This window comes from Gossypium hirsutum, chromosome A13, assembly GCF_007990345.1.
Source record: "Gossypium hirsutum isolate 1008001.06 chromosome A13, Gossypium_hirsutum_v2.1, whole genome shotgun sequence".
NCBI lineage: Eukaryota > Viridiplantae > Streptophyta > Magnoliopsida > Malvales > Malvaceae > Gossypium > Gossypium hirsutum.
Window position 1 is genome coordinate 95,021,817 of NC_053436.1, and position 72,089 is coordinate 95,093,905.

A 72,089-nucleotide genomic window follows, 5' to 3' on the forward strand; every position below is an offset into this window, starting at 1 on the left:
ATTATCAAATTGAACTAATTATGCTTATAAAATGATATCAAACCGAAACCTTTTGATAATTAAGCCTCTAATTATTTATTTCAATTACCCAAACGAAATTTTCTCACATTTAACACTTATTTACCAACCAATTGTTGAAGACAAACAAAATCTCATTTCCTCCCTTGACAACCACAACCGAAAGCTCAAATCAACCTACTTGGCCAAACATCAAACCTCCTAACAATCAAAACTTAAGCCATGGAATGATTAGAACTTGAACTAACCATCTTCTTTATACAAAATTTTCCAAGGGTTTCAAGGTACTTACCTCTTCTTAATCCTCATCCAAACCGAACATAAGCAAGAGAACTCTTTCTTCTTCCTTTGATTTTTCGGTCAAGAAGAGCAAAGAGGATGAAGCCTTTTTTTTTTCTTCTAGTTTCGGCAAAATGGGGGAGCAAGGATGAAACAACTTTGGTTTCTCCTCCCACTCCCCTCATATTTTATTGTTCTTAACACAACATGTTGTCATAAACTTTTTATAATATGTTTTACCCATCACCATTTGCCTATCCACTTTGTCATGGCCGGCCACTACTATTTAGGGAGGGGGAATTTGACATGCAAGTCCCCTTTTTCTTCCACATGCACTAATAGGTCCTCATGCATTGACCTATCACATTTTAAAATTTTCTCATATAAGTCCTATTGACTAAATTCACATGCAATCGACTAAATCGAAGCTTGAAATTTTCACACATTCATGATTACATATTCTAGACAATAAACATCACATTCAAACCTTTCGGTGACTCGGTTTAGCGGTCCCGAAACCACTTCCCGACTAGGGTCAATTTTGGGCTGTCACAGCTATGGTCGTGGTCGAGCAGGACATGGCAGTCGTGGAGAACCTTTCCCGGTGGAGTTTTAGTTCCTCTATGATGATGAGCTTAAGATCTCTATATAACTGTGATAAAATTAGGAACTTTTTAGAGGATATTAGGAAGAATAAGTACTCGAAAAGAAATAACCAAAATTTATAATAAAATTCTAAATCTGCTAAAAAATAAAAATAAAAAGTAGTTTGAATAAAAATTAAAAACATAAAATAGTAAAATAAATATTTCTAAACATCTTCATCGCTAGATGGTTCGCGAGGTGGGATTGGCGATGAGATGTGGAGGTGCTGACAAATCTGCTGTAGAGTAGCATCAATGTTGTCAAATCATTGAAAACACTGATGCTCGAATCGAGTGAGGTGCTTAGAGATGTCAACATATGAAGCTGCCGCATGAACTGGACGAGAAGGTGGTGGTGGTTGAGTCGATGGGTCCTCGTGTTGTGGCAGGATATCATCAGGAATGTCCTCGTAGGTCTCCTTCTCGATAGATTGTGCGAGACAATACTAGGAAGGGTAGGTTCCTCGGCGCCTCGCGATCATCCTCATGCTAAGCATGCTCGAGATGGCTTGTAGAGACATCTGGCCGATGAGGGTGAGGGATGATTCTTGGGTTGCGGTGTTGAGGAGCTCGAAGTGTCGTGCTAGCCGGGTCACGTAAAGGCCAATGGAGATGACCCCCTTCCGATGCCACTCCGTCTGGTGCTAAATCGCAAGGGTGATGAAATAGGCAAGGTCGATGACATACCCTTACGACATGCACCATAAGAAGTAGACGTCGTAGGTGTTGACGATGCCAGTGCTCTCTCGCCTCCCTTGTCATTACGGTTTGACAATAGAACGTTGAGCATAGTTCCATCGTGAGCTTGAGGCATGTCAGCTCGATAATCCCGAAGAACAGCTCCCAAGGGTCGGTGGTAAGAAGAGCCCAGATCGCGTCAGCCAACTGGACTTATTTGACAGCAGCCCAGTCGATGCAGCGGCCCGCTGCTAAAATGTTGGGCCTGTAGTATTTGAAACAGTTCTTCTTGGGGCCCATTGGAGAATTGGAGGAAAGGGTGACGAATTTCTGCGGTAGGACCCGAGGAAGATGACACACCCTTCATTTTCTTTGAAGCGGGGACAGCGAATTTCTTTCCTCGTGATGACGACATCGTATACCTATAATTTGTAAAGAAGAATAATAGTAAATACATGAATTTGGAAAGTCGTGCATTTAAACTACTAATTTCAGCCAAAATATGAACCAAACTCAACCAACAAAATTCTACTCAACCAACAAAATTCTTTTTGACAGCATAATTTCGTGACATTGTAAGGGCATGAGGATGGGCATAATAATGGCATGTGAATGACAAAAGAATGAAGCTTTTCTAACAACCTACATTAACATAAAATGCATGATAAATAATCTAATAATACAGGAAATAATGAACAAAATGAACATAGTATGATAAAAATAATAATTATTTTAAGAATAAGCATTAAAAATAAGTAGAATAGAGGTGAAAAGAGTGAACAAGCACTAAGGGAGAGAGATTGGGCGTCAAAAATGGAGTGAGAAGCGGCGCACGGGCGTGGCAAGAAGGCCTTGTGGACTTGCAGCAGCTAGGGATAGGGTTTTTGAGTGGGGAAGACAATGAATAGTGCAGCTTATTTATAGATTTTAGGATACACGGCCATGGGACACGCCCATGTGCCCCAATTTTAGCCTGTGTGTTTCGCGTTTTTCCTATTTTGGTGCATCTGAAATTTGACACACGTCCGTGTGCCTCGGCGTGTTGGTTCACACGGCCGTGTCGCACGACTGTGTTTAGCTTCGTTCGCTTCTCCCATGCCCGTGTGTTCAAGCCCCACGCTCGTGTTAATTTGACAGGTTCGACCACGGGTGTTAGACACGGGCTTGTCGCACGCCTATGCTATTTTAACAGGTTTTTCCATCGTTCCTCCACACGGGCGTGTCGCACGCCCGTGTTGTTTTGGCAGGCTCGACCACGGTCATGTCGCACGGCCGTGGCATTTTATCGTAGCCTATGTTGGGGAAATCTTTTGCCCTGTTTTCACACGGCCTTAAGCACGCCCGTGTGATTGGCCGTGTCTCTGTGGAAACACCTGTATTCAAGATTTCTATTAGTAGGTTAGGAGTTATATATCAAAATTTAAAGAAATAAATAATGATAGTGCTCGGGTTGCCTCCCGAGAAGCATTTATTTATAGTCTAAGCTCGACTTACCTCTCCGTTGTATGGTCATGGTGGTTCAAAGAGTTCGTACTCCTTATTCCTGTTATCAGTCTTGACAAAATAAGGTTTTAAATGGTTGTTGTTTACCTTAAAAGTGTCGAACTTGGGATGACCCACCTCCACCGTATCGAATGGAAAAATACCGAGTACTGTAAGAGAGATTTCCTTATTCAGTGTGGTAGTGACAATGTAGGGATCTGCAGCATCTAATAAGACCTTATCACCAACCTTAAGTTGATTTGGAGAGGTATCGGGCTCATTTTGACGTAGTTTTGGGTTTCATGTGTTCTCAGTTTGTGTGCTCGCCATTCGTCTAGCTTCTATATCCGTATCCTTCGTTCTTCATGAATGTCTCCTCTATCATTTCTGGAACATGGCTCGTGAACTTCTTTGAAGATCAATTTCTACAAAGTCATATTGTCAGTTTTAGTAGATTGGTGTGGACTATTACCTTCAATGTTCGATGTGATGCCAAAATTACGAGCTTGAAGGGTGATCGTGTCATCTTCTACGCGAAGCGTGAGCTCACCTGTACCAACATCAATAATTGTTTTAGCAGTTGCTAAAAAGGGCCTCCCTAAAATCAAAGGGGTTTTATTATCCTCCTCTATGTCTAGAACAACGAAATCAATGGGAAATATGACCTTATCTACTTTCACCAGTATATCTTCAACAATACCCCTAGGAAATCTTATAGTTTTATCTGCCAATTGAATGCTCATCCTAGTTTGTTTAGGTTTCCCAAGACCTAGTTGATTAAACATTTTGTAAGGCATGACGTTAATACTAGCCCCTAAATCAGCTAATGCCTGACTTATATCTAAACTACCAATTAAACAAGGAATTGTAAAACTCCCTAGATATTTCAACTTGTAGGGTAGCTTATTCTGTAGAATAACTGAGCAGCCTGCGTTTAGCTCCACATGCGATGCTTCGTCCAACTTTCTTATTTACTAAAAGCTCTTTTAAAAATTTCATTGCATTTGAAATCTGCGACAAAGCTTTAATAAATGGTAAGTTAATATATATTTTTTTCAAAAGTTTGAGGAATTTACCGAATTGTTCGTCTGAGCGGTCTTTCCTTGTCGCGTTAAAGTATAGGACACGAGGTCTATATTCTTCATTCACCATTTTGTTATGGCTTACATCACTTTCACCTTTGCTCGCTACAGTTTCTTGCATCAATTCTGGCTCAGGCACAATGAATCCTTCCTTATCTTGAGTACTAATTGTGTTACGGTGTTCTCTTGGGTTAGGTTCAATATTACTTGGTAGGCTACCTTGTGGTCGTTCGGAGATTAATTTGGATAGCTGGCCTATCTGAGTTTCGAGTCCTTGAATCGATGCTTGTTGATTTTTAAGTGTTGTCTCGGTATTTTGGAGATGGGTTTCTGACATTGATATGAATTTTGAGAGCATCTCCTCAAGGTTCGGTTTCTTCTCTTGTTGATAAGGTGGCTGTTGAAAACCCTGAGGATTTTGTGGATTTTGATTCCCTTGACCACCCCAGGAGAAATTTGGGTGGTTCCTCCAACCTGCATTATAAGTATTACTGTATGGGTTATTTTGAGATCTAAAGTTATTGTTACCCATATAGTTGACTTGTTCCTCTTCGGTTGTGGGATTGAAGGATTGATATTCTGTATGCACACCTCCTCCACTTGAGTCACACCTTATTACTCGATGTACCTGCGTAGAGCCAAGTAAACCATCAATCTTTTTATTGAGAAGTTCTACCTGATTTGACAGCATAGTAACTAAGTCGACGTTATAAATGCCGGCTGTTTTTGTTGGCTTAGTCCTCATGACTTGCCACTGATATTTATTCAGTGACATTTCTTCAATGAATTTATAAGCCTCTTCAGGTGTTTTGTTGTTGATGGTTCCGCCAGCAGCTGCGTCAACCATTTGCCGAGTCGAGGGATTCAGACCATTGTGGAATGTTTTTACTTAAAGCCAAAGCGGTAACCCATGGTGAGGGCACCTTCTCAGTAAGCCCTTGTATCTCTCCCATGCATCGTAAAGTGTTTCTAAACCCATCTGCACAAAAGAAGAGATATCATTACGTAATTTAGCCGTTTTAGCCGACGAGAAGTATTTTAGTAAAAAAATTTCGGTCATTTGTTCCCAAGTAGTAATTGACCCTCGTGGTAACGAGTTCAACCACTGTTTAGCTTTGTTCCTCAATGAATAAGAAAATAACCGAAGACGAATGGCATCATCAGAAACGCCATTGATTTTAAATGTATCACAAAATTCCAAAAAGTTTGCTAAGTGAACGTTGGGATCTTCATCCTGCAAACCATCAAACTAAACAAATTGCTGTATCATCTGAATAGTGTTAGGTTTTAATTCAAAAGTACTTGCAACTACAGTAGGTATAACTATGCTAGATTCAGTTCTTGTTAAAGAAGGTTTGGCATAATCATACATAGTACGTGGAGCAGGATTTTGATTAACCGCAATTGCAGGAGGTAGCTGATTGACTTGGTTTTCAGCCATCTCTTCGGTTGGGGGTTGAGTATAATCTTCTTGCTCGTTCTCTGTGTATCTTAAGCTGCGCCTTATTTCTCTTTGGTTTCTACGAACTGTGCGATCGATTTCTTCGTCAAAAAGTAATAGTCCCAACGGGTTTCTTCTAGTCATAAACTATAAAAACCTGCCAAGAGAAGGAAAAAGTAAATTAATAAATAATAATAATTAAATTAAATTAATTGCAAGAAAAATAAATGGCTAAAGTAATAAAAATTAAGCGTTCCTAATATCTTAGTTCCCCTGCAATGGCGCCAAAAACTTGATCGTGTGGTTTCATGATAGGTTTTAAATATTTATAATTACTCGTTCTTGAACTAACTATTATCGTGATGTAGGCAAGTGTACCTATTGAACAGTAGTATAGTTTTAGCAAGACCGGATTGTCGAACCCAAAGGAACTAAAAGTACTAGTAATGACTTTCTTTTTATTATCTAGCCTAAGAATAAGGGGGTTTTGTTTTAATTAACTAATTATCTAAACTAAGAACGCACAGAGAAAATGATTGGGGAATTGCTTTTGGGAAAATTCGATTGACTTAAGACAATACCTAAGGAAAAATCCACCTAGATTTTACTTGTTATTCTGGCTCCGAATCGGACGATTTATTCATTCAAATTGTTCCGTAGAGATCCCTAAGTTATGTTATTATCCCTATTCAAGACTAATAATGTTTAATCCCTAGATTGAATAACCGAGATTTTTCTCTAATTACCACTCTAGGGTTGTATTAACTCGATCTATGGATCCCCTTATTAGGTTTCACCCTAATCCGACAAAATCTTGTCACCCTATTTTTAGGCGCACAATCAACTCCGCTTAATTATGACAAAAGTACTCTTAGACAGGGTCTATTCCTCCTCTAAATAAGAGCATGTCTTGAATCAGTATCCTAGGATATCAAAACAAGAATTAAGAACACATAATTAAGAACAAGTCAAATATTTATCACACGATTTAGAAAATAATATCAAGATTCGTCTTAGGTTTCATTCCCCTTAGGTATTTAGGGGATTTAGTTCATAAAAAAATAAGAAAACATCTCCGAAGAATAAAGAATACAAAACATAAAGAAAACCCAAAACTCCTGAAGGGAAATTGAGGAGAGAACTTCAGTCTTGACGATGAATCCAGCTTCTGAGATGGATCAATCGGCTTCCTTGAAGTAATTCCTTACTCCCTTCTTCGTCTCCCTTTTTTTCCTCTTCTAGGGTGTATTTATAGGCTTTGGAATGCCTAGAAGCCCTCAAAAGTGGCCTTTTTCAAATTGGACTTAACTTGGGCTCAGCAGGGATACGTCCTTGTGCAATTACTTTAGGCTGTGTTCGAGCCTATTAGAATGGTACGGCCGTGTGCTATGCCCATGTGAGTCGTGCTCCAATTCTGCCAGATTGACACGGCCGTGTGGTCTGCCCATGTGAGGAGGTCTAGGCCGTGTTAATTTCGTACTTTGGCTTATTTTCTCCGTTTTTGGCCCGTTTCTCGTTCCTTTCGCTCTTCTATGCTCTCCTAAGTGTAAAACATGAAATTAAAGCATTAGGAGCATCGAATTCACCAATTCTAATGGAAAATCATCCATAAAATGCATTAAACATGGGGAAAAATATGTATAAATTATGGTTTATTAGGGAACCTCTGACTCTTTAGCAGAATGTAGTGATCAGTGAGGGGAAATTTAATGTGCCGGTATTCTTTTGGGAACAACGATAAATCTCATGAAAGATGATTTTCCAACGTTAATCTTTTGGCCCACCATTATGGAGTGGGGAAGCAATAATCGATCTTTAGAGATTGTAGCATTATGTGTAGAAGGAATGAGACAAGTTTTCAAGAAATGGTACCAAATCTTGCATTGAGGCTTCAATGAGACTTTGTTGATGGTGTGACAATTATTTCTTGAGATTGACCATTATGTACCTTCCACACAAACATAAATAAGAACCTGGGCTAAACGCTTTGGGGAAATTGTCTTCACAAAGTCAGCATGCTCATTAGGACCTTCAGACAATACATATTGAGCATTGATGGAGTCCTCATCAAATAGAACTGATGCACCGCGCACATATATAAATGCATTGTTAGGAGAAGTAATGTGGGCATAAAACTCTTTCACTACCTTTGGGAGGACATCATCAGGATAGAGACAGAAGATTCCCCACCCATGCTTTTGACAACTAATGGTATAGCCTCTGTATACCCCATGAAAGGAACATCCTAAAAAAGGAATCCTTTTTCCATGTAGAATAGTCGTTTGGAAATATTTTTATGGTATTGCTCTTCATCAAGTTTACTGAAGAAAGTGCCTGGAGAGGCAAAGGTTGAAGCAAAAGCTATTTGGGAAGCCATTTAAGAGAATATAGACAGTTGAAAAATGAAAAAGGTGACATTTTATTACAGTTATGAGTGAAACAAAGAGTAGAAGCAGAGAACAAAGCGGGATGAAAATGTTGGAGGAAACTGAATCGACTAGGCTAAAACGTGGAAGAGAAGAAATTGTGACTTGTGCGATAAGATTGACCTCAATCATGTGCTGACAAAGTAAAACAATTAATATTTAGCGGGAAAAGAAAATGGAATTAGCGTAAATTTTGGAGAACTAAAATAATTTGGGCTAATGGCTCCAATTTGAACTTATTTCAGCCCAAAGAAAAACCTGTAACAAGAAAAAAAAATTTAAATAAATTTATTAGTTAACAATTAAAGAAACTTAAAGTAATAAACAAAGAAAATTTATACAAAAAACAATTATTAAGTATTGCGAAGAGAAATGAATTTTTTTGTCACCCATTATAGGAGTTCCAAAATAGTGTTTCAGGCATTAGCCATTGACTTTGAAAGTGGATCCTATTTTTTCATCTTTAACATCGACAACTCCATAAGGATATATACGCTCGACTTTGAATGGTCCAAACCATCTCGACTTTAATTTGCCAGGAAATAGTTTAAGTCTAGAATTGAAGAGCAAGACTTATTGTCCAAGTACAAATTATAGTGGCAAAATTTTTTTGTCATGATAGCGCATTTTCTTTTCTTTGTACAGTCTTTCATTCTCATAAGCTTAAGCTCAAAATTCATCCATCTCATTAATCTCCAGTAGGCGATGAGTGGCAGTAGCACCCCAGTCCATGCTTAGTTTTTTGATTGCCCAAAATTTTTTGTGTTCTAGCTCAACTGGCAAATGATATGGTTTACCATAGACAAGCTTGAAAGGTGACATTCCCAATGGTGTCTTAAAAGTTGTGCGATAAGCCCACAAATCTTCATCCAACCTTACTGACCAATCCTTGCAGTTGGGATTGACAACTTTATCAAGAATCTGCTTGATTTCTCTGTTGAAAATTCTAGCTTGTCCATTTGTTTGGGGGTGATATGTTGTGGCAATTTAATGTTTAACCCCATATCTGTTCAGAGCGTTGGCAACTAATCTGTAGTCGAAATGGAGCCTTCATCACTAATTAAGGCATGAGGGGTACCAAACCTGGTAAAAATATTTGTATGCAGGAATCTCAGAACTAATTTGGCATCATTTGTAGGTAAAGCCATAGTTTCAACCCATTCGGAGACATAATTCACCGTAACAAGAATATAAATTTTTCCTCAAAATGGTGGGAATAGACCCATGAAATCAATTCCCCAAACATCAAATAATTTCACCTATAAAATATTATACAGCAGTATTTCTTGTCTTCTTGATAAGTTACCAGTTCTTTGACAGCAATCACAGTTTTGACAGAACTCATAAGCATCTTAAAACATGTTGGGCCAATAAAAACCAGATTGGAGAACCTTTGCAGCAGTTCGCATGCTTCCAAAATGTCCACCATAAGGTGCATAATGACAGTGATGCAGGATACTTTGAAATTCATCATCTAGAATACATCTCCGAATTACTTGATCTACACACTGCTTGAATAGAAATGGCTCATCCCAATAATATTTCTTGACATCGTGAAGGAATTTCATTTGTCTATGATGATTGAGCACAGGTGGCAGCAACCCACTGACTAAAAAGTTAACAATATCAGCACACCATAGCAATGCCATAGCCAACAATATCTGCTCATCAGGGAATTTGTCTTTAATCATTTGACCATCACCATACTTATTCCCTACTTTCAGTTCTAACAACTGATCAGCCACTTGATTTTCAATTCCTTTCCTATCTTTGATTTCCAAACCAAATTCATGCAACAAAAATATCCATCTAATGAGTTTAGGTTTGGCCTCTTTTTTGTCACCAAGCATTTGATGGCAGAATGGTCTGTATAAACTATGACTTTGGTACCCACTAAATAAGCTTTGAATTTTTTGAAAGAAAACACCATTGCTAACAATTCTTTCTCTGTGGTGGTGTAATTGAGTTGTGAATTTATCAGCATGCGACTGGCATAATATATAACATGAAACATCTTGGATTTTTTCCCCAGCACTGCTCTGACAACGAAGTCACTTACATCACACATTAGTTCAAATGGTAGAGTCCAGTCTGGTGCAGTGACTATAAGTGCTATATTTAATCACTCATTTAACTCTTCGAAAATGAAATGGTCTGTTTTGCTCCAACAATTGACATAGAGGCTTTGATATCTTAGAAAAAAATCCTTGATAAAGCGATAGTAAAATCCAGCATGACCAAGGAAGCTTTTGACTCCTTTCACTGAAGTAGGTGATGGTAACTTTTCAATGACTTCTATTTTTGCTTTGTCGATGACAATTCCTCACTGTGAAATCTTGTGGCCCAAAAAAATGCCTTCACAAACCATTAAGTGGCATTTTTCTCAATTCAGCACTAGATTTGTTTCTTGACATCGATAAAGTACTAACTCCAAATTTTTTAGGCAATCTTCAAAAGTGCCGTCAAACACCGAGAAATCATCCATGAATACTTTAAGGAACTTTTCCACCATGTCGAAAAATATTGCCAACATGCAACACTGAAAGGTTGTCGGGGCATTACATAACCCAAATGACATTCTTCTGAAAGCAAATGTTCAATAAGGATGGCACGAAAAACTTGTTACATTTAAATAACTAATGTAATTGTGCAAGTGTACACGTCATTCAAGTAATAAAGTGGTAAGTAAGTATTGTCTCCAAAGGGATAGGAAATTGGTAAGAAATTGAGTGAGTTATTATAATCCTATTGATTATACTAAATAATAGGAAATACTCTTAAATTGATATGAAAAATAAAATTTAGTGGCAAATTACAGAGAAAAGTAAGAGAAATTCTGTTGCTGAATGAATAGGGTTGGAATTATTCAAGTGAAATGCTCATATCAAAGTAATACCATGGAAAAATATTGTCTAATCAACTGCTCAGAGAGCCACCACTACAACCTGCCTATTTCGATAGCTAGATCTTAAGCTAAAAATCTAAGTTATTGTATGTCTACAAAACTCCAGATTAATAACTATAATAAACGTTCTCTATACAACTGCAAACTGAAAAATATATAGGATTTTTCCTATGTAATTTATCACCTTTTTACTTAAATTCATTGTTAAAACTAAGTAATTGTTTAATAAATGAATGAAATATGTGAAAATAGGAAATTAGGACATAAAAATTATCAAAATGTGATTTTATGCTTTATTATATAGTTTTCATGCGTAAAATGGTTTGTTTTATATTTATTTGAACATATTATATTTTCAAGACATAAAATGGGCCATGCATAATTAAATTAAATAATAAAATATAAAATTATATTTAATAATTGATTTTAAAATATTTCATTAATAATTTAGATTTTAATTAATTAATTATTTTATTCTTTGGTCCTTTAATTTATTGATTTATTTTGGATAGGTTTGATAGCTTTGTTGGATTACAAAAACCGTCCAAATTGAAGACAAACTCAACCTAATTTTGGCTACACATGGCTGTCCACATAAACCACTTTTTGGTTTAATTACACAAGGTCCTTGCAATGTTGAAGAAATTAGAGATTTGCCCGAAGATTTACATTTGACTGAGTCTCAGTCTTGAGTTGTTGTGGCATTTAAATTGCTTAAATATCAAGAAAAATTCAACTAAAATCCACTAAGCATGGCTGGCCACTCATTAAAAAAGCTTGAAGAGACTAAACCTCTTATTTTTAACAAACAACTCTCCTCTCTTCACCAAGAAATAAGACTTAATTTGACCATTCCTAATCATCCCTCATCCCTTATCATTCTCTATTTTCTCTCAATTCTCTTTAGTATTTTCCATTTCTCACACCTAGCATCATCTCTTCATAGAGATTTTAGCAATTAAGCCTCTTAAAGAGCCCTTGGTCGGCCACCTTGGAGAGCCATAAGCAAAGGAGCAAAGCGAAGGAGCGAAGGAGCCTCGTCAGTCAGAGTCTTGGGTGACAAACACTTTGATTTAGGTTTAATCTTTCTTTTCTTTAATTTAATCTGAAAATGTTTGCTATGTTTTCTTTGTTCTTGTTTAAAACAATGTTAGCTTAATTTTATTTAAGCTAGGATGATTGCTTTGGTTAAATAATATTTATTTGATTCATGCTTATAATGTTTGTGCCTCAATCGATCATGTTTTCAATTAAAATCAAGTTTGTATTTCGTTCATACGTGATTGAAATGCACCTAAATTAGCTGAGCGGTCCTAACCAGACGATGGCTAGTGGACTTATAATTGAAATGTGCATGTTCAATTTAGATCCTAACCCGATTAAATTGCAAGTTGGATAATAACTCTAACCAAGCTCTATTATCTACAATTTTTTTAGATTTGTGTGATTAAACTGTTTCAAACCTAACACGTCCCTGTTGCCTCACATGAATGCTAAGAAACCCTTAGTAAATAAAGATTAGTAAAATGCATACTTACTAAGTAAAAGATTCTGAAAGGACCTAATGTGGTTTCCAAACTCATAAAAGATCGAGTTGCCATGGAATGTTTTTCCGAATGTTATTAAGCATGTTGATAATAAATTGAGTTTAATTAAAGTAGTTGTTCTAGTTTATTTATGTTATAATTTTTGCCAATTGTGTTTAATTTTTCTAAAATCTATTTCATTCATATAGTTTGCATACTTGGGATAATTTGCATTAGGGATAATTATATTTAGTTTAATATATGTAATTTTAATCATCACTTCTCAACAATATTATGATTTTATTTACCAAGTTGTTAGTATAATTTTACAATTAAGTGATTTAACACAAATACAATCCTTGTGAAGACGATAACTCGATACTTACTTATTACTTGATAATGATTGTGTACACTTGCACAAACCTACACGTTACAAGTTTTTGGCACCGTTGCCGGGGATTGTTAACTGTTACCATAGTTTTTTTTGTGACATTATTTACTTCCAATTTGGTTTATTTCTAACATTACTAACTTATTCTTTTTAATTTTGTGATTTTCTTTTCAGGTATTTATAAGCATAGATCAGATTATCGATTTACTACCTATAAACCTTAAAATTGAGCAAACTTTCAGAGAAAGAAGACATGAATGAACAGCTCAAAGACAAGTCGAGATGGACCTTGGAAATTAGAATCAAAACCAAGGTAATGAAGCCGATCGTGTACGAAATCTCATCCTCATTACTGATGATAGGGATCGATACATTAGACAATATGCTATACCACTTTTCAGTGAGTTAAATCCATGTATTAGAAGGCTAAATATTGAGGCAACCCAATTTGAATTAAAACCAGTGATGTTTCAAATGCTCCAAATGGTGGGCCAATTCAGTGGTATGCCCACAGAAGATCCACATCTCCACCTTCGATTGTTTATGGAGGTGAGTGATTCATTTAAGATAACCGGTGTGACTGAAGACGCACTGAGGATGAAGTTGTTTTTGTATTCGTTTCGAGATCAAGCACGAGCATGGCTCAATTCATTGCCACCATGTTCCATATCTACATGGCAAGAATTAGCAGAGAGATTTTTCGTTAAGTATTTCTCACCTAGCAAAAACACTAAGTTGAGGAACGAAATCACAACTTTCCAACAATCGGATGACGAGACTTTGTATGAGGCTTGGGAGCGATTCAAGGAGTTACTTCGTAAGTGTCCTCATCATGGGATTCCTCACTGTATCCAGTTGGAGACATTCTATAATGGTCTTAATGCACATACAAGATTGATGGTAGATGCTTCTCTCAATGGTGCAATTTTGTCTAAGCCTTATAATGAGGCTTATGAGATCATCAAAAAGATCATGTAATAACTATTAATTGCCAAAAAATCGAACAGCTTCAGGAAGACGTGTAGCTGAAGTTCATAAAGTTGACGCCCTCACTTCGTTATCAGCTCAGGTATCGTCTATTTCCTCTATGTTAAAATAGTTTACCGCTAATAGTGTTAATAATTTTGCACCAGTCCGTTTGAAGTAGTTTCCTATGTGTACTGTGGGGAAGGTCATTCTTTTGAGAATTGTCCATCAAATCTCGAGTCAGTGTACTATGTGGGAAACCAACATCAAAATAGGAGTGGACAAGAACCCCAATCCAACTTCTACAATCCTTCATGGCATAATCATCCTAATTTTTCTTGGAGCAACCAAAGAAATGGACCGAACAACAACTTATTGTAGCATAGACCCAACTAATCTCAAAGGTTTAATCAGCAAGCTCCAAAACCACCTCAAGCTAAAGCATTAAATAGTTTGGAGAACTTGTTGAAAGCATACATGGCAAAGAATGAAGCTTTGATCCAAAGCCAAGTAGTAACATTGAAAAATTTGGAAAATCAAATGGGTCAGTTAGCTACGGAGCTTCGTAATAGACCGTAAAGAACCTTGCAGAGTAATACTGAGAATCCAAGAAATTTGGGTAAAGAACATATCAAGGCAGTGGTATTGCAAAGTGGTAAAATTTTGGAACCCCGATTGATTAATGTCAAAGATAAGCCCGTTGAGAAGAATCAACCAGCTATTGAAATTCATACACCAAAAGAGTCAGAATCTACAAAGACTGACAAGGAAAATCCTAACTTAGTGAATTCAGATACTTTAACATCTTCTTTGGATGCAGATTTACCTATCCAGAAGAGTTATCTGATTCAACCGAAAGTTCCATCACCTCTATGTCTGCAAAGATTGCAACAACACAAGTAGAAATATGATGTGCAATTTAAGAAGTTTTTGAATGTTTTGAAGTAGTTACACATCAATATTCTGTTGGTTGAGGCTTTAGAAAAAATGCCAAATTATGTGAAGTTTATGAAGGATATACTGTCCAAGAAGAAATGACTAAATGAGTATGAGACCGTTGCCTTGACAAAGGAGTGCAGTGCGTTTTTGCATAATAAACTGCCACTGAAATTGAAAGACCCAGGAAGCTTTACTGTACCCTATAACATTGGTGAATCTTACTGTGGTAGAGCTTTGTGTAATTTAGGAGCGAGTATCAACTTGATGCCTAGGTCTATTTTCAAGATGCTAGGGATAGGTGAAGTAAGACCTACAACTGTGATGCTTCAGCTAGTGGATTGATCTTTAGCATATCCCGAGGGAAAGATCGAGGATGTTTTGGTAAGAGTTAATAAATTTATTTTTCCTACTGATTTTGTTGTCTTAGATGTTAAAGCAAATAAGGAAGTGCTGATCATCCTTGGGAGACCTTTCTTAGCCACGAGAAGAACATTAATTGGTGTGCAGAAAGGTGAACTCACCATGCTAGTTCAAGACGATCAGGTAACCTTTAACATTCTTAAAGTGATGAAATTTCCTAATCCGACAGAAGAGTGTTCAGTTATGGAAGAGATAGAAACCTTGGTTTCTATGGAAAGTAATTTTGAAGAAGATCCATTGGAGAAAGCCTTAGATCTTGACCCTTTGGAGGATGAAGAAGGTGAAGAAAACATGGCTTTGATGGAAGCCAATCCGAGAAATTTTATTCAATCCACACGGTTTAAACCGTTAGAGTTAGAAGTTAGAGCATTTGTGCAACCCAAGTTGTCAGTTGAAGAACCACCTAAACTCGAACTAAAGGTTCTTCCTTCCTATTTGAAATACGTTTATTTAGGTGACTGTTCCACTTTGCCTGTGATTATTTCAGCAGAACTGACGAAAGATCAAGAGGATCAACTAATTGTTGTTCTAAAGAAATTTAAATAAGCAATTGGTTGGACCATAACTGATATTCGAGGTGTAAGCCCTTTTTTTTTGCATGCATAAAATCATTTTAGAAGAAGATGAAATAGCTCGAATTGATGGGAAAATGAGGCTCAACCCTATTATGAAAGAAGTTGTGATAAAGGAAGTGATCAAATGGTTTGATGCAGGAATCATCTATCCTATTTTAGATAGTTCGTGGGTAAGTCCAGTGCAATGTGTGCCGAAGAAATGTGGAATCACGATTGTTGAAAATTAGCGTAATGAGTTGATTCCAACGAGAACTATTACTGGTTGGATAATTTATATTGATTACAGGAAGTTGAATAAAGCCACTCGGAAGGACCATTTTCAGTTGCCTTTTATACATCAGATATTAGATCGACTGGCAGGTAATGAATTCTATTGTTTTTTAGATGGCTATTCAGGATATAACCAAATAGTTGTAGCTTTGGAGGACCAACATAAAACAACCTTTACTTGTCCATACGGTACGTTTGCTTTTAGGCGAACACCTTTTGGTTTATGCAATGCACCTGCAACATCTCAACGATGCATGATGGCAATATTCACTGATACGATTGAAAACACTGGCTGCTCTATTAAGCTTCGTCCACATGACTTGCCACTAATAATTATTTAGTGTCATCTCCTTTATAAATTCATAAGCCGCTTTAGGTGTTTTATTATTCAGAGTACGGCTACATCGATCAATTGCCTAGTTGAAGGATTCAAACCATTGTAGAAGGTTTGAACCTGTAGCTACAGAGATAACCCATGGTGAGGGCATCTTCTCAATAAATCTTTATAACTCTCTCATGCATCATATGGAGTCTCTAAGTCAATCTGCACGAAGAAAGAAATATCATACCTAAACTTTGTTGTTTTAGCTGGTGGAAAGTATTTCAATAGAAATTTCTCGATTATTTGGTCCCATGTAGTGATAGAACCTTGTGGTAAAGAGTTCAACCATTGTTTAGCTTTGTTCCTCAACAAGAAAAGGAACAACAGTAGGCGAATGGCATCGTCAGAAATGCCATTTATCTTGAAAGTGTCGTAGACTTCTAGAAAATTAGCCAAATGAGTATTTGGATCTTCGTCTTGCAAACCATCGAACTAAACAAACTGTTGAATCATCTGAATAGTGTTCAGCTTCATTTCGAAATTATTCGCAACAATGGTGGGTCTTACAATACTCGATTCAGCCCCAGTTAGAGTGGGCTTAGAATAATAATACATAGTACGAAGAGTAGGATTCAGACTTGCAGGATTCCCAGCAACCATAGGAGGTAGTTGATTATTCTGATTATCAACATATCTTTAGTAATAATAATGTCCTCTTGCTTTTCCACTATATTCTGTCGATTCTGCCTTACTTCTCTACGGCTTTTGCGAGCTATACTTTCAATTTCACTATCAAATGCTAATAGTCCCGACAGGTTTCTTCTAGTCATAAACTAAAGGAACCTGCCAGAAGCAAATAAAAGAAAAATTAGAAAACAAAAATTAAACTAAAAACAAAAATAAAATGAAATAAAAATAAATGGCTAAATTAATAAAAACCGAGTGTTCCTAATATTTTAGTCCCCGGCAACGACACCAAAAACTTGATGGTCAGTAAACTAATTATAATTACGACAAAGGCAAGTGCACCTATCGAACAATAGTATAGCTATGGTGAGTAGGGAATATCATATTCACGAGGACTAAAAGTACTAGTAATTACTATTTTTTCTATTATTTAGCCGATAAATTGGGATGATTATTTTAATCTAAATTTACTACTCTAAATTAACTAAGAACGTGGCAGAGAATAAATGAGGAAAATATTTGAAGATAAGCAAAGAGAAAGACAACACTCGGGAAAGAATCCACCTAGACTTTACTTATTATTCCGAATCTGAATTAAATAATTTATTCACTTGTGTTTTGATCCATAGAAATCCCTAAATTATGTTAATATCTCTTTCGAGAGTAAAAACAACTGGCTCTAGGTTGATTAATCGAAATCTCTTTCTAATTAAAACCCCTATTGTCGCATTAACTCGATCTATGGATTCCCCTATTAGATTTGACTCTAATCCGGTAGATTTATGTTGTCCTATTTCTAGGATTGCATACAACTCCACTCAATTATGCTAGATCTACTCTTAAACAAGGACTTTTTCTCCACTAAATTAAGAACATTAAACATGATTTAATATCCCTAAAAAATTAAAGCACGAAATAAGCGTACATAATTAAGAACAAGAATCAAGTATTTATCATGTAATTCAAAAATCAAATAATAAGATTCAACTTAGGTTTCATCTTCCCTAGGTATCTAGGGAATTTAGTTCATAATCTAAAAAGAAAACATCTCGAAGTCAGAAAAACTACAAGACATAAAGAAATTCAAATAAGCTTCGAAACAAGTTAAAAGAAGATCTTTAATCTTGAAGGAGATTTGCTTCTAAGTTGGCTCCCGTGGTTTTCTTTGAGTAATTTCTTCTATCTTCTCTGCGTACTCCCTTAGATATTCTTTTAATTGGTATTTAGAGACTTTAGAATGCTCATAAAGTCTAAAAATTGAGTTTTTTTGCGTATTTGGAAATAGGGTGTGATATCGACACGGGTAGGCACACAGGCGTATGGCCAGCCCGCGTGGCTCACACAGGCGTGTGGCTAGCCCGTGTGGAAATGCCCAGCCGTGTGGATCCTGGAAACAACTCTATTCGTCTGATTTTGTCTTGTTTTTTTCTCCTTTTGCTCCCAAATGCTCTTCTAAGTATAGAAACATGAATTTAAAGGGTTAGGAGCATTACTCATGCTAATTTTTCTTAAACCTGGAAATCTATCTCTGAAGTTTGGGATAAAGTTCATAATAGCATATGTTGGAGCCTTGGCAATGGTAAGAACATCAAATTCTAGATTGATAATTGGATCCCGAAATTAGGTCCCCTTCGAAATCATTATTAGTTTCCTTCTGAAATTAATGAAAACAATGCGATGGCATCTATGCTTGATGATACTGGTAATCGGGGTTGGTAAAACTTTACTTTCCAATTAAGCCATTTAGTGGTCCTCACTATTGCGAGAATTAATCGTCCTAATGATTAAGCAAGTTGTGATTTTTGTTGGAGGAGATGGAGTAGCAATAATAATTGCACCATTGCTTCTTCCTATAAAAACCTCGCTAAATCGAATTGGGATTAAGATAGCAAGGTTTGGAATTTTTTATTTTTTTTGGAGATTTATGGGGCCTCAACAAATAAGGCAATTTCTTTGGCTGCCTTTCAAAAGGAAGTCTTTTGACTCACTCTATGTTGAAAAAGTCTTGTTAAAAAACAATATTTTTAGGCACAATCAAAATTTATAATTTTCTTAAAACCAAGCTTTGTAATATTTATATCTATAAACTTTTTTATTGAAATTATATCGATGTTTAGTAAGAAAATGGTCTGGTCATTTCCCAACTTTCAACTGGTCGATTTTATTCGTTATCCTCGAATCCCAAATTTCTTTGAGTGGGGATTCAAACAAATTGAACCAAGTGCACAAAATATTTTTTTCTTAACTTTCAACGGAAAAGTTAATTCTCTCTATAAACTGAAAATGGTCTAGGTCATTTCCCAACTTTCAACTGGTCGATCTTACTCGTTATCCTCAAATCCCAAATTTTTTTGAGTGGGGATTCAAACAAATTGAAACAAGTGCACAAAATATTTTTTTTTCTTAATTTTCAATGAGAAAGTTAATTCTCCCTATAAATTGAAAACTATGAGTATTTTTTTCCAAAAAATAAAATTTATCCTTAAAAATTAATTTCCATTATATTTCGACATAATATCAGTACTACATAACGTGTGTAATGAATGTATTTTTTCGTTAAATATAAAAGATCATTTAGAAATTAATTTAATTTTTTGAATTATTATTTAATTAATTATAATTAAATAATTGAGTTTAAAGTGAGAATTAAATTAATAAGTATCAATAAATTTATTGAATAAGACAATTAAATTAATTTCCTTTTGAATTCTAATACAGTAAATTATGACTTTAACCAAATTGGATATGGATTGAGAAAATAATTTAATTGAGAAATTAATATAATTAATTAATATTTTGAAAAATAAAAAAATAATTATTGGGTTAGATAAATTATAAGTGTTGGATAAAAGTCCAAATAACACATATAGTTATACTAAATACATGAAAGACTCAAATTACGCCTAGTTGATTGATAGATGAGACAAACCCTAGTATTTACAAGGGAGTGTTGCAGCTCCTCCTAGATTCTACTTAGAGTAAAATTTCTATTTTCTATGAATTATTATTATTTAATTAGACCTTATTCGAACAGAAATCTTGTATTGGTTCTATATAAATTTATATTTAACGAAAAAATACATTCATTACATGTGGTGATACATCTGATTTCTTTCCATTACTTAAAAATTAAAAGAATTGAGTGAACCCCTTTATTAGATGGGTAGAAAAAAAATTAATATAGATGATTCGGTCAAGAATAATTCGCACTTGGCATCCATCAGGGGTTGCAAAGAAGCGACGGCAAGTGGATTATTGGATTCAGTGGTTAGATCAACATTAACTCAATTTTCTGTGCAAAATTAAGGGTTATGGTCGATAGTCTCACTGTTGCTTAGTAAGCTGGTTTCCGCGTGGTACAGCTGGATAGTGATTGTTTTACTGCCATAGACTTCATTATGGGCGACAACAATGGTCTTGAAGCTCGACGCATTTTGGTGCGTTGGAGATTGGCAAGTGAAGTTCAAGCACATTTTCTGAGACGCTAATAAGGTTGTGAATATCACATGATAAAAATGAGCACTACCTATGACTTCTACTTTTATAAATTTGGAAAATCACCTATAAAAATTCCTAAATAGTTTTAGAATGATTTTGAAAAGGCAGTGCATTTATATCCGATAAAATTGAAAATAATGATAGAGGTAAGAGATATATCTGTACCACAATCACCACCCACCTAAAAGGGTACTTGATAGTGGTGTGTGCAATTCTGTTTGTGATGTTTAAATTTTAGGCTCTCTCCATTTCAAGGAAAAGAAAAAGACTGACCTTGAACAAAACTTTAATACTCTTATTATAATTAATATGTAAAGGCTCAAGAATACATGTAAGAGAAACTATCATGAAATTGGCAGAAAGAAAATTTTGAATTTAGTGAAAACTTTCCGAATGATTAAAAATAAATAAACTTGTTTGTCTGGATTCAATCATGCAATATCATTCATACAATTTTCATCAGCAAATTCGAGTACACCCCTTCCCCCATCGTAAATGATACGTTTATTTTGTTGCTGCCATGCTCCAAGAACAGAAACCGAACTTCCTTTTAATATTCCTACGCAGAAAAAATTAGGGGCAATAACATGCATATATTGCCCATTGACGGTGTAAACAGATTCATCAAAATGGAACGTTAAAGTTGCAAATTCATCAAAATTTGGTGGACGCTCATAACATAGTTCAAATCCTTCTGGACTTGCCCCTGTTTGTTTAAGATATTTTGACCCATAGTAAGCAGCAAACCCCTTTAGTACTTCAGCATATGCATTCCCTGCCAGTGCATCAGCATCAATATGAGTGAACAAAGCTCCAGAGTCTATGAAGAAACCCCCCAACCCATTTGGCTTAATCTGAAAAATAGATGGTGGAAATCCTATACGATGACCTGCAACAGATATGTCTTTCAATCCCAAGTAGAAAAAATAAGATGTGGGAGAGGCTATCAACTGTGTTGATCCAACACTTTGTGGAGGCAGTTGTGGAATGTCTTCTCCAAACCTTAAAACCAAAGGACGAGGGGTTACATCATCAAAAGGGGCTAAACAGTACGAGAATCGATGTTGAATCAAAGCCGAAAACTGGGATGCCATTGAATCCGGTGAGAAGCTTAACCCGAAGATCCCTGAAATGTCAGTGTTCATAAAAGCAATATCCCGACTATCATACGAGCAGCCAAAGATGACGTTGAACGGGTGCGTACTATGTTGGTCGACAAAGAAATGAAATGCTTCCGTGGACGCAATGGCACTGGTAGAGGCTCCACCACTGTATTGAGCATTGTACACACAATAACGACCATGTTCACAATTGTAGAGTCTCCGGTCGCCGTTGCAAAAAGGATGGCTGCAAGGAAGTGTGGCATAACTGGTGGAAGCAGCGGGATTATAAATTGGAAGCTTTTGTGGGAAACAATTTGGGCAAGGCAGACATTGGGTCCAAATTAAACCACCTCCAGTGTCCATCAACAACTTCACTGGATGTCCTTGGCTTCCTATTGTAAACGCTACCGCATAGTAGAGAGCATCTCGGAGCATGGGTATCCGAATATTATCAGGAACTAGCTTTGCATCACCACTTGAAACTAGATTCAAATAATTAACCCTAGAATAGGAAATTTTGATCAATCTTTCTAGCCTTTCGGCTATAGTCAAGTTTTCAATAAGATATAATGGAGACTCTGGAGAATCATCTATGACAGCCCTTAGACTGAAACCAGTAGGTTTTGAAGTAACAAATGCAGAATGGTATAGAATTGACGTTACCAAGAGGCAAAACAGCAATTTAGAATTGATAAAACCAAGGGTTGAAGGCATTTTTGAAAAGAAAAAGTATGGCTACCATACGATTGTGCCATTGGTGTTTATATACAATACAATTATTGATTGATGATACTACTTGGTATAATGAAAAATTAAATGACAAGAACCTATCTATTGTATTAATGATATCATTTGTTACCAAAAATGCGGACCCAAATTTAGGGAAAAAAACTCTTAAAATTGAACATTCTGCCACAATTGTTAAGTTCATATATGGATAAGAATCCTCCATTTTCTTATATGTTTATTTACCAAAGAAAGAATGAATGATTCAAGTGAAGAACTTGGGCTGATGAGGGAGATGGGCCTTGATTCTATAAATGCGAATGAGGTGGTTGAAGCTGGGCTTAATGAAGAAACGAGGCCTCAAGGGTTGCTACAGGTTGAGAGTGAAAGGGTAAACGGTAAGGGAAGCGGGAGAAGAAAGAGTTGTGAAATTTCCAGTGTGCCTAAAACTCCGATTTTGTCAAGAAAGACCAAGTATATGTTAATAGAAATGTGAGGTATACTGATGACATTGAATACCAGTTTTTAACTTCACTAGAAAAGAAGAAGAAAGACTGAAAGAGGCCAAGAAGAAAAAATATAGTGGAAAAAAATATTCAAGCAAGGAGATTAATTACGGACAGAATGGTAAATATTCAAAAAAAAAATATTATATTTCATAATAAGGGTACTGTTTTTCAACACTTCATAATACATAACTTAGCAATAAACTAATTTCGTTTGATAATTTTTAATCACTCGTGTAAAAAAAAATTATACTTATTTGGAAGAAATTTTATTTTTTATCAAAATTTTACTTTTTTTTAAAATTTTTAATTTAAATTTTTACTACTTTATCTTTTATGTTAAGGGAAAAATATAAAATTGGTACCTAAACTTATCCACTTCTCCCAAATTAGTACTTTATGATTTTATTGTCATAGGTTGGTATCCAAACTTTTTTTCCGTCAACTAAATCGGTACTTTTTTATAACGTCGTTATGTTCAAGATAGATAACAGAATAATATTGTGACACATGACATTAATGACGTTATAATAATGTTGTAATCTAAATAATATATTTTAACAACTATTCTATTTTCTTTCCATTTTTTCCTTCTTTTTCTCAGTATTCCTTTATTCTCCCAGTTTCCTTTGTTCTTTTTTGCTCTACTAAACATGTTTGTTTTCAATGGTTGATTTCATTTCCTCTCCTTCACCATTTTCTATTGTTGTTGCTGCTTGTTCTTTGTTCGAAAAGTCGATTGCGTTAACAACTTCATGTTCGACGTTGACATCTTCTATCGAAGGAGTACTTAACAACGGTGTCGAAGACAGTTATTGTATTTGTCTCAAGCCTTACACTGTACAAGACCCTACCAATACATGAATCATTACTCTTTGGCTTCTCTTTTGATTCAATTGTTCATTAAGCTCAAATTAACGCTATCACACTAAACCCATTCCAAATCAGCTAAAATTAAAATCTCAAGAAAGAAAGAAAAATGAAAAAACAAAGCAAGGAGAAGAGAATTGGTGAAAAAGTGAATGGGTTGTTGAGAAATAGGCCTTTGTGGAAAGAAACAACGTGGTCATACTCGAAACAGAGGCAACCTTGGCAGTTACTGAAACGCTTGCAGACGATGTTACCGACAGCATCTTTGCACCATCGCTTGGGATGACGACCATGAGCAGTTTGTAAAAAAAATATTTAATATATTTTTATTAATTATAACATCATGATGTTATTAATACAACATGTGACAATATTATTTTGTCACATATCCTGAACTTAACGGTGTTACAAAAAAGTATTAATTTATTTGATAGAAAAAATTTCAGATACCAACTTGAAAAAATAAAAAATAAAAAATATCAATCTAAAAGAAATGGACAAATTTAGATACCAATTTTATATTTTTTCCCTTCAGGTAAACTATTTCAATACTTATAATTAAAACTTTTACTTATGTTAATACTTTAGGTAACCAAAACGATTAAGTATTATAGATTTGTAAATTAAAGAAGAATTGATTCCTCCAACTAAGGCACAACACATTTTTTAGTCCGAATCAAAATCTACTAGTCAATCCAATTGTTTTTGTTTTTATTTTTAACTTTTCTTTAGGCCTCAAAAAAATACATACATTTCTTCACTTTATTTATATAAGCTTAAGAGTTCAAACAATATAACATTAAGGGATAATGGCAAACCTGCCCTCTATATTTTAGTAAAACTTTCCATGTGTACCTAAAGTTTCTAAGGGCTTATTTAGTAATGTCTAAAAAAAACACTTTTGGCTTGAAAAATATTTTTGAAATAAAAGAAGTGTTAAACAAGCTGTTTTTGGTTGAATTTTTTTTCCTTTTCAAATACACTTATGAAAAACACTTTTGGAAATGAGAAACTAAAATTTTTAGCTTTTCCTCTTCTAAAAGTACTTTTGGTGCTTAATTATTTTTTTACCCCTCCGACAACATAGTACTTTCCCTTCCCTGTTTTTTCTTGAGGCTTAATTATAAATGTACTAAAATCATTAATTAAAAATAAAAAAAGTATATTTTAAAATAATGCAAATATGTTAATATCTAATTATAAATATTTAATGATTATATTTAAATATTTAAAATATAGTTTATATATTCTAATTAAATTTTATAAATAATTAATATTTATTGCTTAAAAATATTTAAAATTTATATTCATATATTAAAATATTAACAACAAGTTATAATAAATTATTTTTTATATGCTTACTAAAATATAATAATATTAACCAATTTAAATATTATTTAAATGCATATTTGTTACTTGATAATATCATGTCTAAGATGGACATTTTATTTCTTAAAAGCACTTTTTGACAACAGTACTGAACACTCAAATCTTAAACCAAAATTTTCAAAAGATTTTTTCACAACACTTTTTAAAAGCATTGTTAAACTAGCCCTAAATATCTAGCGTGTCCCTATTCTTTGCTTCCATCTTCCAAAAAAATACTTGGATCTAATGGCATTAAAGCATGATGTGGCAATACATGTGGATCACTAAAATACTACCACATCATGTGGCAATACATGTGGATCACTAAAATACCACCACATAGCACTTTTTTGAAAAAAAGGTCAACCTGTTAAACCTAGGGATATGGTAACAATTTTACCATTTAATTTCTAAAGCCTAAAATTTAATATAATAAACAAAATAATTGAACAACCCCCATACAAGATTGAACAAAATAATTAAACAATAACAAAACAAAGCAAAATTATAACCCAGTAAAAATCAAATCACTGATTTAATCACAAACCTAAAAATTTAAGCATAAAGAACAAGTATTTTTCAGTAACTTATTTGAATCTACACACTCCGAAACCCCAAAACCACTATGTTCTTTGCCTAAAAATCTAATCTATTTGCCATTCAACTGTAGCAATGTTCTTCAAAGTAAGCATATCTATCTTTTCCATCATTGAGAAAACTTTTAAAATATATTAAAATCAGATTATAATACTCTCTATTCTACCTTTGACATCCATGAACACAATGAAACAAATTATTTGCTAAAAAACTTGACATTTTTTTTTATGAAAATTGACATCCAACAACCATCACTTGCTATCAACAACACTCGAAGAACACCATCACCACAAGCCCTTAGTTCAACTGGGATCCACCCTCATCATCGTAAACTCAAATCAAACTTTAGCATACTCTCATTTAACATGCAACAAAACCATCAAACACCAACAATAGTTGTTCACTAGTGGATACCAACAATAGTGCTCAACGCGATGGCTTGATGGCGATTTTAGGAATGGGCTATTGATTTGGAATTTGAGCAGAGAAAAAGAAGCAGTAGACCTAAGTGACTACCATGGAAGGAGATAATCAATGGTGGTGGTTTCCATCCACGACAATAGTTTTGGGTATGGTGTTGCCTGTTTGGCTGCTTGAAAATGTGAGAAATTGAACATCGATAATGGCAATGTATCACAAAGAAAAGAAAAAAAATAGAACACACAAAATTTTACGTAGAAACCCTTTTGGGAAAAAAAACACGGGCAAAGGAAAAGAAAATTCACTATGTCGAATTCGAATGATTACAAGCAGAAAGACGATTATGTCTATTTATAGGTTTAAAAACCTTATTCTAATCAAATTCAAATAGAAGTAATGCAACAAGATTAAAATACTTTATTCTAATCAACATCAAATAGAGGAAGTAAACTTCTATAGGGATTTTGCTTGTGTAGCCTGTACCGTATCGGGGGGTCAGAGGCCTCCGGTTGCGACCTCAGTCCAGTATTTTGCTTATTGGGGATCTATGATGGGCTGCGGCCTTCGCCCTAGAGATCCCCCTATCTTGTCACTTGTATTTTATTTTTAACATGAATTTTGGTCACACAACTTCTAACAATCTCCACCTTGTCTCGAATTCTCAATGAAAAAGTTCACCACCTCATCCATGAAATCCTTTAAAGGTTTATCTTCAACAATGAACACCAACCAAGTCTAAGCAATCTCAAACTAGGTTATAGGAAATGGCTTAGTCATCATATCTGTAGGATTATCATGAGTACTATTTTTGCTCACAACAATATCACTACAAGCAAGAATATCACGAATAAAATAATACAGAAAATAAATTTGCTTTGTTCTCTCATGAGACAATTGATCCTTTGTAAGGAAGATGTCGCTTTGACTGTCACAAAATATTGTACTAATTTGAAGGTCTTCATTGAGTTTACTAAAGAGCCCCTTTAACAAAATAGCTTCTTTACAAGCCTTAGTAATTTCCATGTACTCAGCTTCAGTGGTAGACAAAATGATGGTAGTTTGCAAAGTGGCTTTCCAACTAATTGTACAACCCCCAATTGTAAAGATATAACATGTAAGAGATCTTCTTTTATCAAGGCCTCCAAAAAAATCAGCATCAACATACCCAATGACTCCATCTCTATTTGTTCCAAACTGTAAGCAAACATCAGTAGTACCTCGTAAGTATCTCAAAATCCATTGAACTACTTTCCAGTATTCTTTACCGGGATTTTCCATGTATTTACTAATTGTACTGACTAAATATGATAAATTTAGATGTGAACAAACCGTAGCATACAAAAGAGATCCCACTGCACTAGAATATGGAATACGTGACATGTAGTCAATCTCATCATCTGATTGCAGAGACAAAGTCGATGAAAGTCTGAAGTGGGCTACTAATGGAGTACAACAGGCTTGACATTCTGCATATGGAACCTGCAAAGAACTTTCTTAATGTACACTTTCTGACTTAGGTACAATTTACATGCTTTTCCATAACTGAGAATCTCTATCCCAAGTATATTCTTCGTTGCTCCCAAATCCTTTATATAAAATTCTTTACTAAGCTGGCTTTGACATTTTTATCTCTCATTTATCTTTGGTTACTATCAACGTGTCATCAACATAAAGGAGTAGATACACAAAAGAACCATCACAGTTTTTCTTAAAATAAACACAACTATCAAAGCTACTTTTTTTAAAATCATGAGTAGTCATAAAATAATCAAACCTCTTGTACCACTACCCCAGTGACTGTTTCAACCCATAAAAAGACTTTTTTAGCAATAAAGGGATTTTTTTCAGCAAGCAAACATAGTCTTTTTTTTTCTGAGACTGTAAACCCCTCTAGTTGTTGCATGTAAATATCTTCATCAAGTTCTCCATGCAAGAACATTATTTTTACATCTAACTGTAGAAGGTCCAAATCATACATGGCCACAATACCAAGTAAGGCTCAAATCAAATTGTGCTTCACAATTAGAGAAAACACATATGTAAAGTCCACACTTAGAATCTGACTGTGACCCTTTTCAACAAGCCTTGCTTTATATTTGGGTTCTTCAACTCCTGAAGTCTATTCTTTCCTCTTGAACACCCATTTACAACAAACAACCTTCTAACATTTAGGAAGCTTCACAAGATCTCATGTTCTATACTTGTGGAGTGATTCTATCTCTTTTTACATGAAAAACATCCACTTTTCTGAATCTTCACAATCTAACTGCCTTAAAATAAGTAGATGGCTCTTGATTTGCATCTATATCTTCAACCATATTTAAAGTATAAGAAACTAGATTAGCCTCAACATACTTCTTTGGAGGTTTAATTTCTCTTTTAGTTTTATTTTTGGTAATAGAATATTATGGCGAAGAAGTGACTTTGTTTTGAATTTTTGTACTAACTTGACTAGTCGACTTTGTTGTAAATACTAGATAAATCTGAAGCTCCACCTACTTTTTTTGTTCTTTATTTGAAGAGTCTTTAAGAGATAAGTTGGGCAGTTGGTACGTGATATTCGTGACAGGTTTTAAATATTTATAATGAATCGTTCTTGAAACTAACTATTATCACAATGAAAGCAAGTGTACCTATCGAACAGTAGTATAGCTTTAGTAGGACTGGATTATCGAACCCAAAGGAACTAAAAGTACTAGTATCAACTTTCTTTTTATTATCTAGCCTAAAAAAATAAAAAGGGTTTTGTTTATCTAACTAATTAATTAAACTAAGAAATCACAGCAAAGAAATTTGGGGAAAATACTTTTTGGAAAACTCGATTGATTAAGACAATACCTAAGGAAAAATCCACCTAGACTTCACTTGTTATTTGACTTTGAATCGGACGATTTATTCATTCAACTTGTTCCGTAGAGATCCCTAAGTTATATTATTATCTCTCTCGAGACTAACAACGTCTAACCCTAGATTGAATAATTGAAATCTCTTCCTAATTAACGCCCTAGGGTTGCATTAACTCTATCTATGGATCCCCTTATTAAGTTTCACCCTAATCAGCAAAATCTTGTCACCCTATCTCTAGGCGCGTAATCAACTCCGCTTAATTATGACAAATTTACTCTTAGACAGGGTCTATTCCTCCTCTGAATAAAATCTTAACTTGAATCAATATCCTAGAATATCAAAACAAGAATTAAGAACACATAATTAAGAACAAGTCAAATATTTATCATACAATTCAGATAATAATAACAAGATCCCTTAGGTTTCATTCCCCTTAGGTATTTAGGGGTTTTAGTTCATACTAATGAAAGAAAACATCTCAAAAGAATAAAAATAACAAAACATAAGAAAACCCAAAACACCTGAGGGAATTTGAAGGGAGATCTTCAATCGTGATGGTGAATCTGGCTTCTGAGATGGATCGATCGGCTTTCCTTGAGCAATTCCTTGCTCCCTCCTGTGCGTCCCCCTCTTCTCCTCTTCTAGGGTGTATTTATAGGCTTTGGAATGCCTAAGAGCCCTCAAAATTAGCCTTTTCCGAATTAGACTAAACTTGGGCTCGGTAGGGACACACCTGTGTGACACGTCCGTGTGCAATTGCTTAAGGCCGTGGTCAATGCTGTTAAATGGGCACGGGCGTGTGATTTACCAGTGTAAATCGTGCTTTGACCTTGCCAAAGGGACACAGGCGTGTGGTCTGCCTGTGTGAGGAAGTCCATGCCATGTTAATTTCGTACGTTGGCCCATTTTCTATGTTTTTGGCCCATTTCTCGTTCCTTTCACTCTCCTATTCTCACCTAAGTATAAAACATGAAACTAAGGCATTAGGAGCATCAAATTCACCAATTTTTAGGAAAATTATCCATAAAATGTGCTAAGCATGGGATAGAAATATGTATAAATTATGGTTTATCAAATACCCCTACGCTTAAGCATTTGCTTGTCCTCAAGCAAAATCCTCAACTCATAATCAAAATAAATTCATAGGTAATCATACAATGAAAATTCAACTGAAAGAACATCAAAGTTTCAAACATTCCAAGTTGAGCATTTTATTATGAAAACATAGGTGCCTCCCCTCATCTAAGTAATTACCTTTGATTTAAAATATCACAGAGTTTCACATTCTCACTAAAGATTCACTCAAATCACTCGAGGTGTTTAAGGACAATAAATGAAGCACTCAATAGTCACTAATGAAAAGTCACTACCATAGGCTTGCATGAAAATCAAATCTCCACCACTATAAATTGAGATGAAATATCAATCAAAAGGTCTTTAGAAGGTTGTAACGTGGCTTTGGTTAGAGGGTGTGTCACAAGCTGAAAGAAAGGGTTAGAATCGAGATTGAATTGAAAAATTGTCTAACTAGAAAAATGACTAGTCATCAATTGCGTACAAAAGAGCTTTTTCTCAGAATATGGAATTTAACTTCTTTAGCTCAAAAGATCACTACTACTAATATGTATTCATGTATATATATACATATATATTTAGGAACAAGTCAAATTACAAAATAGAATAAAACATAGCTAAGTAACTATTCCAACTCAAATCTCGACAAAAATAGGGATTGAATTATTTAGGGGATTTCAACAATAATGAGTTATGGCTTAATATTGAAGGTAAATTAATGAATGAGTTGTTAGGCTCAAGGGGGTTCACTAAGGGTTAATTGTGAATGTAGGCTTTTTATGGAGTGAGTGGGTTAAACCTAAGTGCCTTTATCATTTTGACATATCAAATCAAATGGTGTGGTCTTGACATGCATAATCAAGCAAGTTCTAGAATTACAATTCAATACCGACGCACTCATAATGAAAGTGAGCATGAAAGAAATAATAGATGCTCTAAAGGCTCAAGATCTCACAAAAATTATGGCTTTTTGATGTTTAAACTTGTGAATTACAACTGAAAATAATACCTAAACTTAGGGAAATAACCTAAAAGTTTTTAATTTTTCAAAAATCAACTTATCATGCTTAATTCCCTAATTTCTTAAAGTTTAAACAATCAATGCATAAATGCCTATGTTTTAATTCAAGATATATCAATAAACATTATAGACTAATTGGAATTTATTCTAATAATGATATGAGAAGATCGCATGAGAATAAAACAAAATTCAGGGATTTTTCTAATATAAAAGACCCCCCACACTTAAAATGTACATTGCCCTTAATGTACAAAGATAGATATATTGAAAAGGATAGATTCATAATCATAAGATAGGGAGAGAAGTGAAACTTCTTGAATGATGAATGAATTCCTTGAACTGTAATTTTGGAGGATAATCAGCGTAAAAGTGGAAGAGGATACTCCGGTGGTGGTAGAGGTTCATTAGTCCATAAGTCTTGTGCCAAAAGAATATTATATCTAGTGGTAGCTATGGTTGTGGTCGAGCAGGACATGGCAGTCGTGGAGAACCTTTCCCGGTAGAGTTTTTAGTTCCTATGCGAGGATGAGCTTTGGAGCTCTTTCTGACTGTGATAAAATCAGGAACTCTTTAAGAGGTATACTGAAGCATAATTACTCGTAATGAAATAGCCAAAGAATAAAAATTGTAAAAACTCAGGATGAAATAGTATTAAAAGGAAATAAAAAATAATAATTTCAAAATATAGAGATAAAAATAAAATAAAATAAATAGTGGGTGTTTATAGAAAAATTGGGGCACACAGCCGTGGGGCATGCCCGTGTGCTCTAAGCTCAGCCCGTGCATTTTGTAATTTTTGAAATTAGGCGTATTGGTGTACACGTCCATGTTGCACAGCCGTGTCGATCTTCGTTCGCTACTCCCACACCCGTGTATATAGGCGCACGTCCGTGTTAAATTGACAGGTTTACCCACGGTTTCAAAACACGGGCATGTTGCACGTCCGTGTTATTTTGGTAGTTTCACCCACGACCATGTCGCACGGCCGTGGATACTTATCGCATCCCGTGTTTAGGAAAAAAAATTTGCCCTATTTTTACACGGCCGTATCACACGACCGTGTTGCATCCTGTGGTATGTGCGCGGGCTACGACACTCCCGTGTGCTTGGCCGTGTGGTTCTGAAAAGCCTGTGTTCAATGATTTGGTTAGTATGTTAGATTTTAAAAACTAAAATTTAGAAGAAGTAATATTGTTAGTGCTCAGGTTGCCTCCCGAGAAGCACTTATTTAAAGTCTAAGCTAGACTTTACCGTGTGAGTATACTTAAAGAGATTCATGGAGCCGTAACTCCTCCCTATCATCTTTAAATTTCTTACTGTTGTAAGGTTTGAGGCGATGTCCATTTACTTTGAAAGTACATTGCGATGGGTGACTTATTTCTACGGTACCGTATGAGAAAACTGTTTTGACTACGAACAAACCTGACCATCGTGATTTAAGCTTCCCAAGGAACAATTTGAGTTTCGAGTTATATAATAGGACAAGATCTCCAACTTCAAATTGTTTATTTTGTTTTAACCGAGCATCGTGGCGTCGTTTCGTTGCTTCCTTGTATAGTCTTAAATTTTCATATGCATAGGTTCGCCATTCGTCTAACTCGTTTAACTGGATCAACCTGTTTTCACCTGCAAGTTTGGGATCAAAGGTTAGAAATTTTATAGCCCAGAATGCTTTGTATTCTAACTCAAATGGTAGATGACAACTTTTTCCGTAAACGAGTTTGTATGGTGATGTTCCTATGGGGGTTTTAAAAGCAGTTCTATAAGCCCATAATGCGACATCTACTTTCATTGCCTAATCTTTCTTGTTTAATCCTACCGTCTTTTCTAGGATACGTTTAAGTTCTTGATTTGCCACTTCGACTTGGCCACTAGTTTGAAGGTGGTAAGAGGTAGCTGTTCGGTGGTAAACTCTATATTTCTTGAGGGTCTTTTCAAATTGGGCATTACAGAAATGAGTCCCCCTATCGCTGATAATTAATCTAGGTGTTCCAAATCAAGAGAAATGTTTTTTTAAGGAAACGTACCACTACTCTAGCATCATTTGTAGGCAGAGCTTAGGCTTCAACCCATTTAGACATATAATCGACAGCTACTAAGATGTATTTATTTCCAAATGAACTAGGGAATGGACCCATGAAGTTGATACCCCAAACATCAAATATTTCACATGAAAACATATATGTCTAAGGCATTTCATCACGGTTAGAGATATTACAGGTCCTTTTGCACTTGTCACAAGAAATAACATACTTGTTGGCATCTTTGAATAAGGTGGGCCAAAAAAAACTTGATTCAAGTATTTTATGCGCGGTCTTATTTCCACCGTAATGTCCTCCAACTGGCCCTGAGTAGCAATGTTCTAAGATTTTTAGTGCTTCTATTCTTGTAACGCATCGCCGAATGACTTGATCTGCACATATACAGAAAAGAAAAGGATCTTCCCAAAAGTAATTTTTCACATCAGTAAAGAATCATTTCTTTTGCTGATGTGTCAACCCTTTTGGGATAACGTTAGTGGCTAAAAAATTCACCATGTCTGCAAACCAAGGTACCTCCAAGTCAGAAATAGCAAAAAATTGTTCTTCAGGGAACAAATCATTTATTTCCACTTCATCTAGCTCTTTAGTATTTAAATTTTCAAGCCTGGATAAATGATCAGCTGCAAGATTTTCTACTCATTTCTTATCTTGAATTCCCAAGTCAAATTCCTGCAATAACAAAATCCATCGAATGAGTCAAGGTTTTGCATCAGTCTTAGTTAACAAGTAGGGAAGGGCAGAATGGTTAGTATAAACGACAAATTTAGACAATATTAGATATAGCCTAAATTTATCGAATGCAAAAACCACAACTAACAATTCTTTCTCCACGGTGGTGTAGTTCTCCTATGCGGCTGTCAAAGTTTTGCTAGCATAATAAATAGGTTGAAAGTGCTTGTCCCTTTGCTGTCCCAAAACTGCACTTACTGCAAAGTCACTCGCATCACACATTAGTTCAAAAGGTAAATTCCAATCAGGTGCTATTATAATTGGAACATTAATCAATTTATCCTTTAGAGTATTAAATGCTTCTAAACATTTATGATCAAAATTAAAGGGCATATCTTTTTCTAGTAATTTGGTCAAAGACTTAGCTATTTTAGAAAAATCTTTAATAAATCTTCTATAAAACCTAGCATGTCCTAAAAAACTTCTAATAGCCTTAACTGAACTAAGAGGAGGTAATTTTTCAATGATTTCGACTTTAAATTTATCAACCTCAATCCCTTTACTAGAAATTTTATGTCCTAGCACAATACCTTCTTGAACCATAAAGTGACATTTTTACCAGTTAAGTACAAGGTTCGTTTCCTCACATCTTATTAAAAATCATTTTAAATTTTTAAGGAAAAGATGGAAAGAGTTACCGAATACTGAGAAATCATCCATAAATACCTCCATGATATCTTCTACGAGTTCGTCAAAGATGGCCATCATGTAGCGCTGGAACGTAGTAGGAGCATTACATAATCCAAAGGGCATTCTTCAATAAGCAAATGTACCATATGGAAATGTGAATGTCATTTTTTCCTGATCTTCAGGAGCTATTGGGATTTGAAAATAGCCAGATAGTCCGTCTAAGAAGCAGTAGTACATGTGCCCTGATAGTCTTTCCAACATTTGGTCAATGAATGGCAAGGGGAAGTGATCTTTTCTCGTGGCATCATTTAGCTTTCTATAGTCAATGCAAACTCTCCAACCTGTGGCTGTCCTAGTTGGAATTAGTTCATTCTTCTCATTGGCTACCACAGTCATGCCTCCGTTCTTAGGGACAACCTGCACTGGACTTGCCCAAGAACTGTCAGAAATAGGATAACTAATTCCAGCATCTGGAAGTTTAATTACCTCGGCTTTAAAAACTTCCTTCATGTTGGGGTTCAGTCGTCTTTGAGCTTGCACACATGGTTTATATTCATCTTCCATTAAAATCTTGTGGGTGCAAAAAGAAGGGCTGATCCCTTTAATGTCAAAAATTTTCCAAGCTATGGCATTTTTATGTTCTTTTAATACTTGGATTAATTCCTCTTTCTCCTTGGGTTGCAAGCTAGATGCAATAATAACTGGTAATATAGAATTATTTCCAAGTGATTTGGTAATTGTTTGAGTTCTAGTTTAGGAGGTTATTCAATAGAGGGTTTTTGCTTAAAATTATCGTTCCATTTAATGTCCTCATATTCTGCTTGTCTTTAGGAAGATTCATTGATGTTCAGTTTAGCTTTTATTTTACCTGTCTCAGAATCATCGTCATCTATCTCCTCTCATTGGGCATGGCATAGTTTCAACGTGTCCTTATGTATGATTTCCTGAAAAGAATCTTGAGCAGCATGATCAATAGAGTCAATAAAATAACATGAGTCATCCTGTTCCCTAGAAAATCTCATGGCATCATAAATTTTAAAAATGATTTCTTCGTCACCTACTCTAAGTACCATTTTACCATCACCCACATCAATAATAGCCCTAGCAATGGCTAAAAATAGATGCCCTAAGATTAAAGGCACTTCAACATCTTCATCCATATCAAGTACAATGAAGTCAATAGGGAATATAAATTTATCTACTTTTACAAGTATGTCCTCTGTAATACCCCTAGGATATTTAACATATCTATCAGCTAGTTGAATACTCATCCTAGTGGGTTTAGGTTCTCTAAGACCAAGTTGTTTAAACATTTTATATGGCATCACATTAACGCTAGCACCTAAATTAGCTAGTGCCTTATCAACGTTAAAACTACCAATTAAGCATGGTATAGTAAGACTTCCTGGATCTTTTAGTTTGGTTGGTAGTTTGTTTTGGAGTATAGCCGAGCATTCCTCGTTAAGTTCCATTGTAGATAAGTCTTCAAACTTCCTTTTGTTTGTTAGGAGCTCCTTTAAAATTTTTGCGTATGTAGGCATCTGCGATATAGCTTCAACAAAAGGTAAGTTAATATGTAGTTGTTTAAAAAGTTTAAGGAATTTACCGAATTGTGCATCCATGCAGTCTTTGTTCAACTTTTTTGGTATGGAATTGGTGGTTTATATTCCTTCGGCATTGGATTGTCATTGCTTTCGGGTTTTACCTCCTCTCTTTTACTTCTGTCAGCTTCTTGTTGTGGCTTCCTTTCCGATTCAGCTAACACTTTCCCACTCCTTAGTGTAATTGCTTTTACATGTGCTTTTGGATTGGGTTCGGTGTTACTAGGTAGATTTCCTGGTGCTCTTTCTGAAATCATCTTAGCCAGCTATCCAATTTGAGTTTCGAGCCCTTGGATCAATACTTGTTGATTTTTGAGTGCTGTCTCGGTATTCTGAAAATGAATCTCTGACACTGAGATGAATTTGGTTAGCATCTCCTCAAGGCTCGGCTTTTTCTCCTGCTGGTATGGTGGTTGCTGAAAGCCTAGAGGGGGTGGTGGTTTCTGATTTCCTTGGCCTCCCCATGAAAAATTTGGGTGATTCTTCCAACCTGCATTGTAAGTATTGCTATAAGAATTGTTTTGAGATCGAGGATTATTTCCCATGTAATTTAACTCCTCATTCTCTATGTTGTGGCCAAAAGGTGGGAATTCTGAATTACTCGATCCACCTCCATTTGCTTCGCACTGCATTACTGGGTGAACTTGTGAAGAACTAAAAAAACCATCAATTTTCTTATTCAAGAGTTCTACCTGATTAGAGAGCATGGTGATAGAATCGATGTTATAAAAACTGGCTATTTTCATTGGCTTTGTCCTCATAACTTGCCACTGATAGTTATTCAGTGACATCTCCTCTATAAATTCATAGGCATCTTCAGGTGTTTTATTATTGATGGTTCCGCCAGCAGCTGCGTCAACCATTTGCCGAGTCGAAGGATTTAGGCCATTATGGAACGTTTGAACCTATAGCCAAAGCGGTAACCCATGGTGAGGGCACCTTCTCAAAAGGTCCTTGTATCTCTCCCATGCATCGTAGAGTGTTTCTAAATCCATCTGCACAAAAGAAGAGATATCATTACGTAATTTGGTTGTTTTAGCCGGTGGAAAATATTTTAATAAAAACTTTTCGGTCATTTGTTCCCAAGTAGTGATTGACCCTTGTGGTAACGAGTTCAACCATTGTTTAGCCTTATTCTTTAACGAAAAGGGAAACAACCGAAGGCGAATGGCGTCATCAGAAACACCATTAATTTTAAAGGTATTGCAAAATTCTAGGAAATTTGCCAAGTGAGTGTTGGGATCCTCGTCCTGCAAACCATCAAACTGAACAAACTGTTGTATCATTTATATTGTGTTAGGTTTCAGTTCAAAATTATTTACAGCAACAGCCAGTCTAACTATGCTCGATTCAGTTCCTGTTAAAGAAGGTTTAGCATAATCATACATAGTGCGCAGAGGTATCAGGTTTTCCTGATTTTCAACCATCTCCTTGGTTGTGGTTTGAATATCATCCTCTTACCTGTTCTCTGCATATCTTAAACTTCGCCTTATTTCTCTTTGGTTCCTACAAACTGTGCGATCGATCTCACTGTCAAAAAGTAATGGTCTGGACGGGTTTCTTCTAGTAATAAACTATAAGAACCTGCTAGAAAAAGGGAAAAAGAAGAATTAGCTCCCCGGCAACGACGCCAAAAACTTGATACATGATATTCGTGACAGGTTTTAAGTATTTATAATGAATCATTCTTGAAACTAACTATTATCACGATGAAGGCAAGTGTACCTATCGAACAGTAGTATAGCTTTAGCAGGACCGGATTATCGAACCCAAAGGAACTAAAAGTACTGGTATCAACTTTCTTTTTATTATCTAGCCTAAAAAAATAAAAGGGTTTTGTTTATCTAACTAATTAATTAAACTAAGAAATCATAGCAAAGAAATTTGGGGAAAATACTTTTTGGAAAACTCGATTGATTAAGACAATACCTAAGGAAAAATCCACCTAGACTTCACTTGTTATTTGACTCTGAATCGGACGATTTATTCATTCAACTTGTTCCGTAGAGATCCCTAAGTTATATTATTATCTCTCTCGAGACTAACAACGTCTAACCCTAGATTGAATAATTGAAATATCTTTCTAATTAACGCCCTAGGGTTATATTAACTCTATCTATGGATCCCCTTATTAGGTTTCACCCTAATCCGGTAAAATCTTGTCACCCTATCTCTAGGAGCGCAATCAACTCGGCTTAATTATGAAAATTTTACTTTTAGACAGGGTCTATTCCTCCTCTGAATAAGAGCTTAACTTGAATCAATATCCTGGAATATCAAAACAAGAATTAAGAACACATAATTAAGAACAAGTCAAATATTTATCATACAATTCAGATAATAATAACAAGATCCATCTTAGATTTCATTCCCTTTAGGTATTTAAGGGTTTTAGTTCATACTAATGAAAGAAAACATCTCAAAAGAATAAAAATAACAAAACATAAGAAAACCCAAAACTCCTGAGGGAATTTGAAGGGAGATCTTCAGTCTTGATGGTGAATCCGGCTTCTGAGATGGATTGATCAGCTTTTCTTGAGCAATTCCTTGCTCCCTCCTATGCGTCGCCCTATTCTCCTCTTCTAGGGTGTATTTATAGGCTTTGGAATGCCTAAAAGCCCTCAAAATTGGCCTTTTCTGAATTGGACTAAAATTAGGCTCTGCAGGGACATGCCCGTGTGCGATTGCTTAAGGCCGTGGTTAAGGCTGTTAAATGGGAATGGGCGTGTGATTTACCCGTGTAAATCATGCTTTGACCTTGCCAAAGGGACACGGCCGTATAGTCTGCCCCTGTGAGGAAGTCTAGGCCGTGTTGATTTCGTACGTTGGCTCATTTTCTCCGTTTTTGGCCCGTTTCTCGTTCCTTTCACTCTCCTATGCTCACCTAAGTATAAAACATGAAATTAAGGCATTAGGATCATCAAATTCACCAATTTTAAGGAAAAATCATCCATAAAATGTGCTAAGCATGGGATAGAATTATGTATAAATTACGGTTTATCAGCAGCATAGTAGTTTCATAAAAAATAACATCTCTGCTATTTAGAACTTTTCTATTTTTAGGTCACCATAACTTATATCCTTTTACACCAGCATTATAACCAAGAAAAACACATTTAATGGATCTCATTTTCAATTTTACATCATCAATATGAGCATACGCAGGATACCAAAAAATCTTTAAATCATAATAATCAGCAAGATTAGCAGACCATACCTCTTGTAGAGTCTTTCTCTCAATGGCAACGGGTGGATAATGATTGATCAAAAAACATGTAGTAGAGGCTTCTTCAGCCCAAAATGACTTTGGTAAATTAGCATTCAACAATATACATCGAACCTTCTCCATAATCGTTCTGTTCATTCGTTCTGCAATGTCGTTTTGTTGTGGAATATGACGAACTGTCAAGTGTCTCACAATCCTTTCTAATTTGCACAATTCGTTAAACTTATCAAAACAAAATTCCAAACCATTATCTATGCAGTGGTGTTTTATCTATTTTCCTGTTTGTTTCTCAACCATAGTTTTCCAAGACTTGAATGCAGAAAACACATCACTGTTCTGCTTCAAGAAGAATGCCCAAACTTTTCTGGAAAAATCATCAAAAAGTGTTAGCATATAATTAGCTCCACCTCCCGAAGGCACTCTAGATGGTCCCCAAAGACCAAAATGAATATAATCCAACGTTCCCTTAGTGTTATGGATTCGTCTGCTGAATCTGTAACTCTCATAACTCGTATTTGTCACCAGAATAGGGTTACAAGAATGCTACAGCAAGTTAAATAAATAAACAGGTAAAATCATTATCATTACAATAATAACTTACATTTACGAGGCTTAAATAAAGCTTAAAGGACTAAAGAAATAATCTTAAAACCCTTAAGGACGAATTTGATACAAGTCAGTAAATTTCAGGATAATAATAAAAATTTCAAAAACAGGGGACACATGGCTGTGTGACATAGCCTAGGCTATGTGATTATTTGAAGTTGGAACACACTATCGTGTCCCAACTCATGTTTTAAACTATGTAACTCACTGACTTTGATCACACGGCTGTGACATAGGCCGTGTGACTCACTGACTTAGCACACACAGTCGTTGTCGCAGACTGTACGCCAAACCGTGTATGGCACATGGCCGTGTGGCAGCCTGTGTCCTAGGCCATGTGCACCTAAATTAACCTTAAACATCAAGTTTACCATTTTAAGCTTTCTTGGACTCCAAGCAATCCAATTACCAGCCGTTAGACCTATTCAAATTATTATTAATCTTACTCAAATCATGTCAAACCTATAATTTTAAGAACCTAACCCATGTACCCTAATTGGTACCACAATTATACATACATGTATAATGATATAAATCATCAACCATTCAAACATACATACTTATCCTATTTGAACCAATTATCCAACCTCCTAATTTACCAAGTTAAAATCAAACTTATACCAATTGTTATTCTTAGCTAAGCTTACCAAAAACTTAACCATAACTTCACAAAATGAACTATATTCACCACAAACCTAGCAACCACATAACTATCATCACATTACAAGACAACATCAATCAAAAGACGAATTAATTACATGCTTTATATATATTCATATCAATCGAGGTCAATGATATAACGACCTATCACATGCCATATAATCCAAAATAAAAGTTCAAAAACTACTGAAAACAGATGGAAAGTGCGACTTGAGTGCTAATCCGATAGTTCATCCCACGAAAAGATGTCTGCAAGAAAATGCAAGTAACACAAGTAAGCTTTTTGAAGCTTAGTAAATTCAACGGACTAAAACAATAAATCTTACCGAAGTAAAAATAACAATTTAATCAAATATAATTCAACAACTATTATTTCTTGTCATCTTCAATTGTAAAGTAATGAATTACATAGTTCAATATAATAATTTTTGAAAAACATACATGTCTACAACAGATTCAATTCAAGATGTCAAGTACAAATCATCCCATTCAAAGTCATTAAACAAGTTATTACTACAATAATTACGACCTGATGAACAACTTACAGATATGAGCACACAAGTAGTCCAATTGAAACACGCCAAATGCTCATAAGAGCTAATCCAACCAATAACACACCAAATGCTTATGAGAGCCAATACAACCGATAACACGCCTCAGCACTAAGTGCTTAGCCCGTACGCTATACATCTGCCCTCAAAACATGCCAGAACATGATAGTATAACATAAGGGTTCACAAAAAACGTTGAACCTCAGTATATTCAGGAAAAATATATAAAGCACGCCACATAAATCTCCACCCTAACCCTGCAAAACACACCATCATTTAGTTGTACTCTATCTCGCGTTCATTCGGCCCAAGTACCGAAATTTAATAACATTTTGCAAACAACTTTACATCATAAATAGAACAATTAATATCCACTATTTCATATCAAATCATCATACAATTCAAATAGATATGAAATTACAAATCGAACGAACTTACTTGGACTGAAGTGTAATAATTGTAAAAGTTCAGGGACTATTCCATAAATTTCCCTTTTCCACGTAAATCAATAGGGTCTTGACCTAAAATGTAACATTTCCAATTATTAGCTTCCATTTCATATTCCAATTTATTCTACAATTTTTACCCTTTTCTTTTTGAAATTTAAAAAAATTGCCCTTAACTTTCACAATTTATGCAATTTAGTCCTTTAACCGAAATTCATCAAATTAACCATTTTCTCAAGTTCAAAATTTACAGCAAAATAAACTAGGCCCTTAAACAGTCCTAATTATACCTCTAATTGACCATGAAACCTTGAAATTTTTACATTTTAAAAAATTATTAAAAATTAGTTCACAAAACAACCAAATACCACAATCAAAGCTTCAAACACATAATTATCATAACAAAACAACTAATATTCATCAATGGAAACTTCTAAAATTTTTAACAGATTCAAAAATGAAGGTACGGGTTAGTTGGACCTAGTTGTAACAATCTCAAAAACATAAAATTCATTAAAAACAAGACTAAAAAACTTACTCATGCAAAGGAGTGAGCTAGCCAAACCTCCAAACTTATCCTTTCGTGGTGTTTTCGGAAAAAACCATGGAAAAATGAAGAACATAATGGTATTTTATTTTAATTATGCTTTGTTTAATTTTGATTTAATTACAAAATTATCATTTCAACACATTTCACTCAATTTTAACTTCAATTATCGTCAATTATTTATTAACAATGGTTTAATTGCTTCATTGGCCCTTCCAATTTATTAGTTATGCTATTAAATCATCTAAATGCAATAATTACAAAGTTTTGTACCTTTTACAATTTAGTTCTTTTTCTTTAATTAGTTATCTAAACGTTAAAATTTGTAACACCCCAAACTCAACCTAGACGTTATGGCCGAATCTGGCGATATCACATTGAAGTGTTTTTCGTAAAGTACGAAATTGTTAAAAATCCATTCTTTATTAAACCTTTTTGAATGACCTTGAAGATGATTGCAAGACTTGTCGCTTATTTTCAAAATGTAAGTCGTTTGTTTAAAACGTTCTTTCTTGTGGAAGCTCTTAAATCAATTTATATCTGTGGCATTTTTTAAAAACATTTATCTTTTTGAAAACCCGCGTATTTTCCCTACTACTAGAAGTATTAAAGTAAAAGAAATATAAATCCCCAAATTAAAAATAAAATCCAGAGAGGCTTTATTACATAAAAATACCCAATTTAAACTACTTATAAATAAAAGAAAAATATGGAAGCATGTGCGGTTGTGTGGCCACCTTCGAGTCCCTCGCAGCACCGATCTGCCTAAGGATTACCTGTGCAGATAAGCAGAAGGGTCAATTTACGAAAACTCAGTGTATAATCCCTTAATAAACAAACAGTCAAACATACAGTGAGCAAATACGGTCTGGGCCTAAACCCATATCAGTAATAGTGACAATATCAGTTTGGGCTTTAGCCCATCTCAAAATAGAAACAGTCATGTGTTTGGGCCTTGGCCCATTGCAGTAACAGTAAACAGAGCAGTAACAGTAATCAGTGCAGTAACAGTAATCAGTATGCAAGTCCTACCCAACCAGCCTCTACACTCTACTCCGTCCAGCCCTACACTCCATGTGGGGATAAAATCAACCCACCCATCCCTACACTCTAAAATAGCACCGGTTGCGGCACTAAACAGTATTTGCAGTAGAGCTGCCAGTATAATAGGCTTAAAGCCATTAGTGATTTGTAGCAGAGCTACCAGTACAATAAACTTCCTCCAATCATAGTAAACTCATCCCCATGCAATGCATCGTACAATCATGTCATGTCATATCATAGAATCATACATGTATCCATTGCAGTTTAAATAGCAAGCTAAAATACAGTTATACTTGTACATATATATAAATACCTCACATAGGGGCAAAACAGTCAATTGACCATGTAGAGACATTTCAGTCATTTTACCACATAAGGGCAAAATAGTCATTACATCAAACTGGGGTCTAGGTATACTTACCAACCTAAAAGTAGGTCCATAGTCGTCTCGGACGACCTGTGCAACCTTAACATTCTAACAGTGAAAATGGGCCCAAAGCCTATAATGCGAACCCATGGAGGCCCACACGCCTGATACGTGATATTCGCGACAAGTTTTAAAAATTTATAATTAATCGTTCTTGAAACTAACTATTATCACGATGAAGACAAGTGTACCTATCGAACAGTAGTATAGCTTTAGCAAGACCGGATTGTTGAAGCCAAAGGAACCAAAAGTACTAGTAATTACTTTTTTTTTATTATCTAGCCTAAAAATTAAGGGATTTGTTTATCTGAACTAATTAACTAAACTAAGAGTGCACAGAGAAAAAATTGGGGAAAAGCTTTGGGAAAACTCGATTGATTAAGACAATACCCAAGGAAAAATCCACCTAGACTTCACTTGTTATTTGACTCTGAATCAGATGATTTATTCATTTGACTTGATCCGTAGAAATCCCTAAGTTATATTATTCTCTCTCTCGAGACTAATAACGTCTAACCCTAGGTTGATTAATTGAAATCTCTTTCTAATTAACGCCCTAGTGTTGCATTAACTCGATCTATGGATCCCCTTATTAGGTTTCACCCTAATCTAATAAAATCTTGTCACCCTATCTCTAGGTGTGCAATCAACTCTGCTTAATTATGGTAAATTTACTCTTAGATAGGGTGTAATATCCTGAATTAGGGCCTAATCGGAATAGTGGTTTCGTGACCATAAATCTGAGATAGAAATAATTATTTTATAATTATTTTGAGGTTTATGATATGATTGCATGATTGTTTGAAAATTTCGTGATGAAATTCTATGCCTAAAGTGCTTAAATTGAAAGTAGGGACTAAATCGAATAAGTTGCAAAACTTGCATTCTAGAAGTTTTTAGTATGAAATTGTTTTGGAATATTAATGAGGAGGTCTTAAATAGCAATTTGACCAATTTTAAGTTCATGGACAAATTTAGGACATGGAAGGAATTTTTGGAAAGTTTAGTAGTAAGGGTATTTTGGTCATTTAGTTATTAAAATGAATTAAAAACAAAATTAAAAGCCAATTTTTGTCCATCTTCTTCATTAGGCCGAAATTTCAAGGGTTCTCCATAGCTAGGGCTTGTTTCAAGCTTCCAAGCTCCATAGTAAGTGATTCCAAGCCCCGTTTTTAATGATTTTTACGTTTTTGAGATCCCGGTAACTCGATAAAGCTTATGTTAGCAATAATTTAACCTAGGGTTTATATTTGGAAAAATACCCATAGGTGAAATTTGTGTATTTTGATGTTTTATGATAGAATATGAAGTTTTAAATTATGTTAGACAACTTGTACTACTCGATTTTAAGCAAAAACGAGTAAAAGGGTTTAATCGGTAAAAATACCTAATAGTCACAAGTACATGTTAGAGTGAGAATTTGATGTTGCCATAGAAGAGAAAAGTGATCAGCATGTTGTAAAACATAAGAATAAGGAACAAAGTTTAATTCCAAGCCTAGGGGCAAAAATGTAAATATGCAAAAGTTTAGGGGTAAAATTGTAATTTTGCCAAAATTTGAGTTAAGGATTAATTTGATAATGTGAGTATTAAATAAGCTAAATGTGTTATTTTAGATCAAGAAAGACGTGGAATCGACCTCAATCGAGGAAAAGAAAAGATTGTGGACTAAATTGCAAAATCTTTGTATTTTGGTACCAAGGTAAGTTCATGTGTAAATAATGTAGCATAATGGTTATTTTTAAGTTATTGATGTTAATTATATGTTATGCTGAATTTTATTATGAAATGTATGCTTTGTGGTTAATTTCAAATAATATGTAAATTATGTGAGCTACTTGTTAAATATAATTGTTACTGAGTATTGATTTCGGCATTCTACGGAAGACGGCAAGGATAAGTGTTCGAGAAAAAATCCCGTTTGAACCTTAGGAATAGATTAGGATACAAGTGACATGTCACTAGGATGGTTGAGCATCCGAACTCGTTGAGTTGAGTCCGAGTTCACTTATGGATGCAAATGTCCGAACTTGTTGAGTTGAGTCCGAGTTCGTGAGATGTAACTAGGCATTCGAACTCGTTGAGTTGAGTCCGAGTTCACTTGTGGATGCGAACGCCCGAGCTCGTTGAGTTGAGTCCGAGTTCACTTATGGGCGGGTTACATGATTGCTTGATTGCATATATGGCACTTATGTGCAAGTTATCTGTGTATCCGAATTATATTCCGATGTGTTCAACGGGTAAAGTTCTACTCAAATGGAGGAATATTCGAGATGTAAAGAGACGTATTGGTAAGTGATGTGAAATGAATATTTTGGACAGGTATGTATTTAACCCTCGGGTTGAGTATTGATACAACCACGATAAGGTAATAAGATGATGAAAAATGATTAAAAATGTGATATGTGTTTTAGTGATACATGCTAATGTTGATTGGTATGACTGTTTGTTATGTTACTTATTATTTGCATATGAACTTACTAAGCATTTATGCTTACTCCCTCCTTCTTACTCATTGTAGTTTTGGACAAGCCAGCTCAGGAGTCGGGATAGGTCGAAGGCTCAGTCACACTATCCGGAAGACTTTTGGTAATCGCTTGTAAATTTAAGTATGGCATGTATAGCAATATACTTTTTTGTGCAAATGATCTTATGGTATGGTGATGGAATGGTTGAGGAAATACTTGATAATGATAAATTATGGAAATAGTTAGTTTAGATTATATTTGATGTTAAGGAAAATTATTAAGATACTTAGTGCATAAAAACTCATAAAAGGGATGAAATTTGCCATAAACAGAATACTGCAGCAACACTGACGCGAGTTTAAAAATTTACTAAAAATCATAGAAATTGAACTTGGTGATGGACTACATATCAAATTGAAGATTATTATGTCTAGTTTCACATGAAACAAATGAAACAGGTAAAGGAATTATATGTTACAAGATATTTTAATTTTAGTGAAACAGGGTCATAGCAGTTTCTGAATCCCCTATTCCAACTTTAGAAATTCACCATAAATTGTAAAGATATAATTAGGTAGTGTATTTTATATTCTCAGAATCCTTATTTAGTCTAGTTTCAGGAGAAATAAACCTCATAGTCATATGGATTTTTTACAGAGAGAAATGTGGTTCGTAGTAAACAGATGTCAGACCAGTCAAGTCCTGAAACAGGGGTAACTTTAACTAATAAACTGTACTAATTGGCCCAACCAAAAATTCTATAAAAAACTTAGTAGATAGGTATATGAGTCTAGATTTAGGGAAAATTTACGGATCTTGATTTCGATCTTCGTAACTCAAGATATGATTTTTCTTGTGACTGTGATGCAAGTAGCTTAAAAGCTGTGAATGTAGAAATAAATAATCCAAAGTTCTAAATATGTTAAATTAAGCTTAGTAACACCTCATACTCGACTCCGGCGACGGTCTCGGGCGTGGGGACGTTACATTTAGTGGTATCAGAGCAGTTTTAGTCGGTTCTCGAACTACTTGTTGTATGTACGGATTTTGCTATACATGCCATATGTATGAATTGTGATAGTGTGACGACTTCTGACCTTTTTAAATGAATTTTTTTATATAGTAAATGGATCCCGATCCAGCTGTGGCAGATGAAGTAGAGAGTAATGCGCCAGCTCCGGCTGAAGGAGCAGCACCGACTAAAAACCCACCCCCTACTGTTGGTCAGGGAGGAGGAGAAAGGGATCGGGAAGCCTTTCTCCAAATGATGAGTGCATGGTACACTGAGTTCGTTCGTACGAACCCAAATGTACGACCTCCCCCACCTCCCCCAATTCCTCAACCTGTACCCCCGATGCCTCAAGGTATGGATATGATAAAATTTCACAGAACCCCCGTTGACAGAATTCGTAAACAAGGGGCTGAAGAATTTAGAGCAAATATTGATGATGATGCAGAGAAAGCAGAGTTCTAGCTTGAAAATTCTATCCGGGTATTTGATGAATTATCTTGTACACCTGAAGAATGTTTGAAATGTGCTACATCTTTGTTGAGAGATTCAGCCTATAATTGGTGGAAGACTTTGATTTCGGTGGTACCGAAAGAGAGGGTAACCTGGGAATTCTTTCAAGAAGAGTTTCGGAAGAAATATATTAGTGAAAGGTTTATTGATCAGAAATGTAAAGAGTTTCTTGAGCTGAAGCAAGGTAATATGACAGTCTCAGAATATGAAAGAGAGTTTGTTCGATTGAGTAAGTATGCCAGGGAATATGTTCCTACAGAAGCCAAGATGTGCCGACGATTTGAAGACGGGCTCAACGAAGACATTAAAGTATTTGTCGGGATCCTTGAACTAAAAGAAATGGTAGTACTGGTTGATCGAGCTTGCAAGGCTGAAGAACTACTTAAAGAAAAGAAAAAGGTAGAGGCTGAGACTAGAAACTGGAAGAAAAGACCGATGAGTAGTTCATTTTCACAGCAACCTAGAAAGTCAAGGAATATGAATCCTCGTTCCCAAGCTTCAGTTGGACAATCATATGGGAATTATAAGAAGCAAAATGTGGGTCCTAAATCTCAGAATACTTCTGCAGCCAGTGTAGGGAACTCGAGATTTGTTAAACCCGAGTGCCAGCGGTGTGGTAGAAATCATTTTGGTCCGTGCAGAGCAAATGAATGTTTTCGATGTGGTTCTCCGGATCATTTTATTAGAGACTGCCCAGAGAGAGCTGAGAAAGAAAAATTTCAGAATGTAAAAGCTAGTGGTGCAGACTCGAGGGGAAGGTATCCGAGAAAAGCTGGAAGTGAAACAAGCAGTAAGAATGTAGCCAGGGATGCACCGGTTAGACCTGAAGGAAGGGCTCCGGCTAGAACTTATGCTATTAAAGCGCGTGAAGATGCTTCCTCAACTGATGTGATTACCGGTTCATTTTCTCTCTATAATGTTAATGTTATTGCTTTGATTGATCCCGGTTCTACTCATTCATATGTGTGCATGAAATTGGTGTCTAGTATGAATATACCTGTTGAGAACACAGAATTTATGATTAGAGTGTCGAATCCGTTAGGCAAATGTGTGACTATTGATAAAGTATGTAAGAAATGTCCTTTAATGATTCGGGATCATTACTTTCCGGCCGACTTGATGTTGTTGCCGTTTGATGAGTTTGATGTTATTTTGGGTATGGATTGGTTGACATTGCATGATGCTAAAATAAATTGCAAAGAAAAGGTTATAGAATTAAAGTGTGAAAATGGTGAAACTCTGCGGGTTGAATCAGATAAATCAGAGGCATTGCCTAGTGTGATTTCTTCAATGTCGGCTCAAAGATATCTGAGAAAGGGTTATGAAGCTTATTTGGCGTATGTAATTAATACAAAAGAAGTTGAAAAGAAAGTTGAATCAGTGTCGGTTGTGTGTGAATTTGCAGACGTATTTCCAGAAGAATTGTCGGGTTTGCCTCCAATCAGGGAAGTAGAATTTGGTATTGATTTGATACCAGGAACAGCTCCAATTTCGATTGCTCCGTATAGAATGGCACCAGCAAAGTTGAAGGAATTAAAGTCGCAGTTGCAAGAGTTGACTGATAAAGGTTTTGTGAGACCGAGTTTTTCACCTTGGGGTGCTCCCGTGTTATTTGTGAAAAAGAAGGATGGTTCTATGAGGTTGTGTGTTGATTATCGGCAGTTAAACAAGGTGACAATCAAAAACAAGTATCCGTTGCCAAGAATCGATGATTTGTTTGATCAGCTAAAAGGAGCGACATGGTTTTCAAAGATTGACTTGAGATCTGGGTATTACCAACTGCGGGTAAAGGAGTCGGATGTGCCTAAAACTGCTTTTAGAACAAGGTACGGTCATTATGAATTTTAGTTATGCCATTCGGGTTGACAAATGCTCCTGCTGTGTTTATAGATTTAATGAATCGCATATATCGGCCATACTTGGACAGATTTGTTGTGGTGTTTATAGATGATATTTTAATTTATTCAAAAGATGAGACAGAGCATGCTGAGCATTTGAGGATAGTTTTGCAAACTTTGAGAGATAAGCAGCTGTATGCTAAGTTTAGTAAAAGTGAATTTTGGCTTCGGGAAGTTGGATTTTTGGGTTATATTGTTTCAGGTGATGGTATACGGGTTGATCCTAGTGAAATTTCAGCCATTGTTGATTGGAAACCACCGAAAAACGTAACTGAAGTTAGAAGTTTCTTGGGGCTAGCTGGGTATTATCGGTGATTTGTAAATGGATTTTCTATAATTGCTGCTCCTATGACTAGACTACTCCGAAAGGATGTTAAATTTGAATGGACGGAAGAATGTCAACAGAGTTTTGAAGAATTGAAAAAGTTATTAACTGAAGCACCAGTGTTGGTACAACCCGAATTAGGTAAAGAATTTGTGGTGTATAGTGATGCTTCTCTAAATGGTTTGGGGTGTGTACTCATGCAAGAAGGAAAAGTGGTGGCTTATCTTCGAGGCAGTTAAAACCTCATGAGAGGAATTATCCTACTCACGATTTGGAATTGGCTGCAGTGGTGTTTGCTTTGAAGATTTGGCGACATTATTTGTATGGTGAAAAGTGCCGAGTATATACCGATCACAAAAGTCTTAAATACTTGATGTCACAAAAAGACTTCAATTTGAGACAGCGAAGATGGTTGGAGTTATTGAAAGATTATGAGCTTGTTATTGATTATCATCCGGGAAAAGCGAATGTGGTTGCCGATGCTTTAAGTAGAAAGTTGTTGTTTCCTTTGAGAGTTATGAACACTCAGTTGAAAATGTCAGATGACGGTTCGATTCTAGCAGAGTTAAGAGCAAGACCGATGTTTTTATAAGAGATTTCTGAAACTCAGAAAAATGATCAAGATTTGCTAGCCAAAAGAAAACAGTGTGAAGCTGATACGGGATCAGATTTCAGAATTGGTTCTGATGGGTGCTTAATGTTTAAAGATCGGATTTGTGTACCGAAGAATGAGGAATTGATTCAAAAGATCCTACAAGAAGCACATAGTGGCTATTTCTCGATTCATCCGGGTAGTACGAAAATGTATAATGACTTGAAGAAAATGTATTGGTGGAATGGAATGAAAAGAGATATATCAGAGTTTGTGTCCAAATGCTTAATTTGTCAACAGGTGAAAGCTGAACACCAAGTACCTTCAGGATTACTCCAGCCTATTATGGTTCCTGAATGGAAATGGGATCGTATTACTATGGATTTTGTTTCAGGATTGCCATTGACTCCGGGAAAGAAAGATGCCATCTGGGTAATAGTTGACAGATTAACTAAGTCGGCTCATTTTATCCCGGTATGTATGGATTATTCTCTTAACAAGTTGGCTGAACTGTATATTAGAGAAATTGTTAGATTACACGGAATACCATTATCGATTATTTCAGATAGAGATCCAAGGTTTACCTCGCGATTTTGGCAAAAGTTGCAAGACGCGTTAGGTACGAAGTTAAATTTCAGTACTGCTTTTCATCCACAAACTAATGGACAATCAGAAAGAATAATTCAGATTCTTGAAGATATGATTAGATGTTGTGTATTGGAATTTCAAGGAAGTTGGGAAAGATACTTACCGTTGGTGGAATTTGCTTACAATAATAGTTATCAGACGAGCTTGAAAATGGCACCTTATGAAGCATTATATGGTCGTAAGTGTCGAACGCCATTTTATTGGACTGAACTCAAGGAAAATCAGATTTATGGAGTTGATCTAATAAAAGAAACTGAAGAAAAAGTGAAGATAATTCGAGATTGTTTGAAAGCTGCTTCAGATAGACAGAAATCTTATGCAGACCTAAAGCGAAAGGACATTGAATTTCAAGTTGGTGATAAAGTATTTTTAAAGGTGACTCCGTGGAAGAAAGTCCTTAGATTTGGACGGAAGGGCAAATTAAGTCCGCATTTTGTTGGGCCGTATGAAGTAATTGAAAAAGTTGGACCAGTAGTATATCGGCTAGCATTACCACTTGAATTAGAGAAGATTCATGATGTGTTCCACGTATCTATGTTACGTCGGTATCGTTCGGATCCTTCACATGTAGTTTCACCGACAGAAATTGAACTACAACCAGATATGACCTACGAAGAAGAACCGATTAAGATTTTAGCTCGAGAGGTCAAACAACTAAGGAATAAAAATGTTGCACTTGTGAAGGTGTTGTGGCAAAGGCATGGAGTAGAAGAAGCTACATGGGAATCCGAAGAAACTATGAGAAATCAATACCCACATCTGTTTACCGGTAAGATTTTCGAGGACGAAAATCCTTAAAGGGGGAGAGTTGTAATATCCCGAATTAGGGCCTAATCAGAATAGTGATTTTGTGACCATAAATCCGAGATAGAAATAATTATTTTATAATTATTTTTAGGTTTATGATATGATTGCATGATTGTTTGAAAATTTCGTGATGAAATTCTATGCCTAAAGTGCTTAAATTGAAAGTAGGGACTAAATCGAATAAGTTGCAAAACTTGCATTCTAGAAGTTTTTAGTATGAAATTGTTTTGGAATATTAATGAGGAGGTCTTAAATAGCAATTTGACCAATTTTAAGTTCATGGACAAAATTAGGACATGGAAGGAATTTGCTTGTTTCCAGCCTTGATGTGCCTCAGCCTCTTTGAAATTGCCTGGTTCAATTATAGCCACATGTGCTCTCTTATAAATTTCAGCCAATGGTCTAGTACCCCTGACTGGTTCATCATCAATGTCCATTTCTAGACCATTTTGATTAGCTTCAGTCTAATCAGCTATCAATTCTTCAGAATCAGCTTCTGGATCATTTCTTTTCCAGTTCCAGCTTGCATTTTCATCAAAAACCACATCTCTACTTACTTGGATTTTGTTTGATGAAGGATCTAAGATCCTATACCCTTTCTTGACTAAGCTGTAGCCAACCAGAATGCCAAGCTGGGCTCTTTCTGACAGCTTATCCCTCTTACTGTTGGCGTGTGAGCATAACGCAAGTAGCCAAAGACCTTCAAATGAGTCAATAATGGCTTAAACCCGAACCAGGCCTCAAAAGGTGTTTAATGTGTTAAAGCCTTGGTTGGAAGTCTATTTTGAAGGTACACAACAATGTTAATTGCTTCAGCCCACAGGGTTTTAGGTAAATTCTTTTCAAACAATAGGCACCTGGCCATATCCATTAAACTCCTGTTCTTTCTTTCACTTACCCCATTTTGCTGAGGTGTATAGACATTGGTCAGCTGATGTTTGATGCCAGCATCACTGCAGAGAGCTTGAAATTGAGCTAAAGTGTACTCAGCTCCATTGTCTGATCTAATGGTCTTCAATTTGCATCCTATTTCTGTTTCAGCTACAACCTTAAACTTCAAGAACACTTGAGCTACTTTAGATTTGTGCTTCAAAAAGAAAATCCAGCAATATATGTGTAACACCCCTAACCCGTTTCCATCACTGCAATGTGTTCTGAGATATTACCGAACCAAATACTTATTCGTAAAATTTTCATGCATCTTCTTCTATCATCTTCATTTCGCTAAGTTCATCTTTAATAATGCATAATTCATTATACTACCATATACGATCCTTATTCATACATAGCCGGAACACATAATTAATCATTATCAAGTTCAATCAAAACCATTACATAAGTTTACATCATATAACAACCATATCATATGATTTTATGTTATGTTCAGACATAACCAGACGACCCATTACGCTATCTCAATTTAAATACTAAGATCATATACAATAGCCAAATTGCAATTAATCACTTATATAAAGGTGTCATAATCGAACCACCCCAAAAACACATAGTCAAAATTTCTTAGCATTTTCAACCCTCAAAAATATGTATATTTATATATATATATCATTCATTAATAGCATTAAACATTATAACCAAGACAAATTATATTATGATTAAACATAACCAAGTTCAAACTTAGTATTTAGGCCATATTCGCATGGCTGGAAGTATACATATCAAAGTTCAAACAAAATACATAGTAGCTTATACATACCGTAATGTTCACTTAGACCAACTAAGAAGAGGGTACCAAAACATTGCAGGCTGGTGTGATGACTTCGAAGATGGTCCCGAACACACAAAATGGATCAAAGAAATCTAAATAGGAGACAAGTAAACACACCAAATGAGTATTCAACTCAGTAAGTCATAAGCAATATAATACAGACCATTAACATGAGATCATAATAAAAATATTGTAAGATCAACCATTTAACCATACCGAATTATACCACAATTACTTAAATTATCGATTCAACCACAAGCCAAGTCTTGCTATCCAATTAAATATCAAAACAACTAGATAGTTTAGATCCTTTCCTCGAAGTATAAAACAATGATAAACTAGATGGTTCCATGCCTATACGTTTTATGTCTCAAATTCGATTTTTCCGTTAATAGCCCTAGCACTTTATTCTTTTCTGGCACACATTATACCCTCAACCGATTTCGCACACATAGTGCTAATCAAATTCGCACACATAGTGCCATGTTAAACCACACACATAGTGCTTTGGAAATTCACTTATTTATTGACATTCAAACCATCATACATAGTGCCAATCGATTTCGCACACATAGTGCCATTCAAATACGCACACTTAGTGCCAATGTTGGCTCATTATAATAAGGCAATTTACTTAAATCAAATAGCACATACAACCACATTTATAAATACGTATATCACTCCAAATAAATACCTACCCCAAGAAATTCTTTTATAATACGTTAGTATTAATTATGTATAAATTAATCAACCTACAAATGCTTATAGACTTACCTTATGTCGGAGATATGATTCCCAATCGTCTACTCAATATTCTTTGCTTTGCCTTTGCTTGTTTCCGCTCCTTTGGGTTCTTGAGCTAGAATAAATAAATTTAGTAGTTTAATTACCTTGCAAGATATTCATATATATGAATTTAATGATTCCACTTCTTCTTACAACCATCCTTGTTTAAGATATCAAACCTCAACTAATGCTTATATTATGTCTTTAAGCCGAATGCATTAACACTTCCAAAATAATATTATGTCAAATATGTTTACATTCAAATATATATATAATTATGAATCAAACTCAACTTTGTAAACCAACCTCCCTCATTGGGTCGATTATATAGAATCAAAAATTATTTCACAAATGTGCATACTATTTAACCGAATATGCAAGACCAAATTTAACTTTACCTATGTACTTAATTATAAGGCCGAACATACAATTTCAAATTTAATATCATTTTTATTTCATTTAAACACTGAGTTCCTCCACATAACAATTTGACCAAATGTTTCTAACTAAATAAAAAATAAAAACTCCACATCTATTCATAAGTTTATACCAATGTTCATATATCTATTAACTAGTTCATTCTTCATCTTTCTAATATTCCATCCAAAGCATCAAACACTATCCTCATAACATCTAAACATCACAACCGAATGCACATTTTATCACCAAATAGAAAAATCAACCTATGGGTTATAATATAGATTTGTCTACTAACTAAATTTCATAAAATTTAATGAAAAAAAAGAACATGAAATCTTACCTTGATTAACCCTTAAATTGACCGAATGCTTTTAACAATTTTTCTTTCTTTCTTCACTTAGGTTCGGCTTTGCAAGAAGAAGATGAACACTTCTCTCTCCTTCCATTTCTTCTTTTATCCATCTTTTTCTTATTAATCTATTTTTCTATTTAGATTATTAATCTGTTTTGGTGTCTCACAGGCCATGATTCTTGTAAAGATTACATCTGAGACACAGTCCTGAATACAGGACATGGCTTTATGCCTCTTAGTCCTCTCATCAGCATGTTGCCTGATCTGAGCCACTGTTGGGTTGGCTCTGAACATCTGAGTTGACCACTTCCTATAGGTCGAATGCCTGCAGGTAGGTCCTCATCTTGACTATCCAAATGTGAAACCCTTCACCATTAAAAACTAGTGGTGCTGCAGGAGAAAAGCCTGATGATGCCATCGATTTGAAGATATACAATAACAGGTCCACTAAGACAAAAGCTCTAGATACCAATTGTTGGTGTTAGAACAAAGAACAAGCAAGGTTCAACTAAAACTTGAGCAGCAAGGCTCGATACTTGTTGAAGAATCAAAACAAAAACAAAGAAAGATAGAGAGTGTATTGAATGAAAAATAATGATGATTTTCATTAACATGAATAATGGCATAAAGCCAATACAAATACAAAACATTTTCTGATCAAGGTAAAGCTAACATCACCTAAACACTACCTAACACCACTAATTACATTGAAAACACAAAGATAAAACTTGCACAACAAAACAAAGTTGATTTTCAGCTCAAACTATACCTAATTACATCACATATCATACCAACTTGGTTCAAAATAAACTAAATTACAAAATGGAAACTTGAAGTAACTAAATGTAACTAAACAAAACAGAAACACCAACAGTAGCAAGGTTCCTCATTTGGTTTATGCTTGGCTCGACAGCATCTGCTGCTTCCTTAGTTGCTTGTGCTACATTGAAGCCAACTTCAACAGGCATGTTTGAACTGCTTCTTTAATTGGAAGCGATGACATGATGTGCGAAATAACATGGTCCGACAACTCACTAAGTCTGTCGGCTAGGTCTTCCTCGTCTATTCTTTTGGCTTTTACGTCCCTAACATAAAACAAAAAAAAACAGACGAAGATGAGGTCAATTGAGGTTCCTTTTTGGCAAAGTAAAAAAGAAAAGCAGACAAAACATACCTGGTTTTTAGGTTTTCAGTATTAGCAAAACCTTGTTTTCTTTTGATGGCTATGAGATTGTTTCTGATAAAAAAAAAGAAAGAAGAATTGAACCCAAAAAATAAGATTTGAGAAACCCTGAACTAGTTGTTTAAACGCAAGTTAGCTCAAGCTGGTGGGGGAATTTATTTACGTTCAGAGTTCTAGTTCTTGTAGGATTAGGAAAACAAGATAGAGGGATTAATTAAGGTCTCTTCGTCGGCGCCTTCTTTTTTTATTTTCTAAGTTAATTATTAACAATAAATTAATTATAAAATAATATGAATTAATGGTAATTGCTTATTTTCTCCTGTATATAATTATACATTAAATTAAAATTTATATTTAATTATGTGATTTTATTTTTTATTTTTTACTTTCTCTACTATACATTATAGTCTAACGTTGCATATAATAAAACTTTGCATTTTTTATTTCAGATTTTGTTTTCATTTATAATTTAAATATCAGTTTAAAAATTTAAAAGCTTTTCTTCTTTTTTTTAATATCAAATTTAGTTTGAATATTTTTTAAGTTTATTTCCAACTTTTTATTACAAGAATTAATAAAGAAATTTTTTATTTACCATTCAAAAAATTTAAATTTCTAATTTTTTTTTTTGTTTAGGTTTAAATATTTCAAGGGTCCTTGTACTTTTTAAAATTTAAAATTTAATCCATGTACTTTAATATTATACATTCAATCCTTGTATTTTTCTTATTTAACAACCTTGGCCCCTAAGCTAACTTCCTTCCAATTTTGCTGAGGCCATTTATAGGAAAAGGCAAAATAACTTATATAGACTTTGATATTTACAGTTTTTGTAAATTTAACAAGTAGTCTTTATAAATATAAAAAAGTCTAAAAAATTAAAAATATATAATTTTAAAATATGAAAAAAATTAAAAACTTTTTAAAATTTAAAGAAAATATAGAATTTAATTACTAGAATCTTTTTTCCTTCGATTTATGTTTTTAATTTGAAGCACTAAACATGAACAATTTCACCTTTTCATGTACGAAAGGTATTTAAAACCCAAACTTAAAAAAACATAAAGAAACTAATGCAATACCACATATTTGCATCATCTCATCTGCTTAGCTACACAATAATGATTGATTTTTACACTGTTAAACCTAATAATTCTTTCAATTTTGTTTAGTAAACATAGAGCATCAATTCTTGATTGCCAAAACTAATATATATTAGTTATCCATGAAAACTCAACAATGTTTATCCCTTCGGAAAGTATATGAAAGTATTTTTACCATGAATAGTGGATATAAAAATTTTAAAGAAAATACTACAAGCACAAAAACTTGAGAAATAAAACGAGAGGTTTTCTTCTTGTGGTTTTAGCAAGTATGAGTGACCTATTGCCAATTGTAATGGTAATTTAAGTACATCTTAGCTATTGCATTTCCAATATTAGTATGTTCGGAACTAAATATCAATAATATAAGTATTTTCACGCATTTTTTGCTATTTCGATGACTCATAAGACTGACTTGGACGTCGTGAGTAACTAATGGGCTATTTAAGTGTGTAAGATGTCAACAAAACACTAAAAAAGAGTGAAATAACTCCAGCACTACGATGAAACTTTAAGGCCAGCACATAGGAAAGTGGTGGAGTTGGCCCCAAAAATTGTTTTTTTTTAAATTACAAGTATAATGTAAATTTATAATTTCAAATTTATAATTCATCTCTAATCTTTTAAAGAAATTTTTGGTTTCACCTTATTTGATTCCTTCATGAACAACTTATTCGGGCTTGCATTCACAAGCTTGTTGAGTTGAAAATTGTTAATGAATTTGAAGACCAGCATAGAGTTTATGCATCGCGTGCCTAGATTAATGAATTATTTAATACTCTAACTATATATAAAAAATCCATTTTAACTTTTTATTTTTTTTATTTTTTAAATTTGCATATCTGCTTAGGCTCTTCACCGATTATTGGAACATTGAGACAGATGGAGAAGTGAGCGAATAAGAGAAGAAACACGTGAAAAAAGCATTGAGTAGAGATAGCAAAAAGCTTACTTGAATGGCAACACAAGTTTATGTAGGGAAATAACCTGTGTATGCAATGAACAAGTAAATAAATTAGAAATCAAAAAGATCGAACACACAAATTTACGTGAAAAACTTCTCAAAAGAGGATAAAAACTACGAGTAAAAGGAGATTTCACTATAATAAAAGGAGATTACTAAATATGGAAAGAATCAAAAGAAAACCCGAAGCCTCAAAAGAAAAACCGTTTAAAACAAAGAACATAATTCTCTCAATCTAAATATTTCTATTGTATAAAACTTAGAGTAACTAAAGCTTACTTATAGGTTGAAATTTGTAGCATACATGACTAGAATATCCCTAAGTTAATTAGAGTTTAAGTGAGAAACTGAAACAATGTCTAAGTGAAAGAAGTAAAGCCGAGAAATTGAGGAACACGTCACCACGTCGTGACAAAGTATGGTCATGTCGCTGGGACGAAGTTTATTTTCTCGTCATGATGTCGGATGCTCGTCGGGATGAAGAGCTCCTCCTTTTTGCGATGTCACACACTGTTTATACTGAAATGTGAGGCGTACTCCACAGTTCAAGTCTTACAAGGCATTGGAGAAAAAAGTGAAATTGATAAACCCCATTCATTTTAATTCAAATAGAAAGAAAAGTTCAAGGTCATGGCCAACTGAAGACTTGGGGTTTGCCATGTTACTGGCTAAGAAAATTGATAAGATCAATATGTTTTACATCAAAAAGGAGGAATATTACATCATCGGATTCGAGTTATCATATTGATTCTTTCATCCCCCCTCTTAGTACAATTAATAGAATTTTTTTTCTTTTTTTTCTTTGTGTGTGGAATTATGCAAAAACTGCATTTTAGCTTGAAATATAATTATATATTTTTTTGACTTTTTTAGAATTAGGATCAAAATGAGATCACTTGTAAATTTTGACGTTTAATTTTTAAAAATTATGACTAAATTGATATAATATGTAAATGTTGAGGGCTAAATTTATTATTATACTAATTTTTTTAACTACCACATCAGCTTGACATTTGTGACTTTAACAGGGGTGGTCATAATGACCAAACTATGCAACATGGGTGCTTAAAGTGCAAAATTATAACACCCTTAACCCATATTCATTACCGAAATAGGGTTACGGAGCATTACCATAAAACTATAACATAAAAACATACATTTCCAATCATTTCATTGAACATAGCAAAATCCATTCATACACATGCATACCATACTTTAATCGAGCCTTTGAGGACTTAGAAACACTATAGAAACAATTTGGGACTAAATCGAAAATATTTGAAACATTGAAGAAAAGGTTAGCAAAATTTAAACTGTAGGGGTCACATGGCCATGTGGCCAGGTCGTGTGGCTCATACAGATGAAATATATGTCCTTGTCTCAGGCCGTAAAACAATTGAAATAGGGACACACGACTGTGTCCCAGCCTGTGTCCATGCCCATATAACTCTCTGAGTTGGGTCACATGGACAAGCCACACGTCCGTATGCCAGGCCGTGTAACACTCGAAATGGTCTCACACACTCGTGTGCTAGGCTGTGTAAGTTCCTGACTTGCAACCTTTAAAACCTACAAGGGACACACGGCTGAGACACACGCTCGTGTCTTAAGCCATGTGGACAAGAAATTGACAAAAATTCAAGCCATTTCTTCCACCCATTCATGCGTGTACCTACAAGCCATTTGTACCCTTAACCAAGGCATCAAAACATACCAAAAATGCATAAAATGGCCGATTCAATTGACCAAAATCCTTTTAACCAATATGCCATATAAGCACCTCAACCACAAACAAACTAACATGCCTAAGCATGAGCATATTTAATCACATTGCTACCATTGCTAAACATAAATTACTTGATCTATACCATGTCAATATAATCTTACCATTTGGACCATTACTCACATGCATCAAAATCACATAAGTGACACAAACCAACCACTTCCAAATGGTATCAAGAACCAACATATATTCATACCATATTTCATTCATGCACATCTATTCAAAACTTTTCTAAAGCATACCATAACTTGACCATGTTGAGGTCAATTCATCACTTATCGCTTTGACCATTCAAACATGCATCAACACATTGTCAAAATAACACACATCAACAAGGCATCAAAAATACCACGGTTACATCAACCAAAATGACATATACATGCCAAACTCATCAACTAACATAAAGCACAAGTCCACCTATACATGTCATTGATCAAATCATCAAAATCTACCAATATAATAGCTGGACAGTGTGCTAGTTCTCTAACGTGCTTCCAAACCGATCGAGATTTCGATAGTCTGTAAAGTAAAGAAAATAACTACGTAAGCAATGAATGCTTAGTAACCTCATATAAACTTTAAACATAACATTTGATTTCAATAATGAACTTGAACTTGATGGGGTAATTATAACACTATACTAATTTCACAAATTTTAGCAAACTTTATAATCATTAACTCATAAATGAATAAGTTCATCAATCATATATTTTTCATTCCTAACATAATAGGATTTATATAACATATTACTCAATCATTAACCTTTTCATAATACTATGAACCACTCCATTTACTTTCTTACCATTCCGTTTACTTTCTTTCCATTTCATTTACTTAGCATGAACTTAAATAACAACATCAATTCACTAATAAGTATATTTGTTCATGAACTAGGTAAATTCATCCATAGAATATGTAAGTTTCTCACATATAAGTACATCATTCAACTCATCAATCCCTTTTTCATCATTTTAATCTCAACTCTAAACCTACTGTTTCGTTACCATTTCTTACCTGATTCATTTGCATAATACAAGACATAAGCATGAACATCAACCACATGATAAACCATTTCATTAGAAAATACATACTTTTATTCTTACCATCCTTTCATGAATATAAGCATATTTCCATTTGGATATTTACCATTTCAATGCATAACTTTTAAAATTAAACATAATACAATCCAACTAATAGTTTGACACAAGCCTAAGTATCATCAACAACACATGTTAGTGCATCAATTCATAATTCACTTGAATTAACATAGATAAGCCATTTCACATGAATAAAATTCATTTGAACTCATCATTTTCCTTAACATATCACGCTTTCAATGAAACTTACCATTTCAAGATTTTCATAAATACATGACATAGTTTCTTTTTAACACTTACCATTCCTTTTCCTTCTCATGCCCTTTAAACCATTTAGAATACCATCGGATACACGAGATAACTTAAATGAACTGTGCTAAACATATAACCATAATATTTCCTTTCCTTAACATTGCTCATGAGCTTTGAAATGGGTCTGCTCACACAAGTTGTAGGTCAAAATGTAAGCTACACGATATTGCTCACATGAGCTGTAGAGTATCCACAATAAATGTAGGACCTCAGATATCGATAGGAAATTCAAGACCAGCACCCGAAACATGAAAACCCTAATGACATGTCATTTGTATCTTATGAGTTTCTAAGGTTCAAACAGAGCTCGGTAATCATCATGACATTGTTGGATTTACATCGTTTTATGAAATGATAAAATGCATAATAACATATATATATTTATTGATTCATTTACATTAGAAGAACTCATTAAACATTCAATTTAAACAACATTTAAGTGATTATAGTTCATACGAACTTACCTGGTTAAATTGTAGAAATGTCAAAGTACAAGGGCTATTTGGTAATTTTCCTTTCTTCTCGATTTTACCACTCGTCCTTGATCTAAATTAATAATTTCATTAAATTCATTAATTCAGACAGCAAAATAATTCATTTTATGCAATTTATTCCTTTTTAACATTTTTACTCAATTGCCCCCAACATATTACTTTTATTGAATTTAGTCCCTAAGCCTACAATATGCAAATTAACCATTTTTATTACAAACCCATGCCAACTGAATGTTCATAGCTTCCATTACAGTCCATATTTATAATAATTTCACATCAAGTCCTTTCATTTTCACTATTTTAACAATTTAATCCATAACTGTTAAATTCTTCAAAAATCACTTAACAAAATACTTATAATAACAACTAATACTTAAAATTCATCATTTAACATATAAAATCACAAACATTCATAAATGGAAACATTCAAAATCTTTAACAGTTTCAAAAATGAAGATACGAGCTAACTGGACCTAATTGCAAGAATCTCAAAAACATAAAAATTATAAGAAACGGGTGAAAAATGGCTTACCATGCATGAATAAAAACATGGCTGAACCTTGGTTCTTCTTGCCATGGTGTTTAAGTGATGAATATATCAATTGAAGAAGAAAACCTTTTGTTTTCTTATTTTATTAACCTTTTATTCATTATTTTATATTTATCTTTTAATAATATTATTATTATAACATATAAAGCACATATAAAATTTAAAGATAAAGCTTTAACCGTCCACCAACTTAAGAATGAGCAATTTACCCATTAAGGCCATCCAATTATAATTCTTTAATAAATTAACACCTTTAAACTATTAGTGATTAACGTTTTCCACTATTACGATTTAGTCCTTTTTTCTTAATAACTATCCAAACAATAAAATTTCTTAATGAGACTTTAATACAATCTTAACAACACTCCGTAAATATTTTATATTTACAACTCGGTTTATTAAAACGAGGTCTTGGTACCTCAATTTCTAAAACCACTTGACTTTAGGGTCTTACGACTTGAATTTAATTAATCATTCATATAACATAAATTACCATATCAAAAGCCTTTTTAAAATCATATTTGACTTGTAAATATTAAATAATAATATTTACTAACTTACTCGTTGACTTTGTGGCCCCGAAACCACTGAAAAATGGGTTGTTATAGAAATTATTTTTTATAGTTAGATAACTATATGTGTAGTTTACTCTTATTCTTATTATAGGAATCTCAAGAACAATGAAAGTTTAATTCAGGAAAAGAGCAAATGCTTTCTATTTGAGCAAACAATGATAAGATTTTCATTGAATCCATGGATGAATTTTACAACAACATAAAGCCACATCATTTGCATTACCTTCTACTACATAAAAAGGTCTTATTTTATCTTTTTATTTTTTATAGAGTATAATACCAACGGTTAAATATAAAATCAAAACATATATAAAGAAAATTAGAAGCTAATGATTTTAGAGTGCCTTCGAAGATAACTTTATTGCTTCAAAAATCAAAACTCATATAGAGAAATTTTGTACACATTTGCTAATGAGCAAGTAACATTAGCGACCTCTAATAACAACTTTTTTTACAGTATAGTTTAAACTTAAATATATTAATCAACAAGTATAGTTCCTATGTTCAAATTAGGTAATAAGTATATTGCATTTCTTTGAAGCTTTTGTCGATGCACATATATTTTTACTCATCATTCTCTGCTCTCTCTTTGTCACGCATGTGATCCCTACTTCAAACTCTTTTAAAACCCTGTCTTCTTCAAAAGATACTCCACCAATTGAAACTCTACATCCTTTCCTTTCAATGCAAAAAACTTGATTGCCTTGATATGATGCTATAAACAAGAGGGATATTTATTCGGTGTATGCTAATCTACGGGACCAAAGTCTTGAAAAACAAGACCAAAACATATATAGCTACAATGAAACTAGTTCAACACTGCAATAATATGTATCTATGCAATTTCTTTCCTTAACCCATACCTCCAATTCAAAAGCAAGGGTTTCAAGTCATGGACATCTATCAAGCATGTTTTCCCATCGAGCATAGTAGGCACCCATCTTCAAAAAAGTCAGGTTTGGAAATTCAAGAATCAGACTGGGCCACATTAGCATAACTTGAATTTGAAAAAGGAAGGTTGGTTATAGTTAAGTCACTTAGCCACTATTTTTTTCTTTTTACTAGAAAATGAAATCCAAAAGGATTTTTTTGTACCTTTGAGAAAATACCGATTAAATGAAATGATTGAACACAACTAAGTGTTCTCATCAAATCAAATACCAAAGCAATGTTATTCCAGTAGTTTGAAGACTTGTTGGCTGTAATTCCAATACAAACGCGTGTTCTTGAAAGAGAATTTGATGTAGCCGAAATCAAAGTAGAGCAGATTCAGATTGTTAATCTCTAATTGTTGAAGTTGGCCTGCATGCAGCACGTGAAGCATCAAAAAGCAGACCAAGTCGCCTGAGCCATGTATGCAGTAGCTGAAGCACATTGCTACTATTGTATGTCATTTTGTTTTGTTACTTAATTGTTGTTTTGTAACTTAGTCAGATTTGAACTAAGTAGGTAACATATTTGATGTATTTAGGTGAAGTTTGAGCTGATAAATCAGCTTTACAAAATGTACAAGTTATGTATAACAAGTTACAATGTAGTTTTGTGGTGTTAGGTAAATGTTTAGGTGACATTTGCTTCTTTTTTACCAGCTTATGTCTAGTATATGTATTGGCATCCAGCCTTCTTTCATGGTTAATGAAAAATCATCAGAATTCTTCGTTCAATTCTTTTTTTTCTTTTGCCCCTTTTTTGTCTTTCAAGCCCAATTCTATTTTGTTTGTTTTGCAAGCATCGAGCCTTCTAGCTCAAGAGACTTCTAAATTTATTTTTTTCTCATTCTTAGTTCCAAAAATTGGAATCTAGAGCTCATCTTCTTAGTGGACCTATCATTTTTCATTCCTCAAAACCATTTCTTCTTCAGGTTTCTCTCCAGCTGCACCACTAGTCTTCAATAGAGAAGGCTATCACATTTGGGTAGTAAAAATGAAGACCTATCTGTAGGCATTTGACCCATGGAAGGTTGTCAACTCAGATGTTGAACCAGCACCTCTAAGAGTCAATCCCACAGTGGCTCAGATCAGGCAGCACACAGATGAAAGAACCAAAAGACACAAGGCCATGTCATGCATCCAAAATAGTTTTTTTGATATGATTTTCACAAGGATCATGGCTTGTGAGTCACCAAAGCAAGCTTGGGATAAGCTGAATGAGGAGTTTCAAGAGACTGAAAGAATGAGATAGCAACAACTACTGAATTTGAAAAGGGACTTTGAAAATTTAAAGATGAAGGAAGAAGAAATAGTGAAGTAATATTCAGATAGAATCATGGTTATTGTGAACAACATTAGATTGCTTGGGGAATATTTTAGTAAAGCAAGAATTGTAGAGAAGGTTATCTAAACATTGCCTGAAAGATATGAGGCCAAAATCTCATCCTTTGAAAACTCGAGAGATCTGACTAGCATCTATTTGACTGAGTTGATTAATGCTCTTTATGCTCAAGAGAAAAGAAAAGCTAGCTGACGAGGAAAGCATCAAGAAAGTGCCTTTCAAGCCAAGACTAGTCCTGCCTTGAGCTCCTCTGGCTACAAAGAGAAGAAGACCTAGTCAGGTAAGCCTAGGAAAGATGGTGCAAGAAGAAGATATCCACCTTGCCCATATTGCAAAAGGCTCAGCCATTAGGGTGAAAATTGTTGGTTCAGGCCTTATGTGCAATGCAAAGTCTGCAAAAAGATGGGCCATGTTGAGAAGGTTTACAGAAACAAAGGCAAGCTAAATCAAAATCAGCCTCAACAGTTTAGAGCTGAAGCTCGAGTGGCAAAAGAATATGGTGACCAAGAAGAGCAAGTCTTTGCAGTCTCTTACTCAGCTGCCAAAAGGAAAGCCACAAAAGAATGGCTGATTGATAGTGGTTTACAAACCACATGATCCCTAATGCTGTTATTTTCAAAAACATTGATAGAAGCTTCAAAACAAGGGTAAAAGTTGGCAATGGACACTTCATCAAAGTAGAAGGCAAAGGAGATGTGCTGATGACACTCCTACAAATACCAAACTTGTCTTAAATATCTTGTTTGTGCCTGAAATTGACAGAAATTTGTTTAGTATAGCTCACTTTCTAGAAAAGGGTTATTCAGTAGTGTTCAAAGGAAAAGAATGCCTGATTAGTGATCTAAGTGGATCCAATCTTATGTTAGTGACCATGGCTGATAGAAGCTTTGTGATGGACTGGAACAAAAGCTCAGATAGTGCCTAGACAGCTATTTTAGATGAATCCAAGCTATGGCACAAGAGGCTAGGCCATGCCAATTATAAGTCACTGGCTCAACTGACCAAAGAGGACCTAGTTGAAAGCTTCTCCAAATCAATTGAGAAAGAAGATATTTGTGAAGTGTGTTAGCTAGGAAAGCAAGCCAGATTGCAATTCCATTCAAACAAAGCCTAGAGAGCCTCTGAAAGGTTGTAGCTAGTCCACACTAATGTGTCTGGCCCTATGAAGACACAGTCTTCGAATGGTAGCAGGTATTTTATCCTTTTCATTGATGATTACTCAAGGTATTGTTGGATTTAATTTCTAAAACACAAGTCAGAAGAGGCCTTAGTATTTTGCAAGTTCAAGGCTGTAACAGAAACATAAATAGGTTGCAAGATGAAAACATTGAGGTCAAATAATGGGACAGAGTATACCTCAGCTATGTTTCAAAGTTTTTGTGATGAAGTAGGGATCAAGCACCAACTCACCAACACCTATACACCTCAACAGAATGGTGTTAGTGAAAGAAAGAATAGAAGCTTGATGGATATGACCAGATGTTTGTTGTTTGAGAGAAATTGTAACACCCCTTACCCGTACCCGAGGCAGGGATAAGGTATGAGGTGTTACCAGACAAACATACAAACACTAAACTAAAATACGGGCCATAAAATTTCATTCATATTTCAAAACATTCATTCACTTACACATAGTCCCTTATTTGAGTCTACGAAGCCCAAAACATACTTTAGAAAGGGTTCGGGACTAAACCGAGAACTTACAAAAATCTTGGAAATTTCATGCTTTAAGGCTCCACACGCCCGTGTCCCAAAGTCATGTTCCATACACGGCTGAGACACATGGTCGTGTCTCTGCCTGTGTGGAATATACCTAGGCTATTTTCCAAGCTTTGGTCAACCTTAATCTCTTACACACTTATACAAAATCAAAAGCATTAACATGGTATTCATTTAATGATTAAATATTCTCAATTAAACCACAAACATAGCATTTTTATGTCATCATACATGTTTCTCTCATACTCATTTTACCTTGTTTATTATAGTACCACTTATACATTTATACCAAGATTATCATCTTACCAAATATCTTCAGCTTAATCATCAAGCATTCATATTTAAAACTAGATCATATCTTTATAAAATATCACAATTCAGATGCACAAAATAACATGTTTGCCTGAAACATTTCAATTCAACTCCATACCCAACAAGCATTACATTAGGACTAGTCATATATATATATACATGTCATGATACATATGATTCTCTTTCTGTTTTCTTATAAACACATATCATTTATTTCATTATATCAATATTTCATATACCATAGTTTCCATGTATTCCACATATATTTATTTTCCTCCTCCTCCTCTCCATTCTACATCCTTAATGTATATAGCATTCTTGTAAGTACAATTTCACAATTTACTAATAAATGCTCACATCAAACTGTCCACACGAGTCAGAGTCACTTATTTATAATTCGAGCTACAGAGCTCCAAATTAAGATCCGTAAATTTCCCCTGAAACTAGACTCACATATCTTTCCACCATAAAATTTTTATAATTTTTAGTTTAGCCAATTATCACAGTTTATTCATTAAAATGTCCCCTGTTTCACTTTGTGACAGTTCTGACCTCTCTTCACTAAAAATTAATTATCTTACAGTACAGAACTCGAATAATGTTTTTGTTGATTTATCTTGAAAATAGACTCATCAGGGATTTTAAAAATATAAGTTTAAGCCTCTAATTATTTTATCCAAATTTTTGTGATTTTCCAAAATCAGAACAGGGTATCACGTAATCATTCTGCACTAGTCTCACAAAAACATAAATATCTCAAAATATAGAACTCCTTTTCTTGCTCTGTTTCTTTTATATGACGATAGACTCATTAATATTTAATTTGATTCTTATTCAGTCTCTAATTCAATTTATACTATTTTTGGTGATTTTTCAAAATCACGTCACTGCTACTGTCCAAAACAGTTTTATTGCTAATTTACTCTTTCACACTTTCTTTGTATTAACCTCATTTTAACATACATATCACAAATCATTTTCACCACATTTCATACATCACAAGTATAGACCCATGATCACAAGGTCACCATAAAATCATCTTCATGTATAACTTACTTGTTTATAACCTTACAACATACTGGTCACTTAATGAACACATCATTCACATAACCAATTTCCTACACTTATTCATCACAAAACTCACAAAGCAATACATAGAGAGTCTCCCGTTGAACTCTTCGAAACAATCCTCGATACTTGGTGGTTTTAGCACATAGCTCCACCCATCATATAGTTCGGCTCTCTTGTACACATGGTGAACACTCAGTACCACCCATGTGACCTAGCCAATTTATCTCGTAGCTCTCTTGTCTACATGGTGTCCTTCACCTGGAACCACGCATTCGACCTAGCTACATATATCCCGTAGCTCTCATGTCTACATGGTGTACATGTAACACCCCAAACCCGGCCCAGACGTTACGGTCGAATTTAGTATGTCACATGGAGATGTTTCAAAAAAACATGTGTTTATCTAAATTCTTTGTTTAGAGTTTAGCAAGAATCTGTTCTTGTTTTAAGTTAAAGTGAATGGAAGCTGTGCACCAGGTAGGAAGCCAGAAAAGAGGAGATGAGTCTTATAGGACCGCTTAAGTACCAAGCTCTTCCCAGATCCAATCCTAGACATGCGCGCATCCATTGCCACACTTTAAGCAGGTTACGTGTCTACGAACATTAAAACAAGTTTAAGTCTGCTTAAAATATTTATTTTCTTGAAAAAACATTTACTTTGCGGAAACTTTGCGCGTCATCGTGATCTTTTAAAAACTAGTAGTTTTTATAAAACGAACCCTAGTGCTAACCAGTTTAATAACCCCCAAAATAAAATTAATTAAAAAGAGCGGCCTTATTACAACTTTAAGCATAATAAAAATAATCCAAATTAAATGCTAAACTTATTAAATCCGGCAATCAATCTTCATGGCCACTCTGAATCCCGCTCAGCTCCAAGTCCACCAACTAGGGCTCACCTGCGAGGATGGAAGAGGAAGGGGTGAGTTTGGGAAACTCAGTGTATACAGAAACCCATCCAAAGCCCAAATCAGCTCGAGCCCATTAGGCCTAAGCCCCATTCAGATCACAGTACACAATGGACCGAAGCCCTTTTCAGAATACAGTAGCAAGGCCTTAGCCCCTTTTTACATAACAGTGTGGCCCATAGGCCCAGTTCAGTAACATAAGTAACAATAGTAGTAATGAATGCAAGCCCAACTGGGGAGACTACTCAACCCACCAACCGCTACACTGCCTCGTACCAGCCCTACACTCCATGTGGGGAATATCTCAACCCACCCAGCCCTACACTCCACAGTTGCAGCAACGCTGCTCGAATATCAGTAAGTTGAGGCAAAGCCTCCAGTACATGGATGAACCACTTTCAATACTTCCTCCATCAATACCCCAATCCCATGCAACAGATATTAATTAAGCATATCATGTACAATACAGTATTAATCAATCATGCAGTTTAGCCAATTTAAACCCTAGGGGTATTTCAGTAATTATGCTCTTTAGGGGTAATTTCGTAACTTACGCAACTGCACAAGCTACTTTAGTAATTTTTAGCAGTTTTATGCAATTTGGTTCCACCATCTAACTAACAGGCTACTTTGCCTATCTCTTACCCATATTGGTCCGTAAGCCCATTGGCCTCAGGTTTTGGCCCATCGAGGCCCTATTTTCCCAAAGTACGTTAAGACGTCACACAAACTTACTTACCACCTTGCGGTGCTAGATCTAACAACTACTCCATGTCTTGAGAGCATTCGCATACTCACAAGCCCATGAAATGCCGGAATTTCGGCATTTCAGCTTTTGCCGAATTGAACAAAGAAAGGGTGTTCGGTACACACCTGATTCGCGACAACTGCTACTGAGATCTGTTCCGATGTCCTACAATTGATTAGCATAGTTCTTATTTACAAACCATAATCACTAAACTCAAAACTTGCTCAACCAAAGTCGAACCATGTTCCTAAAAAGCCTTTGAACCCTTACCTTTTTGCCAAAATCGATAGCTAGCTCCGAATCTGATTGCTCCAATGATTCACGCTTTTGATCCAATGATTAACAAGACTCTAATCATCGAAAGAAAACATCAGTTACAACTCTTAAAGCCTTATGCTCAAATCGACAGCCTCCCTAATTTTTTTAGGGACTTCAGCTTTTCTTAACATCGTAAAATAAGAACAGACCTGAGATGATAAGTACTTACCCCTTACTCCTACTTGATTTCTACGCAATCCGGTGCAGATTTATCCTTAGAACAATGGTAAAACCTGAATCCAGGGGTTGAAGAAGTTTCGGCTATAAGCCCCTAAACCAATGGTACTTTCGGCTTTTAGGTGGTGAAGGGGATGACGATGTGAGACTATGACCTTGAAGTAGAATTGCCGTCAAGTATCTAGGATTAAGAAAAGATAATCGTAGATTAATAAAAACAAAAGAACATAGAAGGACCTGGCTTTGAAGAAATCGGCACAAGCAGTGGTCACAGGATTTCGGCTTTTGCGACTTCGGCAAAGGTGCTGATGAATCGCAGGTTTGATGGACGACTTTGGAGAAGAAAGTAGAGAAAGAAGAACAGGATAGGTGAAATTTTCGGCTAGAGAGGAAAAGGGAGAAAAAGAAAACCCTTGAGGTGCCTGAGCAGAAAAAACGGCACCTCACAAAGCCCTAGGTGCCGAAATATTAACCTAATCCCTCTGCCGAATTTTCCCTCTTCAATTCCCTAAATTCGGCCAACTCCTAGCCTCTGTCCTAATCCCTTAAATCTCTCCCCTTATCACTCCTTAATCCAAGCATTTGGACTGATCCAAACTCTCATTTAGCAGAATCCACCTGGACTCCAACACTTACCCCTCCAACAGTTAAAAATAAATGCCTCTATTTGTCAACACAGGGAATCGATCCCATGCCTTCCCTAATGCTCCACACACCACTTTTCTAGGAACCTAGTGGCGTCACCCTTGCCACTTTACCAGAGGCTCATTTGTGATGCAATTTACCCATCACTCCACTTAAGGGCCACTTAGCCAGAACCCCTAACTCCTAAGTCCAAAAATTCAAAAATTCAACCGGGTTTTGGCCAACACATAGGCCTTCTATAAGCCCATTTACCTACTCAAAATATTAATTTCACATCTGAATACAAAATTTTAAAATCTTTACAAAATATTGAAAACTGCGAATAAATCTGAAAATCAGGATGTTACAACTCTACCCTCCTTAAAGAAATTTCGATCTCGAAATTTTACCTTATTAGAACAGTTGAGGGTACTGTTGACGCATAGCCTCCTCAGTCTCCCAAGTAGCTTCTTCTTTTCCAGGGTTCCTCCAAAATACTTTCACTAGTGGAACTGATTTCCTCCTCAACACCTTGACGTCACGATCAAGTATTTGCACAGGTTCCTCTTCGAAGGTTAAATCTGACTGTACTTCGATTTCTGCAACTGGTATGATATGAGTTGGGTCAGATCGATACCGCCTCAGCATGGATACATGAAAAACGTCGTGGATACGATGCAGTTCTGGTGGTAGCTCTAGCTGATAAGCCACTGGTCCAACCCGCTTAACAATTCGGTAAGGCCCAA

The 72,089-nt window shown here is 35.0% G+C and overlaps 1 protein-coding gene, 1 long non-coding RNA gene and 4 other non-coding genes across 6 annotated transcripts; 3 read left to right on the top strand and 3 right to left on the bottom strand.

Annotated features, from left to right (window-relative positions):
• The first annotated feature begins 5,088 nt into the window (after positions 1 to 5,088).
• Positions 5,089 to 5,195, top strand: LOC121213229 (small nucleolar RNA R71). Its single transcript, XR_005908607.1, has one exon. It is a non-coding gene; the product is annotated as a small nucleolar RNA R71 (small nucleolar RNA).
• Positions 5,196 to 13,604: 8,409 nt separating this feature from the next.
• LOC121213019 (small nucleolar RNA R71) lies at positions 13,605 to 13,711 on the bottom strand. Its single transcript, XR_005908388.1, has one exon. It is a non-coding gene; the product is annotated as a small nucleolar RNA R71 (small nucleolar RNA).
• Positions 13,712 to 16,512: 2,801 nt separating this feature from the next.
• On the top strand, positions 16,513 to 16,619 carry LOC121213109 (small nucleolar RNA R71). The gene has a single exon (XR_005908477.1). It is a non-coding gene; the product is annotated as a small nucleolar RNA R71 (small nucleolar RNA).
• Positions 16,620 to 20,980: 4,361 nt separating this feature from the next.
• Positions 20,981 to 22,366, bottom strand: LOC107894479 (aspartic proteinase nepenthesin-1). The gene has a single exon (XM_016819751.1). It carries the CDS (start codon positions 22,364 to 22,366, stop codon positions 20,981 to 20,983), a length of 1,386 nt encoding a protein of 461 aa, XP_016675240.1.
• A 14,638-nt stretch (positions 22,367 to 37,004) lies between these two features.
• LOC121213254 (small nucleolar RNA R71) lies at positions 37,005 to 37,111 on the top strand. The gene has a single exon (XR_005908637.1). It is a non-coding gene; the product is annotated as a small nucleolar RNA R71 (small nucleolar RNA).
• A 14,957-nt stretch (positions 37,112 to 52,068) lies between these two features.
• On the bottom strand, positions 52,069 to 55,702 carry LOC121212493 (uncharacterized). The gene is made up of 3 exons (XR_005907736.1): positions 55,123 to 55,702; positions 54,351 to 54,435; positions 52,069 to 53,668 (listed from the first exon to the last, which is right to left on the bottom strand). It is a non-coding gene; the product is annotated as an uncharacterized lncRNA (long non-coding RNA).
• Positions 55,703 to 72,089: the final 16,387 nt, after the last annotated feature.

What these genes read in the sequence shown, in the direction of transcription:
- LOC107894479 (XM_016819751.1), bottom strand. Translation starts at nt 22,366, where the DNA reads ATGCCTTCAACCCTTGGTTTTATCAATTCTAAATTGCTGTTTTGCCTC.